Here is a 63,847-nt window from a genome sequence, read left to right as displayed (position 1 = left end):
AAATTCTTTCGAAGACACACTTGGAATTATGAGGACAAGGCTTTGGAAGCTTAAGGAGAACCTGCGCTTAGCCTTTCATGTCTCAGTAGGGAATCATCACATTAGACGACAAATAGAATGTCATCGATAGTAAAGCCGTCGTTACTCAAACGAAAGGCAAAAACTACAACGCGGTACCAGTGGCGGCTAAATACATTAACTTGGTCAATCTTAATTTTTCTGCTTAAACCTCTAAGATTATTCCGAGGTTTAAATAAATTTTGTGACATTCAAACATAATTTTTGAGAGACAAAGACTCATATTGTTAAACCTTCAATATTCTTATTGTATATTCAGAGGATGTCATACCTAAACAAACGTTTTGAATAAAATATTTGAGAGTATCAATAAAATGGTAATGGTATTATACGATGAGCGTGAGACGTGTCAAAATACCCAAATTAATTATCCATATGAGTTTACAATGAACAAATATTGAATAAGGAATAGCAATAAATTCCACTTAAATTTTTGTCGGTTGACAAATATTTTACTTAATACAGAATATTAACCTCGAAATTAATTAGACTAGAAACTGCCTGGAATTTTAAAATAGAAAGGTTTCAGCGAAAACATTCTAATTCTGTTTTTTCAGCTGGTGGATATACTAAAAATAGAGACGGCTTTCCTTTTTATCTCAGCAAGTTGATTTCCCGCTTTATCTATATTTTTTGTTCAAAGCAAAAACTAACACAGTAATACTTTTTGCGTTCTACTTAATATTTTAGTTGGCTAGTGTTTCAAGATTTTGACTGAAAGAAATGTTCTAAATAAAAAATATAATACAATTTACAAACTTTGAGATCTTAAAGTATATGCAGTAGACAAAACAGAAGCTGTAGATATAACAAAGAAATTAGATAAAGATTTCAACACAAGAAACGATTTGGCCTTTTTTTAATGGCTCCCCAATTTAACCAATTCAATTTCGATTCGACCTACGGGATAATTAAATACGAAATAGGCGTGAAGTTGGAAGTTTTGTTGCTATGCACATGCCATATACCAGGTTGATTTATAAAGGATTCTGGCTCGTTCTTTTGAACTTAAGTCTTAAGAGTTTGGTAGTGTAAAATGAGATTCTATTATTGAGTAACATTCCAATTTCGACTAGTAACGTCTTTGTAAACGATGATGGTCCTTCGAATGTTTTCGTCCCATCTAAATGATTGTTAAATGTGAAATAAGTACCTATTTCTTACCAGTCACGCCGTAGTATGGACTCTATTTAAAAATGGAGTAAAACCACAAGTGTTTATAAAGTGATGCTTGAATAGAAAATCCAAAATAACAAATATTACAAATGAAGTTTTGAAGTAACTAGTTCCGAACATGATGTCGATGGAATTTCTACTGATATCATAAGTCATACTAGAAACAATAAGAAATAAACAGAACACCAAGATCCCTTAAACCAAACGGCCTTCATCTTGAGCACATTGGAACAATAGCTTAAGAATACAAACAAAAATGTTAATGTGAACGTATTAGCTTCATTATATTCAATTGATTTGTTACATAAAGGGCAAAGCGAACACGTGTATAGTGGAACGTGAGTCATTAATACTAAGCGGTTTTTGGCATTGTTGATGTATTGTATTGGCAACGGATTTTTTAATTATAATGCACTTGATATTGGAGGGAAGCCAATAATCCAACCTGGTGCAGTGTTTGTTGATTGCTTCTTGAGGGAATTTGAAATGATTGTAAAAACTATTGCTTCAACCACATCCTAAAATCTTCAAGACTTTCGAAAATTGGACTACAAGTAAAGGGTTGATAAACAGTTTGAAGTTTCAAGTCAGAAAAAGTAGGTATAAGCTATTTCTCGATTCTTTGAAGACGACGTTGCCAAGTGTAGAAATACCAAAAGCTGTGTTGTTGCGAGAAGACATGTTTAAGAGATAATTTGTATGACTTCAAGAGTTTTATATTTCTGACTTCTATATGTTATGCTTATCGTCGCAAGCATCGGACGTGATGAGATGCAAAAAATGTTATGTTTCTACAAATGCAAGTATTACTTATTTAAAGAAAGAACTGTATAAAAACTCAATGAATTCTAAAAAAACTGTTGCTTGGCAACATCTATAAATAGCTAAAGGGTGCTTAAATTGTGTATGACAAAAATAAATCAACATGTTTTTCAGGCAACGAATACTAAGTAAATTCCAAAGCGTCAAACTTGTCGGAAGTCTCAAACATAATCATTTAATTTTATTGGACGTATGCACAAACTTTGAATATCATACGCTTTGCGATCGTCAATAAAGTCATCTTGTAATCAAACCGCGTATACAGTTGTAACCAAATTACCCGCTTTCTAACAAACACCCGGACTTTTATGCTAATATGTACAATTGTTATTCCGGACCAGGAATGTCCACATTTGACCGGCATCTACATAGATGTACATTTAAATTCAAATGATGGTCTCGTAAAGCTATCAAATGGTAAGGTGCTAGAACCACATGACGTTAACTCCACACCGTGATTGGCATTCAAAATGTCAGCCATCTTGTTATGTACGATTATTGGTTGGATGATTACGTCAGGATTATGAGTCCTTCCATTCATGTCATCTTTGTTCTTGATGATTGTGCTTTTAAGGTGGAGCAATCGCATTCGATCGAATTGAGTCCAGATGACTAAGTCGCATTGAGGTCGTCACGAATTTCCTCATTGCTGAATTAACATAGGTGCTTAGTACATCAATGGATTACAACACAACAGTCACTAGACTACAAAAGCGGCACCTTAAGAAGAAAAACATAACTGTGGCTATTATGCTTCAAGCTTATGAATAAAATTCAATAAGGAAACAGATACTTTAAACGATGCAATAAAACTAAAAACCTCTGAGGAAGTTGATATCAACAAAAACTATGAATCACACGATCATTCAGGTAGACATAAACATAAAACAGAAAGAGCCATCTCGCAGGACATTAAAACATGACATTTCCCACGTCTACGCACAGGGAGAGGAAACCAAAATGGTGGAATAAAAATTATTATTCAAATCACAACTTGAGTAGAGACGGGCCGCCGTGGCGCTAGGCCTAAATTGTATTCCACTGACGGATGTGCAGGAAAGTAATAATATCATATACGAAAACATTTTACGATTCAAATAAGAATACTTCTGCAAAAGATTCCGAAAATGGTGGCTTACAAAAATTTAGCTTAAAATTACTTAGTTTCCATTCAGTATTTAGTGAATGGAAAAATAAGTAAGAAAACAAGATTGGCAAACAAAATGAATCGCAAAACGGGCTATCAAAGTGTAACATCGAAATTCATTTTAAAAGAAATGTTCCCACAAAATGGTGGTCTCATAAATTTTCCTCGTAACGTTTTGCGCCTTGAGCTGCCTGTCTTCTTGACATGGATTTCTATAGACCACAAGCTGAATACAAATAGGTAGTTACGACATTAACCTACGAAGGATTTCACCACATATATTGGGTCATGGGTGGACATCGAATCGTTTATAGACAATTGATGATATACTCGCAAGGATAATTAAACAGAAATAGAAACGACAATTAAAGTTGCCCAACATGATTGATTTATTGAAAGTTGACTGACGAAAGAAATGTTGAAAGGTGTAATTAGTTATAGGAAGTTAGGACCAAGAGATATCCGGGTACAGAATAATCATTAATATTGATACTAATTATATTATAGTGTGTGTCCAATTGATAGAAGCATTGATATATACTCACAATCTACGTGACATTTTCTAAGTTTGTTGGCATCTTCTCCGTGGCAAAGCGCGTAGAGATTTTTCCCCGTCAGCTCCTCCGCAGTGTAGCCTAGAAGCTCTGACACCCTGCTGAAAGAATAACACAAATTATGTATCAAAGTTTCATGATTTCAGGCTGAAACTGAATAAAACATACATTAGGTACAGTCAGAAAGTTTACAAATTTAATATTGAAAACGTGCTCTTAACAACTTTTAGATCTAGTTTTGCGCATAAAACCGTACGAAAATCTTTTTTAGGACATATTGTATTGATTGTAAGAAACATAGTAATAGTAACATTAATAGTAGATTTTTAGTAATACCTGGGCTCGCAATGTGCTATTCGGAAGTCAAAGTTGATTCTGGTGACGAACATATCTGACTCCAATCTGATCTCGTGGACTGATGGTGGTGGTAATGCTATGGCTAGAGCCACCATGCCCAGGAGTACTGTCGGAGACTTGCGGCTATGAGAAAAGGAGTACTGAGGTCGAAGGCGGCACAGCATCAAAACAACCTGGAAAGATAGAGACAGCCGTTGAAGAAATGGTTAAAGAAAAGTTTTACGTAAATATGAGTCTGGTTAAATGTCTGGTTCATAATAATACCTGCAAAACTCTCAAACCTACGCCCATAAACCGTAAAATTCTAATCACATAGGACCATCTTTAATAAAACTTACAAACAAAGACAGAAACAAATCAAAAACAGAATAAAGAACATCATTAAAACTTTCACATTTACTTCGTTTTCTTAAAATAGAAAACACGGTACGTGTCTCATATAAGACCATTAAACTTTCAAACATAACGAGAAACTGAAAAGCTATTTGTTACACGGCGTAATGTCTCTCAGGCACGTATAATACATATAACCAGGTAATCGAATCCCAAGATCAAATATAAGGAGGATCCACTAATTTGCAATTTTCCTAATAAAACGTAGCCGGCGGCGTCACACACTCGAAAATGTTACAGTATTAATTGCTCCACTGAATAAACGGAGCCATCGCCATTAAGATGAAGATAAAACAAACGGTTGTTCCTCATACTTTACTATCTATCAACCCTTAAAATAGAAATAAAAAAGTAATCGACAAGCAATAAAGAAATGAATTGCTCACAAAATAGGAAAGGAAGTGTCCAAGAAACTGCTTATAAAATAAAACGAGAATTTACACCCCAAAAACAATCTACCGGCAATTTTGCTCAGCTATTGCGGTATTCTTGTGATATAATCACGTTTTATGACCTAGCACCGAGTTAAGGCAAAAATTATGGGGCCGTATAATGCTGCCTTGAGCACCCCAAGCTAACAATAATTCTCACCAATAATATTTGTGATCTAAGACGGATAAAGAGGTCGTTCGAATCCATTTGTTACTCTTGGTGTAGATATGAAGCTATTATGTTACAGTTAGATTAATGTTATGGAGTAGAACAGTTGATTTAGTGTCTCAAAAGGTACTGTTTGTTCCTGTATTAAATATAATATTTTTATCTGTAGTAATTGTTAATATGCTCCCGTTCTCTATATCATCTAAAACATACATTTCATCACACAACAGTCTTTCTACTAGATACCCACCCGCCAGTTACCACTCTCAGCGTTTCTCGATGTCTCACCATCGTTGCTTCTTCCCACCTAAATCGAAAATGAAAACTCAGCGTCCATTTATTTCAGATCATCATTTTAAAAGATCAGATAAGAATAATGTCCACAAATTTTCATAGTCCACTTAGTTTGAAATTATAGAAATTGTGTTTTGTTTTTAAGTGATTAGAGAATATCTTGTTTAAAACTGCGCTAGCGCCTTCTTATTGATGTTATACTTTACTATCGTATAAAGTAAAGATTAGTAGAACGAGACTGGTGAAAGCAATAAAGGTTAAATTACTTTGAATTATGTGTAAATGTTAAAGTAATAGTAATATAAAATATTGTGAACTTAGCCATTTTCCCAATATTCCTCGCACACGAGATACATATTAAACATAAAAATAATTGCATTGATAAACGTCTACAAGCTTTATCAGTTTCTACTATATCTTCGCTTTATACGGTAACCATTGCTGGTTTCCTTACCCTGTATCCTGAAGACTTGAAGTGACAGCCTCTTTTGGTCAGTGTACTCTTCATTCTCACACAGAAGGCTCGGTCCATCCCTCGATATAGCGAGCCACTTGCTGCCAGACTCATTTGTGATGACACTGTGAACAATAACAAAAAAGTTAAAATTGAATTGCATTTAGACCTACTTCCACATTATGACAATAAAAAAATCCTTGCAAATCTAATTTCAAGTACATTCATCTAAAATCTTAATGTTATCCTGATTAAAGCAACCTCAAATCATTCCCTTCCTAATAAACTCATAAGTGCTAAGAAAGAGGAAGAAAGTACCAAGAAATGGACCAAATTTTAACACAAATAGAATCAATTTTTGGGTTCAAAAGTGTATCAATCAGTGTGAGAGTTGATTGATTGGGTGGACGTGGAGATAATTATAAGGTTTGTGGTCCGTCTGGGACCGGGACCATCGCTACTACGCTGTAATTGATTTCACTCGACCAGTCGCTAAATTATTTGACGACGATGGTTCTAAAAGGTTTCAAGTTGGAGGAAGTCAAATTTTCTTTGAAATTATACTATTTTCTGGATTATCATTTTTAGTTATGTTAGATAAAGTATACCTGTAAAAATTTTATGTACATCCAATAATAGTCATCCGTGTTTGTAACAGCTGGCTTCAAATATTCAATAATCTTTAAATTTATCAAAAGTATCAAACTTTTAAAGCGCTTATATAAATTACAGAATTGAAATTATTTTGAGTCGAAGATGTGAATTGGAAAAGAATAATGCGAAAAACTGGATTAGGCACTGTAATAAGATCGGAAAAGCGGAAGATCCGTTTTAATTAATCAGTCTAGACAAGTGATTCTGGGTTCATGCACTAGATTTCAGCAACACACAACGCAACAAAACGGTAAAATTTAAATTCAATTCGCATACGATTCTGTCGCAAGTTTAATCTTTGGCAATAGTCACAATAACCATTATACCGGACAAAAGGTATGTCGCGTTTTATCACGTTGTTGTACTAAATACGTAACTAGATTGACTCAGCTGAGAAATATTTGTGTAACCTTGATATATCAGTCGTTTTGGTGAAATAGTTTTTTGTCGACGTTTAATTTAAGATATACTCGTGTTACATTTTTTATTGTCATTGTCATCTGCTGCCTATTTCTTTTGCTTAGTGACAAGAAGAATGCCTGCCTATATTTTTGGATTTAATCTATTAACCGTCTATGGTCTTAATCTTCATATGATCATTTAAGTTCTTCTAATGATACTTTGGTATCATTATATTTCCGTTAAGTTATTTGTCCATCTGTTTTATTTTCATTTGTTTTATAGTCGGTGTTATGAGTTTTGGAAGCACCAAGTAAGGCTTTATCAGCACAATATAAAGTTACACCCACTGTACGAGTGCTTATGGCACAGTCCCAAGACAGTTCTTTGCAATGGAATGTTATCTTACCCAGCTGTGGGTTTTAGTACTTGATTGTATCTAAGTGGCTACATTTCTATTATTTCCTTTATTCATGTTTTATGCAAACGTTTACTGTTTTACATGAGTACTGTTATTTTAATAATTGAAAGGAACTTGGCTGTATTCAGTTTTCGATTGGAGAACTACTTCAGCAGTGTGAAAAGCGTGTTTATTGTAGACCAATGCAATAAAATATTGAGAAACGATTGCAACAAGTAAATTCATTAAATGCACAACGATGTCTGAGTATTACCTTATTTTAGGTTTCTCTGCTCTTTATTCTGTTGAGCTATACCCCAAAAATGACTACATCAAGATTTTGGTGGTATTTCAATAGATTCTGTTTAAACCTTATAAAGTTTAAGTTGTAGAACCACTGGCTCCCATCACTTTAAGTTTACACCATGGCCATCATGGTGACAATGTGGCGATTACACCATGGACCACTGTTCTGTGGCTCATTTCACCACGCCCGTCATCACACAATGGTGCACTGTCAAACTATTTCGATCCTGATTGATTTTTTATCGAGTTTTTTTTAGCAGCATAGTGTAAATTGAAAACGATTCTAGCCCTTCGATTTTACGTGTGAAATTGGTGGCCCTTTAAAATAGATATGTTCGTTAACGGTATTTTACAATGGTGAGATTTTTTTAAGGTTTAAGCAGAGCTTAAGAACCAACGAAATAAAGTAGGTATGTAAGTTCTTGCGTAGTCAAAATGCACATTAACTTCTTTATAACATCAATGTAAACAAAGGTACCAATAATTTGTTTCGTTCCGAACCATTTCATTCATGGAATCTAAAAAATTACCCAAAACAAAATATCGAATTTAAATTGCATGCATTTAAAGCATGTTTTTCATCGGTCTCTAAAGCCACAACAATAATAAAAACTCCGAATGCAGTCGACCGAATAACATTGCCGGTGAAAATTATTATACGAATGAATTTTTTGCTTATCTTCCCGTTTAATTGAAGTCGGCACCCACATCTCTTTAGAAAATTAAACAGATGACTGATTTAATAGCACAAGCTCCATTGGCGCCATGATTTGATGCGCAGTTGTCATCGCCCACTTCATTCCCATAGCATTGGGAATTAAATAATAATTTGTTACATAAAGGTTTACACTGACACCCCATTGACCGTTTCATAAGCTCCCAACATGCCGTGAACATTCCATAATCTAATTTCAATTTGATCCACAACTTATTAGTGCCAGCATTGGGCGATTCGATATACCGAGTGAATTTCGTAGATCAGTATTGTCGCCGATTGCTGTTGGAGCAACGGCCTCCGGAATAAGTGGAGTTTAATTGAATTTCGAACTCAATTTTTTTGTTGGAAAAGACGATTCGATAATTCTTGCTTCTCGTTTTCTATGTGACACCTGTTTAGAATGAATAACGGTAAAAAGTCATCGCTTCACTGTTTTCAGTAGCTTTTTCTACGATTTTTTAGGAGATCGATTGGAATAAAATGACTTTAAACGGTAACAGGTAATCTAAAGTGGAACAGTCGACTGAGAGGTAATTAGGAGAATAGTCAAAAAAATATTTGATTGAAGACTAAGAGAATTAACTTTCATTCTTTGTAAAGTATCTTAATCAATTGAAGACGTTGTACGAGAGTCACAAGCACTCAACACAAAAATTTTCAAAGAAACAAAGCATTTTATACAATCTAAAATACTAATACTCTCTTCATTTATCGTATCTTAGAAATCTGACTCACCATCAGGGTTATTGGTTCCATGCTGGCTTCCTTCTTCACTACCAGATGCTGGACTGTTCAGTCCAGCACCTCCTGGTCTCCCAGTCAGGGACAATCCAAGCTGCTCAGCGATCTCAGCGTGGTCAGCTTGGTGCACGTAGTCGAATATACTACTGCCAGTCATCTCTACCTGAGGGACAAGAAATATATGTTAGGTTAGGTTTGGTTTAAATCAGAAAAATAATGATATATGTGGTAAATATATTCGGGATTCAATTTCTGTGCAAATTGTTTTTAATACCAAAAAAATCTACTATTAGCATGGACCTCCAAATGTTCCGAAGTGTTTTGGAGTCTAATAATTTCAGTTTCTTACAACAAATAGTAGCATTCCCAAAATTTGACATGCGTTCACATGTAATGTTCATAATAAGTTATGTATAAGCCCAACCCTAAAAAAAAAGCCAGAAAAATTCCATAATATTTTATAACCAAAATCCCATTCAAACTTCCCGCAGCCTACACACGTTTACAATTATTAGCTAATAAAAAAAAACCTGTCTTCAAAACCAAGGAAGGAGGCTGAATGGTGGCCCGTCACGTACCGCCGTTATGAATGAAAGAATTGTTATCACACATCGCATAGCAGGTGGCTTCATAGAAATGGCTAACGAGACACTGTTTACGTTACAATTGATGAGAATTATGAACGGGACACAGATATGAGATAATCATATCTTGGGTGAAGAAGACGTGATGACAGATGATAGTAAAGTGAAAATGATAAAGAGTTTGTTGGATATGTTTATTCTTGGGGTTAGTGGAAAAGGTGAGGCTGAAATTATAGTGCCTGAAATATCAGATGATTCTGATAAAATGCCTTGAAGAGTTAATGCAGCTGATGCAAATAAATATAAACGAAGTAGTGTTAGGATATGAAATGAAACAAACAAAAGCGCTTGGTAATCCTAAAATTATATTCAACGTCATCCACAAACAGAATCCAAAAATCCAAGAAAAATCCATCCAAATTGTCCACGTTGCCAACAAAACTTTCACGATGACCCTTTCACGGGTTATTCAAATGCATCTTTAAATAAATTTATCAAATATAATTGTGGGACCCTATTACACATTCAGTGGGCGTGTATCCGCACTCAGGACTTGAATGTAAATACTTTAAGACAATGGTGACGTTACGGTGGTCGGTTCTCGGAATGATGGTAAGGATTTTATGGTGTTTACCGATTCGCCGATTGATGATGCACAGGTTTTTAGATCCTTGGAATTTTATGCAGGAAATTTTCCGGAGAGATTGAATGATGAATGGCTTTGATAAGATTGTTGTTGAGTGTTGATATTGATGTTCTCTCTTTGGTAGTGTGATCACGATTTGGTTTATGATCAAGTGAAGACGTTAGTGTTGAAAAGGATACTTAAAGGCAAATGGGAGAATGTGTATCTGATGAAGTCTTAAAGGTGTTTTGTTGGGAGCATTTTTTCTAGTTTTGACAAAATTTTATATTCGTTCAAATATCATCAATACTTATTAATAAATGCATGAAGTAATCGTTAAATTAGTCACAGTAGCGTACTTTTCCTTCTCCTGCGTATTAATTTTCAGCCATAACTCGTAAATAATTTCTGTATAAAAAATTTAACCAACAAAAAAGCGTACAAAAGTAAAATATGATTTCCCTTAGCTATCAGCCTTCGGAGGCAAAGGAGAAAAAGACAGAATTTAATATAGCCGAAACATCTAACACGAGCTTTACTTATAAGAAAGTTGTATCTACTCTTATTTACCAGGAAGTTTATGTATTTTATGTTACACACACACGCTTGCCTATCTGTACACGCGTATGTGAAGCGTTTCGTCGTTTTCGGGTGTATGTGTGCGTGCGTTTGGGGGTGTGTGTGTTCGGGCATTAGAATGAAGAGCACGCGCGCGCCTTGCCCGCGACGTGACCAGCATATCGTATCGTCCCTTTCCCCCCATCTTCCCTCTCGCTCCCACCACCCCCTGCAGCCATTTTGGAAACGAATTTCCCAGTTTTCGGCTCTTTTCGTAGCACCTTTTAATTTTGTAATGTTATTTAATTTTGGTTATATTTTTATTTTGACGTTGGTTTTGTTATCTCGTGTTTTTTCTAGCATGTACGTGTGTTTTAAACATCTAATATATTCTGGGTAAATTAAATTTTTCTCGTATCTCGTCACGAATGGATTTTTGCAGACTTTAGATGCTACAGTGAGAATGAGAGCGGTGTGTATGCGTTACGCTACTTTCATTAAAGGTAGTAAGTAAAACCTTAAAAAAATATTATTTTTTGCGTATTCTTCTAAAAGTCTACCAACTCAACTTTAGATCACAAGACCTTCTTTTCCCCCAAAAGCGACAAGCAACCTCCAACCCAGAACCAAAAATCTCAAAAAACCCTTTAAAGATGCTCCGAAAATAGATAGTCAAGTATACAAGCAGGCCACGTATTGGCCATAACATGACACGTGTAACACTTATCTGGCATCTAGTGCAGTTACCGTCTTTCTAGCGGCGCCGAATACTCTCTGATTAAATCGTACTATTTGTCTGCGTTCGTGTGAATGAGTTTTGTATGTATATACGTGTGGATGTATGTATGTGGTGCGTATGCATGTGATTTAAAAAGCTGGTTGGAATATTAAAGGCCTGGTCTGGTTGAAGTTCGTCAGTACATGTTTCATTGTGTTTGTTTGATATTGTAGTTTGTCGAGCGCGGTGATATTAAATTTTTTGCTATATGATTTTTTTTATTATTAAAAAGTAACGATAATTTTAGGCTGACATTGAAAGAATATTGGGATTATATGTACACACTTAAAGTAACAAAGAAATCATGTGTTTGATAGATCATGAATTTTCTTATCATCGATGGAGAACAAATTTTAATAGTACATCCTTTAGATTGTGTTTTCAATACAAACTATTGAGAGGTTATGTTATATAAGATTTAACAGGATAAAATTGTACTTACTTGTGATAATCCTAAATATATAGAAACAGTTTCAGATATGTACAGGAACCTTCCGTCAGCGGCCACGGAAAGTGCGAACCCATCCAAGGACTGCGAACAAAAAACAACAACAATTAATACACAAATAAAAAATCAATTTAACTACTACTAAACACCCCGAGTAATCGAATTTTACAAGAAAAATCGATACAAATTGCACGAAATCGATATTGACATCTGTCAGTTTTGACAGATGTCAATATCGATTCAATAGTGACATGACAGTTGCAACACTAGCTATACTGTAAATGACAGTTATATCGAAATATTGTTTGATTTTACCGAACAGTGTGTAATGTATTGAAAAACCACGTTTCATTATAGGTAAACAATAGTTTTGTATTAAAACCGGTCACGGTTTATGCGCAGGCGCTGGCGTGAAACTGATCTTGGTAAGTACGGTTTGCGCAACAAAACATTTTATATAAAATATACTTTGTAAACAAAATTTAAACTTGAATAATATATAGAAAATAAGACTATTACTTTCCCTTATTGCTACCAATTTGCTGCTGCTTTCGTGTTTCAATGTCCACTAAAAAACCAATTGTATCATCATCTAGACTGTAGTTTTTTAAAACAAGGTTGTCTTGTAGGTACCTAATAAGATGATTAATATAATAATATAGTTATTTTAGCTTCGAATACTAGACTACTTACTACGATTTTTCTTCAACGCTTTTGAATGAAGCACAGTGGGTACAAAATTAACTTATTTGAGAATGAAAAGAAATAGATGTCTGTATACTTAGTCTAAAGAACCGGATTTAATCCCTAAGTGCTCAATTTGAACCGTCGACACGCCGAATTACTGATCAAATTGATCTATTTTTTTTGCACACCGTACATAGAAGTAATAGTTCTACGTCCAACATCAATTTTGTGACGGTCAGCAAAAAAAGTAAACAAACGGACGATTGCCGTTGAAAAACTCCACGAGCCAAAATTACTAAATGGATGTAGAGTTAACTAGATGTGGTACCTGAGATGCTGTTATATTATCTACTAAGCTAAGTAGGTAGGTGTTTTGTTATCTCAATCTCAATTGTTAAAATTAATGCCTACGTATTGGAAGTCAGTTCAAGTTTTACATTAATTTGAGGTCTTTAGGTCATTATTCGACATATTTTAAGAGTTAAATTAGTTTAATTAGCTAATTTTATTATTCGTGGCAGTCTGGAAGAGTGTCCCCGTTTGATCCTCGATTATAGAGAACGGAGAAGATTTCTGGTGGTATAAAACACGGTGCAGAGAGTAATGGAGGATTTCCACGGGGTCACAAAATGTAAATCCTTTTACTATGGGGTAGGGTTATGCTGATTTTGACTGATATTGTCGGCATTATCATTTTACTTTCACAAATTATCGAATAAGCTTGTATTTACATTATTTTTTGTAAATTGAAGTAATATTGCTTCCAGCACTTTTATTTTCTGAGCTTGAAAATAAAAGTGAAACATTTCTTTGTGAAACATGTGAAACATGTCTCAGAAACATTTCTCTACTAATAGTTTATTAAAATCCATGTTTATGCCTGCATGCAATCCACACGATATATATGTAATTATTAATAATTTAAAAAACAGCAACAGTGCAGGTATTGATGACATAATCACTAAAGTAGTTAAATATGTGGCAACTAAAATCTCCCCAGTCTTAAGTTATATAGTAAATTTATGCATAGAAACTGGTACTTTTCCTAACAGCTTAAAAGTGTCTGTTATCAGTCCATTGTTTAAAAAAGGCGATAAACACGACCCTAAAAACTACAGGCCTATTGCTCTACTTCCAATATTTTCTAAAATCATAGAAAAAATTATATATAACAATCTCTACTCCTATTTGGAAAATAATAATATATTAGCAAACGAACAATATGGGTTTAGAAAAAATAAAAACATAAATATGGCCATATACAGATTTCTAGAAAAAGTAATCACAGGTATAGATAATTCTACACCCACGAGCGCCTTGTTTATGGATCTAACTAAAGCATTTGATTACGTAGATTTAAAAATATTAGAATTTAAATTGGAAAACCTTGGAATAAGGGGTAATGTCTTAAACCTAATAAAATCTTACTTAAATAACAGGAAACAAATTACTAAAATAAAAAAGATCTGCCCTATTACTAAAATCGAGGTAACATACTTATCTTCGCCAAAACTTATAAAATATGGAGTACCACAAGGCAGTGTACTTGGGCCTTTATTATTCCTAATATATATTAATGACATGCCCCAAGTTACGCCACATCCAATGACTTTGTTTGCCGATGATAGCACTGTTTTGTTCAACAAGCAAAGTCAAGTAGGTTTAAAAATTGAAATTGAACAGAGTTTAACCAATATAATTAACTGGCTAAGAGATAATAATCTTCAAATTAATTTAGAAAAAACTAACATTATTTCTTTTAAACAGAGAATAAAGTACCCGGACCTTGACGTACGTTACGAAAATAAAAGAATTAAAGAAATCGTGCAATCAAAATTTTTGGGCCTATGGCTGGATGAAGGAATGACATGGCGTAAACATACTGAACAAATTATAAAAAGAATTAACCAATATCACTATGCATTACATAATCTAAGCAAAATTGCAAACCGCGAAACAGTTCTAACTGCTTACCATGCATATGTGTCCTCGTTGTTACGCTATGGCATAATTTTTTGGGGAAACTCTTCAGATCGAGAGCTAGTTTTTAAAGCCCAAAAAAAATGTTTGCGAGCAGTGTGCAAGCTGCAGGTTACTGATAGTTGTCGGCCGTACTTCATAAACCTTAAATTATTAACTCTTCCATCTATATATATACATGAAGTAGCTGTGTTTGTAAGGAGAAATTTTAACCTATTTGAAACCATTAATTCCAAACGCCACAAATACACACTTCGCATAAAACCACATAAAACAGCTCTATTCTCAAAGAGTATATTAGGTATGGCTCCAAGAATTTTTAATAATCTACCTTTACTCATCAAAAAGACTGAAAATTTTAACAACTTTAAGAAACTACTCTTAGAATTTTTAATTGAGAAGGCTTACTACTCGGTCAATGAATATTTAAACGACAAATTTTGAAAAAATATCATCCTTTTAAAATGTATAGAATAATATCCGATTTATTTAAATAACTTTCTTTAATATATAATAATTTTGATAAGATTTTGATAAAAAATTCAAAATAATAATATGATGATTATTATACTATAATATACTGTAATATAGTATAAATTAATGATAACACATATGTTATAAGGCCGCATGTATTAATATAGTATAAATTAATGATAATACATATGTTATAAGGCTGCATGTATTAATTTGATTATTACAGTCAAACCATATTTGTATACCTTCTAAGGTGAAACATAGTGCAACTAAAATGTAATTTTCCACCAAGTGTACCACCTATGTTTAACAAATAAATAAATTTGAATTTGAATTTGAATTTGAATTTGATTCATGACACAATATCCAAGCCTATTTTCATCAAGGTAACTACCACTTCCAGTGCCTTTATATCTCATCTTAATCCAAGATCATAATGAGATGCACGGTTGACAAAATACATAGTGATGGATAACTTTTTATTATAAATCCGCGTCTAAACGGTACTCGGCAGAGCAAAAAACCTGGATTATAAACTTAATAGACTATTGTGTGAGCCAGGCTTTATTCAAAAGTGTTTGGACGTGGTCCTTGTTACTTTTAAAAGTATAAAGAGAGCTTTTAAAAGTCGACTATCGACATTTTGTTGTTTTTTTAGGAAGAAGTTTCAATTAAAATTTGTGGAAGTGAGAATTAACTATCGAGGAATGATAAAAAAGTATACCGATAAATAAATTGCAGGAAGTTGAAACTTGAAGAGTATCATTTCATAAGGTTTAATTGTTATTTAACGTTCAAATTGAAGCTTTTGCAAACAAAAATAACATAAAAAGGAATTCATATTGCCTCTATACGTCCGATAGAGACATGATTAAACAGACCACAAACACTTCTATTCGGAGTGACAGTAACGTCAATTTATAACGCTCAAATGTATGAAAATGTCAGTCAAATATAAAATAAGGTATAGTCCTTATTTTTAAATTTCAAAGTTACTATATCACCACTAGAGAAATTGATACTAAGATATGATAAATAAGACTTAATTCAATCAACGAAAGACTCTATTTTACTTCACCTTTTAACCTCGATCTATTCACTTAACCAAACAAAACAGAGACAAAAAATAAAACAAATCTTAAACAAACTACAGTATAACAATACATGTTAGAAAACCACGTTCCTTAACGTACGTCCTTAATTTTTTCATAAAAAAACGTACTTGTCAGCAAAACGGTTGATTTTCTATACAATGTGTAAAAAACAAGGAATCACGTACAATGGTTATTCGATCGAGAATAGAAACCACAGCGCCCACAATATTATAATGACTGATCGATTGCAAAAATGATAATTTACGTGATATTAGAATAAGATCAATGCATTTTAGGGTTAAGGTCTTATTTTAGAACCCTGGAATCTTAGGTTGATATAAAAGTTTGGACGTTCCTTGAGTCTTTTAAATTTAAAATCTGAAGGTCTACCACCACGTCTTAAAGTAATATTTTCATGTTTATAAAAGCGTGACAAAGCAATACACGGAATAGAGTTTCATCTCTCTTCTGTACTTAGCATTATATTATTTTAATATGTGGTCGAAGGCCCTGTTTTCATTTTAATATCGTGACTTATCTCCAAAAGTAAAATGTTTTATTTAAGAAACGGATTGCAATTTTTTTATTTTTAGTGCAATTGGAAAACTATTTTTGAAAATAAACCCACTTTGCCTAAACCTAATCTATTGCCCTAAAATATCTTCTAAAACTGCATAACTACTATTACAAGTAGCTATTTACAGTATAAATACATCTATATTCTATGAAACGTTGTACGGAACCAATCACAATACAACATTCATACTTGACCGCATTTTTTGTTTATCCCTAGACTTGCAACATAGTATATGACTGACTATGTTCATTATCTTTATTATGAAATTTCAAGAAATCTGTGAAATATTAAATTGAGTTTTGTTAACCGTTGTATCGTGTGTCTTTTGTATGTTTTCGATTGTGTTTTGTTGGTAAAAAGGCGTAAAGTCGGCCAACAGATTGCTTAATGGAAAGCTAAGTTCAAATAAGTATATTGAACGCGCGTGCCTTCCATTTTTTTGCGGTATGTTACGAAATTGTTAAGTTTTGTATATTGTTGTTTGGGAACTTCTATAAGATTATATTCGTGTTTCTTTCCTCGTACTTGAATACCTAGAATTTTATCCCACATGCCTCCTTCTATTTTTTTTTTAAATTAAATAGCAACAATTGATTTCTTCCTTGATTTTAATACTATAGGGCAAAAAGTGGAATCAATGTTAGTCAGTATCTATCTTCTTGTATATCATTGGTATTAACTTAAATATATGTTACTTAGGTGGCTACGCGACTTAGAATCCAGATGTATGTAGAAAAAGAAAATAAAGGAAATTGTTTTAAATATTACGAACCTTGGATATTCTCTTGATTGATCACATTTTTATTAACTATAGGACCTACCTAACATCGACTTGTAAAAGAAACCTTTTCAAATTTCCATAAAAAAGTTACCTCGGGTAAAAAAAATATTTTCAACCTATCGAATCATTTCTATATATTTTTTGTTTTCCTCAGAGATTTTAGTAAACATTTTCCTCCACCAAAAGTCTTAATAACTTGTGGTAAAGAATGGACATAGCCATTTAGAAACTTTTTTACTTTTTAACGTACAAGTGCTATTTAAAGGCAACGTCGTGATCATTCTATTTTTGTATATTGTTGGTAATCTATATGAGTATTGCTGTGTCATCGTTACTATGTAAGTACAAGTTTTTGCAAGGCGCATACAACCAGGTCCTAAAGTTAGAACTTTTCAGGTGTGAAAGAGATGGCTTTAGACGTTGTAGAGCGGCATCTCTGTTCCGCAACGACAATTTTACTTTGCGAAGTGGTTGTAGATACTCTGGTTATAAATTATTTCGTTCGTTTCGTTTACTATATAATTAGTGAGTGGAAATCTAAACATACCTGTAATATATGCGTTCCTTGATGTTGTTCAAACAGTTCCATAGCCAGCCCTATCGCCGTCCGTCTGTTTTGGGCACCTGGAACAAAACAAAACACAAATATTAATTAAGTGCAAGTAATCATTGTTGTAAGCCTTTTGGTGTCCACAGCTGGGCATAGACCTCTCTCTCCTAAGTTCAGGTCAGTACAAGTAATTGGTGGTATCCATATAAATTTTGGGGTAAGTCAGAGGAAATCCTCGTTTTCATCATTATTTGCTTGAAATCCCTTACTAAATGTAAGATATTTTTGAATAATACTTTGGGCCAATATTAGGTGTACGATCTTATAATAAACTAGCTGTTGCCCGCGACTTCGTCCCCGTGCATAGAAGCCAAAACATGTTCCATTGTATCTTCGCTCCTATTAGTCGCAGCTTAATGGTATATAGCCTAAAACCTTCCTCGATGAATGGTCCATTCAACTCGAAATTTTTCAATTTGGACCAGTAGTTCCTAAGATTAGCGCGTTCAAACAAACAAACAAAATCTTCAGCTTTATATATCAGTATAGATTAAAATAGTTTTGCTTCTGAGCTCTCTTATTTGTGCAAAAACAATGCAATTCGCTTTATTTTTGGCCAATATAAGGTGTACGATCTTGTAATAAATTAAAATAGTTTTGCTTTTGAGCTTTCTAATACATTAGAACATGAACGATGAATTTTATTTTATTTGTGTACTCTTGTTTTTGTATAATAAACGTCGCCAACATCTCAATCGACTAAAGCCTGATTCAGTTCAGCATTTAGGTACTGAGACGCGTAAATATTCTTACTTTATGTATCCATTCAGGTTTCTTTTAAATCTATTTCAGTAGGTACTAGAGAACAAGGGAACAATGATCCAGCCGCTACTGTTGCATGGATCCTGTGCGATCGTATCAGCGGTGTCGGGTTGCGCGCGCGCAGCCTGCTTTACGATGACGTACGCACGTGGTTTATGAGTTTTGTCCGTTTAAAACTTAAACTGGATGAAAGATGAAGATTTAAATGTTTTTGTTTTATTGTTTAATTATTAATATTATTGTTGGGTGTGTGTGTATCCTTTGTTGTTGTTTTATTCAAGTGTGATTGCATTTCATTTATTATTGGCCTGTCCTGTAAGAAATTGTATTGATATATTTTTTCAGTGTAACATTTTGATTGTCTATTGATAGTCAAGTTGTTATAGTATCTTTCAATGATTATCGCATATTTAAGCTTAAGCAAATTGGTAAAAGTCATCCCATCCCAAAAAAAAAAAACATTTTCCGAAGATTTTTACAGTTAGACAGTAGACAACCATCTACATCAACTAGATACCTATACAACTGATAGTAAACTTCACAAAAATCAGTAAAAACTCCCAAACATGCCAACGAAAGTGGTCTTCAATGTTTTAACGTCGCGCAAGGACACGCGTACGGCAATCGTGACTTCAGTTCGTGACGTCGGCGGACAAACATACAGACAGACGAACAGACACGACTGGACATTAGGGAACTGTAGCAAACGATGTTCGAGTTTTGGTGATGGGAAATATTTTGCGTAATGGCTCAGTTTTAGTGGTCGAAAGTGTAATTGAAGGAGGGAAGTCGTTTTTGGATATCCTGAGCTAAGTTTGTTTTTAAAAGAATATGAATAAGACAATTTAGTAGAGCAAATTCATATCAAATATAAATATTGATGAATGATATAAGTTTTATTTGTATTGCGTTATAATTAAGACCCAAGAAATGTCTTATTTTTTTGGTAAAATTACTTTCGATTTAAAAAGCCTGACTGCAGCAAAATTTCGGATCTTCGCAAGCAAAAACCTTCGCCCACCTCAGCCAACCTCAATAAATCAATTATCAATTAACTCTGCCAATTCAGGTATATTCGCAGACTTTTACATACATATCCAAATAAGCCAATTACAACAAAATAATTTCAGAGAAACTTTGCACCTAACCAACGACATGACTCATAAGCCGATACTATCACAACCATTAACAACTATAACAAAGACATTTTCTCAAGAAAACTTCACGAGTTTAAATATCATTTGCCTGCATTATAATATACAGCGGAAATCCATGTTTATCGTGACGCGACCGCTGTGGCGGCGTTTAAACTTATTACATACACATGACGCACCGTGACTCTGTCTAAGTTAAATTTCCCGCGGTTTATTGTTTTAGAAGTATCTCTACATTCCTTTTGAACGATGGTGACTGAATGCTAATAATACAATTATGGACTTATGTAACTATACTAACTATTGATGTGAAGTTAGAAGAGCTTTTGTTAAAGATTATATGAAATTGGATGGCACGGATAGCCGAATAGTAAAGGTTACTAAGCCAAATCTGTTGTGCGTGTCGTGTAACAGGTTCGATCCCCGCGTAGGTCAGGTATTTTTGCGATTCTCGAACGCTTATCCTGATTCTGAATGTCTTTTTGCATACAAACTTTTTGGAATCTCCTCTCGATACGAGCATTAATGGTAACTAGACTAAATGATGATTTTTTTTGTATATGTGTTACCTCTTCACACTCAAACGGCTTGACCGATCCCGATAAAATTTACTATGGAGGTATTTGACACCTTGAATTAACAGATAGTATACTTTTATCCGACAGCGTTAAAATGAGATTAATGATGTTGCACCTATAACCGATATCGAAGCGAACGAAGCCGTGAGTAACAGCTAGTTTAATATAAAACAAATACACAACACAAAACAATATTATTTTCATATCGCACGATCGTAAGTTATCCTTTAAAAATAAGACTAGTTCTCTACAACTTTATACGGCGGTAGGGTGACCATAATTCAACGCTTTCAGCGGACTGTCCGGCTCTTGTTACAGGGCTACCGTACATGCTTCGCTATGACGTAGTACTGTACGATGTCCATAAACTGGATTTTAGTGTGAGATAACAAAGGTATTGTGTTGTTGGCTTGTTAAAGAAATTATATTTTTGGTTTGTTTTTAGTAAATATTATTTTTGAAAACAAAAATGCTATGACTGGACGCTACGGTAGGTCTAATTAGTGTTTAGCAGTTATCTTTGAGATTGACAAAACATTTAATAAGAATACTTAGATATAAACTTCAATATTTAAATTGATTGTAAAAAAAACTTAATTATTTCGACGACGCGTTTGAAAAAATAATGCAGTGTAAGGCTATGTATTCAAATAAAGTAAAATATAAGTAGGCTTCAAACAAACACCTATAACTTTTAGCATCATGTTAGTAAAAAAAGCACATTGTCTCGAAAAAATACAGTTAATGATTTCGTTCACTTAAATTTTCTTAATAAATATAACCATACTCACCCTACAGTCATGCAAGCCGGCATATCAAAGCGAGCTCGAGTCAGTTTTGTTGAATTAAATCGTAATAAAGAACACGCAGGGGCTATCGCGGCATCGCACGGGTTAAATATGTCCCATCCGCTAAATCTGGCCATGTGAAAATACTAGTTCTTGGATGGATATACCGAAATGTGGTAGTTTAAAGTTGGATCAAAATGGAAGTCCTCTTGATGGCATATATGCAATTGGGGAGACCTATGTCACGCAGACGAATATGGGCTGATAATGATGGTGATAAAATTAGTTGGGACTATACATGATGGTCTATTAAGCTAGGGTTTTTTTTAGGGAAAGAGGTATATTCTCGTATTAATAGGGCTTGATTACGAGCTCACTGTGCTTGCTAACGAGCTGTGTAGCTTGACTCGTAACAAAAAGCCATTTTTTTGGATTCCAGTAGTGACCTTAGTGACCTATCAACGAAAACTAAACTATAATCATAATGACTTGCTACAGGAACTTTAATTCAAATATAATTACAAAAGAAAAAGTCAATATACAAACTAATATAGCGAGTAAACCTACGCCATTTAACTTGGTCAACCCCCGGCTGCCGGCGTACAAATTTTTATTAACGACGATAAGACTCCGTATAATTTTCTCATTACACCGCTTTTCCCTTAAGTCAGATATTGTCGCCATCACGACGTAATTTGTAAAGGCATTAGCAGATCATAAAGTTAGGTTATGATGGGTTTAATGATAGCATTCTTTCTTGAAGGGAGGTTATTGTAAATTGAGCGTTGAGTTATGGCGGTTTTAGCAGTAGAATGAAGCTTGTTGTTTGTGATCAATTGGGTAAAAATATACTTTCTAGTCATAGTCAAAATTAAGGAATTGCCTATGTTTAAGCTTACGTTATTGTTGCCGGGGTTTTAGGTATGAAATTAAGTATATTTTTTTTATGTCAGTAAAAAATAGAATAATGATTAACGTATTTTTCTGTACTTTATGAGCCATGAAGTTTGTTGCCGTAAGTCTGTAATATAAAAAGTATAGGTAGGAACTGATTATGTATTAAAACCTTTTTATTTACAGTGTAAATAGAAATAGAAAAGAATTCTATTTTCAAAACCAAACCATCCCTTAGTTCATTTGTTAAAACACATCGGTCCAGTCGGTAAATTTAATAAGCACCCTCAAGGTGGTCAACACTTACCAATTTATCGATTTGATGCCAAGTAAAGACTTGGCTGCATTTACACCGACGCGTAACAGAGTTTGAAACAAGCGAGCTTTCTTAACAAGCAAATAATATTTAAAATGTCGCAAAAATACCGTTTTTGTAGGTTTGGTGTGCTGTTCAAGACGCAGTAAGAAAAAGCAATAGGGTAGGTAGATTTAGGCCCAGGAAATATTTGTTTTGGTGATGAAGGCTTTTGGTTTTGATACAAACGTGCTCTTTGATTTAATAATTATTTGTTAGTTTATTTATTCATAAAAACGTGAATTAAAATATACTTTCGCATAATTATGTCTTGTAAAATAACTCAATCAGTTGACATTTGGTTGGTTGCTTGCCAAATAATTACCATGTCGATATGAATATGACTTAAATACATTTTTTATCCTTTATTCAAAGATTTTCAGATACAACCCCACTGCTGCCGGCTTCTCTCAAAGTATAAATGCTATCTACATTAATTATAGTCATTGGCACAAAATTACATATTCCACAAAAAAACTTTATTTTTTTATATAAAAAAACTGGATAAATAAAATAATAAAAGGCTGAATAAATATCCTGTAAATGGTTGTTCGCCGCATTGCTACGGTGCAACACTTAACCCCCAAAAGCTCATGGCTATATTTATCGATGGCGAGCAATAATTTGGTCTTATTTGCCCGTTTGGACATGTGCGTCCGACCGCTAACATTGACACTGGAGTGTTAGCACAACGCCGAAATTAAATAAAACTCACCACTAATATGCGAGGGTCCGTCAAGACTTCCAAATTGGGCCTTTTTTGCAGTTTTTCTAAGACAATTGTGTGGAGTGTTTGTTAAAATGGTTTTGTTTCTTCATACATAGGTTAGCAAGGTGGTGTGAGGTAGAAAAGAGGCGATAAACGATTCAGATTGGTATTGGAAGTTTATTTTTAACAATTTATTTTTGTATGTAATTATTTCAAAAGAAAATTGTTCCTCATAATCTAGAATTACTTTACTTTTATTTGGGTTTTAGTTTTTTTTTCCATGACTGTTCTAATAAGACTGTTAAGACAACGTGAATTTAATAAGTATCTTAGATATTCAAAGTTGTACGTATTGCTTTTTTTGTACATTATTTCATCTGAGATCTAAAACAGAAAATATCTCTACTAGTTTGCTCCATCAAAATAAAATATGAACCCTGCCAGTTCCTCTGTCTTCGTCTAATCAACATCATCCAGAAAGGTATAATACCGACTGCTATCTACCACTCTAAGACACCTATCAATATTCTCCTATAAAATTCTTAGACCCTCCCTCAAAAATAACACAAGTTAGGCGCGTTGATTGCGAACCCCTGGGGGCGCCACTTGACCGGAACTCGGGACCTCTAATGAAGAATTACCGCCCTTTGTAGACCAACCTCCTTATTTGACAGCGGTAGAAGTTTGAAAAAAAGTTTAGGAAAAGTTCATTTTAATAGCTTATGTATTGTAATAATAATTAGCTTCATTTGAGGGATAATTGTATCTGGTCAAAGTCAAACAAATAAAATTTACAAGATATTTCTCAAATATTAGTTTCATAAAAGAAAATTTATATTTGAGTCGTTTTGGTAAGCACTGTAAGTATGTATTGGCTCTTGTCTTTCACTAAATCATTTCTTAAAGCGTAAAAATAATCATTGATCTCAAAAGTATGCTTTTAATATAAAGAAAAAAAATGCAACCAATTTAGGATATAACAATCCTCCATTTGCTACACTCAAAAAGTACTTCTACGAAAAACCACCCACAATTTCACGAAAAAATAACGAAAAAAAATCACAATTCCGATACAATAATGAATTGTAACTAGCCAATTACACGGGCGGCCAACCCTTCATCCGCGACGCGGGGTCCAAAAGACCCGACACTGTCCGACAGGCCGAAAACGATCGATACCAAATAAAAATAGCTACAAAATCCCGGAAAACGATCCTACATTCAGGACACGTACTGTCAATATAGAAGCACAGGGCGATGATTGTGATGCACCGGCTGAGGGACGGACAAAAATGGCGCTGGTGACTATTATAGATTGAAAGTAATGGTTCATTCGTTTAGCGGTTTTGTTATGACTGGAAGTTATGATTTTTGTATTTATTTTCCGTGCTCCTTAACCTATATGCCTTAAAGTTCACACTATTCTATATTTATAAGAACATAGCAAAAGCAACATGTTTTTTTTCATCACTTAGACGTCTAAATTTAATTATCTATTGAGCACTTGATTTCTCTCTTACTTTATCCAGCGCCTTCTTTTTCAGTTTATCACCACTACAATGTCAAAGTTATAGATAAAATGAACTGAAATATAGACTCCATTTTGTCTAATGATTCTCAAAGTTTCTCATAACCTATCATAATTCTATAGGTATGCATATTACTCTTTTCGTAATAGGTAGAGGGCATTAGGTATTTTTCATATACCTACAAAATACAATTTCTTTCATTAGAATTTAATTACCAGTCACAAAGAATCTAATACTCATCGCCACACAATACTGTTTACCATATTAATAAGGCGGCACCTATTTAATTATATCCGGGCGGGTCGCATTATGCCCGGATTAGAAGTTGAAGGGTTAACGTATTGACCGGGAAAGAATCCGGGATTAAGACGTGTGGGTATTGTTAAGTATTAATGGCGGTGTTTTGATGTGTTAGTGTGAGTAGGTAAGGTATATGAGAGGCAATTGATTAACTCTAGTGGGTTGATTATTTTACTTGTTTTAATTCAAATAGAAGTTCAAAGTATAGTATATCTATTCTTCTTTTAATTATCTAGACCAATGTCCTAAAGATAAATAGTTTGTGAACAGAAAAGGATTGGACTTGAAAAATATGTTTGTGTTAAATAGTCCGTCCAATAGTTAAATAGTGTCTTCAAATAATAATCAAGAAAGTACATACGACTTTAAAAAGTTACATTGCTACTTTGCCTGTGATTGAACCTGCAACTCGTGTCTACGAATCTATGCATAGAACCACAAGGCCACCGCGAATCGTTACTATAAACAATATAAGATCGCTTATTCCACAAAAATCTACCAAAAACACAATATCCAGTACAGAATGTGTCGGGACTAACCCGTGTGTCGCGCTCGGGGTACTATTTTCCCTTATTTATTGTTATTTTTCTATTTCGCCGGCAGATGTGCCGCACTATGATTTACGGACGTCTCGTATTAAGGAACGGACGTGAATTATAACGCCAAGTCGCTACCGGTCAGGGAAAACTTGTTTTCTATATTTTACAGTGAATTACGTGTTTTTCTTTCGATTTATAGACATTTAATCGGATGTTTTAGTTGGTTTTGGTATCAAATAAATTACCAGCTATTATTAACATGCTTTGATTATTTTATGTGCTGTTTAAAGGATATTTTATTAAGGTCCGATTTTTCAATCGTCAGATAACTTTTATCTGAGGAATAAATATGGCCGTTTGACATATTTTCTATACAAAATCTGTCAACGTCAAACATATTCGTCGAATAATAGTTATCTGGCGATTGAAAAATCGGCCCTAAGACTATTTTTACTTGAAATTTACTTTTAATGGATTTCCCTAGACTTTGTTAACACCTTATACGAAAAAAAACATAACTTGCAATTTTTTACCACACTTTTTTCATCCCAATCAATATTTATACCTAATTTATCGGAAACGAAAATGCAATATCACCTCATAAAAGATTAACGTAACCAGTTAAAATCACACGTCTGTTCAACGCGAGAGCGAACGCCCTTATACCCATAAATCAATGGTGCTGCCACCAAGCAGGCAATATGGGGAACGAAACATGTGTTTACACAGAAGTTAATTTGTCGAATTTATCTGCCTTGTCTGTATTGAGAAATATGGCTTCTTATTGTGTTTTGTTTTATACTGTTTCGATTATATATTTCAGCTGAAATATTTTGTTTGTGAACTTCGTGAGACGTGATGAGTTTAATTATCATTGGGAATGCTTTTTTTAATTTATATTTTTATTAATTATTTATAAGAGATACAGTATATATTTATTTTATTTCAAAACCGTACTTATAACTAAAGGAGTGAACTTTTGGAACCGTGCACCTTGAGTCTTTATTGTAACGTTTTGAAACTGCCTGGAAATCGGCCTATTTGAGATAAAATTCTTGATTTAGATAGAACATTTACTAAGCTTAGAATTGGAAATTAAAGTAGAAAAAAGAAAAATAGTTAAATAGAATTATTCTTCAAAAGTTTTTAGTTAAGTAAGTTCACTGCAGTGAGCGGGTTAAGTTATGTAATTGTAATCAGTCTTAATTGCTTTTCTATTTCTGTTACGATCACGTTTTCTTGCAAACTGCTTTAATTAAATTAAATAAGATTGTCTGCACTCTATTAATAGATAATTAAGTTCTGAAGAAATATTTTAAATAACTAATTAGCAAATTTGAGTCTGGAAAGAACGTTCGTTCGTTCCGGAGATATTTGGTTTAGAACATAATTGCTTTTTTTTTATTTTAGAGGAATATCTACTTTCCTTAGCTATTACGCCATTAGCCAATACGAATACTGTTAGTATGCTTTCTTGTTAGTTTCTATGTATCTCAGTTTATACAGACTCTTGGCTACCAGTCTAACCTGATGCAGCTAAGTACCAGTGTTTTACAAAGGGCGACTGCCTATCTGACCTTCCCAGTTACCTGGGCAACAGCGCCTTAGTAGACTGGTTGTCCGACTTTCTACCCTTAACGACTGTCAAAGCTGTGTATAACAGCCAGGACCCTCAATTGAACCCGTTTTGACATAGATGGTCACCCTCAACGGCCTCAACGGACAACATACGATCGATCAACTTGTGCAGTTATAGTTCAGTTGTAGATCATTCTAGATAAATCTTTCACACTATTTAGCGGGACATTAATAGTTAATATATCCTCTCAATCAACTATCCGGTCCTTAGAACATGCCCGTCACTCAATTACTTCACCATCATTCACTATAATTGACGTCAAATTGGCGTCGTTGACATTTTGTGTCAGACGAATAAATTAGAATGTTAAAGGTACGTATAATTACAGAATTTATGACATGTTCGTGGTCTGATTATAATTGAGTAGAAGTAGATGTTTTGATTCATGAAGTTACAACTAAGTATGTAAGTTCTTTTTGTGTATAATTTTTATAGTCTCTGATATGAAATGAAGGATAGGTAACATGAAAAGAACTGTTTGATTGCTTTTTTTCTAAATGACAGAACTCAACTTTTCAACTCAACTCAACAACAAACAAAACTGAAAGCGAGCTTTTTTGAGTTTTCTATTTTCGAGTCTTAAGCAACTAAGATATTTAGATTTTAGAAGAGACTGAAACAATGGGTAAATAAAACGTAATGTAAAACTTCTATCTAATCGATTTCCTGTCAAATGTTACAATTCCCGACATCGATGATTCATTCATGACTCAATTCCTGAAAACCAAAACACAACAGTTAAAAAATCACCTTCACGATTCCAAAAAACAACCTAATCATCATCATTGTCTAAGCCACAAGACGCCGCACAGTGGTAACAATTAAACACGCCAGTACAAAATCATCAAACGAACCCTAACAGAATTTAAATACGAGTCACGTTCGCCAAATAACCACCACTAACAAGCGGTATATCGGTTGCACTGATTGTTAATTGATTAGATTAAAAATTTTGTCCCAATTCATCCGCGTATTGTTACATTGGGGGGCGGCCCTAACGAATTAATTAGTTATTTTTAATGTAAAAGGTGTATTTTACAATTTGGATGTTGACAGATGGATTATTAGATAAGCTTGTTCGTTTCTTTGGGTCTGTGATCTTGTTACGATTTTGGTGTTTAGAGATGGTGACGCCGTTTTGGGGTATTTATTTAAGCGAATGATACAGTCAAGTTTTAATTTTGTGTTTTTGATTAATATTCTTTGACTTTTTTATGTTTTTGGTTATTAATACCTACGTTTCTTACTTTTATTTGATTCTATAAGAATAATTGGACGAAAATGGTAAATGTGCTTCATCGTCGATATTATCATTACTTTTATTTTATTAAAAAGAAAAATACAATTTAGTCTATGATTCATATTTTAGTTTTGAAGAAAAAGATAGATTTTTCTTCCTTATTTTGTTTTGAAAAATATTCCCCAAAATCCATTTTATTCCCCACAATAGACTGAGGCCTAAACTGTTTATTATACAAACGCATGCATTTAAAGCTTTCACAAGCCCTTTATAGCAAACATAAGTGATGTATGAACACAATAAATTGCTGAACAATTCTGATGCAACACATGAGACAATTTTTACGATACGAAGTACATTTCCCAAATACCTTTCCAAATCTTTATTGCATACGCGAGTGTATTCAAACTACAAAATTTATCCACACAATAACATTTTGTAAGACAATTTTGACACCCCTAAACGCTCATGTTTTATTATCTTGAATATTTTTATTTGAATACGCAACTGTGGGTCCCACCTCTAAAATTGAGTTAAAATGACAGTGGCATACGTAGTGATTCGCCCCGTGGTCGCATTAAGCGCATTAGGGGCCAAAATTGGATTTGTCGTGGGGCGTTTTATTGGTACACTTGTTACGAATTTTAGAGCACTGTGCGTTTAAAAAGCTCTTTGTCAAGGTGACAGTGAAGAACATCTATTTATTGTACACATTTGTATTTTTAATAGAATAAATACGTATCTCTTATTTCTGTAATATAGTAGGTACCTTAATAAGAAAAGGTTGTAAATGAACTTTGTTTAAATCAAAATAAGCAGCTTAATTATTTCTGTGTGACATTTAAATGCGGTCATGATGCAACATGTCTCAGAATTAACTTGGTAATTAGATTATATCAATCACTTACACATGCGTAAACATTTACATGTAATAAACAAATTTATATGTAGATACAGAAGACTGAGACGATTTAAAACGACGGAAGTAAGATGCTGCTACATGCAGTAAATAGCATTTTCTCGTCTACAAAATAGTAACATTTCTGCTTAAAAAGCTTATTGACCAGTCACCGATTATTTATTTTTTTTAAATGACTGTGGATATTTACAATGTGAACATACCACTATAATATACGATCTATGTGCAAGTTGCTTACTACTTTTCATTATTATATTCATTTAAATATTGCTAAAAAAAATAGTAAGTAAGTTGTGAAAATTACATTCACTTTTATGAGATACCATTTTTTGCATTAATTAATTTATCACATACCTGTTCCACAAGAAATACTCTTGGGCAGAAGTTTATAAAGAAATAACAGCTTCAGTTTTACGAATATAAGACAGAAAAGAAACAAACAAAATATAGATCCTATCTACATGTACCTATAGTCTATGTAGGTACGGTAGGTACGTACTTATTCAATAAAGCTCATATGCAGGTTGATTTAGTAAAACAAATGTTTTTTGCTCGAATGCATATATCAGTGTCCCCTGACAAGGCATATATTTGTACACGCCTCGTCTCCCTGTGTTTTGATTTACCTATTTGAATTCGTACTGTGGCTGCTTTTGTTTAAATATTATTGTTTTTTTTTGTCTTCGAGAGTGTAAAACTCATTTTTAATAAGTAATTATTGTATTAAAACAGATCTTTTTCTATAAACAAAACAAAAATTGGGATCGCATGAAATTTTTCGGAGTATTTAAACTACAAAACTATGCGTTATTCGAAAAGACAAGATTTTTAAGATTTGAATTCGAAACTCTACATTTACATACTATGATCTCTACTTACTTAATTTTAATGAAATATGTTCAGCAGTAAACATTCTAAAACGTGCTAAACACTTAAAACCAAAGAAAATCACTAGTCTCGGAAACTCCAATAATTCCGTTCCACGACTAATAACCGCCAATCACTAGAACCTATTCTGCCGACAGTACTTGTTTTGCTCCCAGTACAAGGGGCGAGGTAACGCGGTTAGCAGACAATGACTTGACGAAGGCAAATCTGATTTGCGAACCCTCCGCGTTATTTTAAAGCTAGTCTGTCATTTTGCATGGTAGAGGGTTGCAATTGGATATTTACGGTGTAAATTTAGAGGTAACTTAGTTTAAATTGTAAAGGATTATGGTTTGTTTAAGTATAACACGCGGTTAGAAATGTGTAGGTATAAAAAGGATGCGAAATTGGAAGAATTAATATGGTTTGGTGAAGTTTTTCTTTTGAACTGACTTCAAAAAGTAGGAGTACCTAAAATCCTCATACATTCTGTGATAGTTACGAGAGAAATTCAGACTGAACCGATTTTATTAAGCGTCTTGATCAGCAGACTCTAACAATGTAATTCTAATTGGTTAAATCTAATGAAGTCTAATGCAGTTTAATCACCAAGAAGTCCACACAGTATGTTCAATTTATTTGTAAATAGAGTGGATGTGCTCTACTGAAGAGTTTATTGCTTATTCGTTAACTGCTTATGCGTTTCTTTTCCACAGCTAGAGTACTTAGAGGGCAGTGAAGGTCGGGCGATACTCGGTGCTATCTTGTTTAATGTGACGTTCAAAAACTGCTACTTAGCACTGTCCTATTCTTTAACTACATGATAATATTATAAACGCGAAAGTTTGTATGTATGGATATTTGTTAAACTTTCGCGCAAAAACCTTTGAATGGATTTAGACGAAACTTGGTACACAGATTTATAACCAGGATTAATATATAGGATAGTTTTTATCCCGATTTTCTTTTACCGTGAGATCATTTTCGATCTAAAACAGTCGAAGCCGAGGAACAGCTAGTCTTGCTTAATTTTGTATTACAATAAGAAACCGGTAAGCAACCTTACCTTTCAAAGCCTTACTTGACGGCGGAGGATCGCGACTCCACGGAGGGTCTCCATGTCCGGAAAAGTCTCGTAACTTGAGGTAGCTTATAGTCAGCCTTATGATGGACGCCTTGTCTAACTGGCTGGTGATGGCCGCTGGTAGTGGGAGCATCTTCGCCAGTTCGTAGAACTCGTAGTTCTCTTTGCCTCTCCTAGAGCGCGCTGCGTCTCTACTCTTCTCTTTTCGCAGTTCCAGGATGCTGTAAAGAGATATTAGAGGTTAGATTTGGCGTTGATAGCAGAACTTTGTATAAAAAGAGGTTTAATTTTTTGGGATTTTTTGGGAGTATAGTTTTGTTTGTTTGTGTCATTGTGAAGAATTTTATATTCTTTATACGCGGTTATCCATACGTTGGCTTTTTTTTAATACGTGCATTTTCGTGTACTTAATGTTCCAGACTTAAAACAAGCCAGTTAGAACAACTAAACCGACAATCGAATTAGAGTAGATAGACAATTTCTATTTGTGATAAGTAGACACTTTACTTCTTCTTCATAGAATTTTCCAAAGAACTGACACGTACTTTGTTTAGGATTATAAACTATTGCTTTATTTACATTATTAATTTTTGATAAGTGACTTGTAATTATGTACATCAGTACTAACATACTCGTTACAGAGAGAATCTGTCTACATTAGACAAATGAACTAGTGATGATAAGTCAACTATACTTCTCCGGTATAATATCACCTTTACGTATCTACTTCAAATATCTACATATTCTTTCTCACAATATTTCTTATCAACAAAATATCCGCCCAGTTTCTTGCCCAGCTGTGGGTGTGGCCCCAACACACCCACTGCCCGCCCAAAGGCGGAGTCACTAATGAACACTTTGGACTCATACATTTACATTTAAAACTCGAAATTTGCATTTCAGTTGAAACCGAAAGATGTTTTTGTATAATTACTTTTTAATTTGCATGTTTTTTGTTTTTTTTCGAATTATATTTTAATGCTGTGAGGTAAAGTTCTTTTTTGGTTATTGCGCATTTTGTTATCGTTTGCGACGTTTTTTAATTTAGGTTTAAGTACTTCAAGATAAAAGCGCGGCTTAAGTTTAAAATCATCATCATTGGCCTAGCCTTTTGCCAACTATGTTGGGGTCGGCTACCTAGAATGCGTTTGTAGGCTTATTAAAATCTCAATGATAATCAGTTAAATTATCAAAATCATACCTTAAAACAATAAAAATGTAGGTACATAGTTCAACAATCATTCCTTTCTAACTCCAACGCTTTTCAAACGAGATAATCAAAATAGGTACATTTAAAAGCAGCCTAAAATCTGCTATCAAACCTCTTTTTAAAACCCATATAACCTAATGAAACTAAGCTAAGTCTACATCAGCGGATTTTTTTACAGCCGTACCTAAGGAAGGTGCGAACTAAGCGGAGTGTCCATTTTACGATCGTGTGCGATTACCTTTCTCCCACGAGAGCGCTTTATCGGCACCTGAGTAAGGCTATTCCAAAATTGTCGCTTTTTACGATTTTTTTAAAGGTTCTCTCCGTGTGTCCTGCTCTTTGTTTTGGTGATGCGGTTGGATAGGTGCTTTTTGTGATGTATGTGTTTTTGGGAAAGAATGAGTTCGTTTTTGCAGAGGTTTAAGGTAGCATTTTGAAATCTTTCCATAAATCCCAATATTGCATAAATGCGACGTAGTGTTTTATATTTTTTTTTGGAATCGATATAAAAGTCATAATAAGGATAGGTAATATTAATAGTAAAAGTAATTGGCTTTTGAACTATTTTTTCGCCGTTAAATTCCAATCTACAAAAATAAAAAAATCTAAAACAAATCAGAATCATCTCAAATGAAAATCTTTGTAATCACAACCGTAAAGGAATTTATTTATTTTTAAATTTTTACTTAACCCTTATCCGGAATAACTGCGCCTTAGGGACTAATAGCATTTAAAAATATAAAGAAATGTGAAACAACCCTTCGTATATCTGATTTTCCCGATAAACGTTAGTAAACTGTTAGAGTTAAGGGCGAGTTACATAGCACTGGTCAGTATTGAAAAAAAAAATATCATTTGTGTATTTCATGGCAGGTTTTTAATTCTAAAACAGCTTTGTAATTAAAGAAGGTAGTTGAACAGTTAAAAACGTATATAAGCCATATACATTTTTAGACCTAAATTAACTAATCACCTTAGACAATAAGATAGAAAAAGAAGGTTTTTATTTTTAACTGATTTATAATTGTATAACGGATTTATAATAAATACAGTATTCGTATACTTTATTTTACAAAAGAAAACCCCTGTTTTATTATAATCACTTTTTTTTCCGGCTATAGACCGATTTCTACCATTTTTTATTACTAATTGTTTTCTAATTAACCCCGCCACAAGTTACTTATGACAACAAAAGTCCCATTGTTTATATTATTTTACGTTAAATAAATATTACGTCTAGACAATTCACCATTGTAGTACCACTGATGAGCCAAACAATAAGTCGATATGCAAATTGTTAAGCAAATATGATACCTATTGCTTCGTATAATTGACACATAAAGACAGGATTATTGTATTTTATATGTATAGGTACATGTGTGTGTATAAAAATATAAGGATATAACATATGAATCATTATGAGGTTAGTATGCAAGGGTATGTGTATCGATAAATAGGAACTCAGTAGGCACCTAAAATGTTTCTTTTGTTTTTTTTTTAAACTACTTTTACGGATTTTATCGCGGTTTAATTTCAGACTTTAGTTCTCGACTTTAGTTATTTTTTATCATTATAAATTTAATTCACATTAAAGACTAAAACAGTGAACTACAGCTAAAGACGGCTAAACGAGGAAATTTGGGTGTACGTTTTTTGCATATTGCCAAACACACTACACACTTTCGATTCTTCTTTGATCTTATACAATAACTATACTTCTAAACTCTGAGGGGTTAGGAATTTGAGATCTTCTGAAGAAGAAAAACACGAATAGTCGACATTAAGTTTGTTATGAGGTTTTTTAAAGCACTTAGAAAAACATCAAAGATGACTCAATGTCGAAAGGAGGCTATTCATTAATTAATTTTCAAACAATTTAAATATTATCATTTTATCGATTTTAACGATCAATTCTGGGTAATATGTCTATTTATTTACGAACTACCACGAAGTGTTGTGTGACTAATAAAATTGTGTCGTAGTAGAGTTATTGTTGGACATTTACATAATTATCAGGTGATGTGACAGTACCTTGAAACACTTTGGCTTGTCGTGCTAAGCATATAATACCTACTTGTACTATTGAGTTGTACGTTTATAAGTGACAAGTTGATAACTCTTGAACTTAGTCTTTATGTGTCCGTTTGTAAGATTTATAAAAAAATAATAATTAGTAATCGTGTAAGTCTTACACATTTTAAGGTATATTTCTGTAAATACAAACAAAACTTTCAAACTTAAGTTTTTCTTATCATTAATTACCTAAGAAACATTTCCATGTTTATTTATTAAACTAAATAAGTATTTGGGTGAAGTTAATAGAATTTTAAAAAATAAATTAATTCTCATATATGTCTGCATCATTATAAACATCAACCGAAAACGTTTCTTTAAAGTAAAAAAATATATATAAAATCATGTAAACCACCCTTAATCCTCCCGATTTAAACTAAGGGTTGCCGATTGCCGGTCACTTAGGACATAACATTGCTTAAAATAACTTTAGAATGAGGGTGGCACCCCTTGTCTTGACCACTTCAAGATTACAGTGAATTATGGAATTGGAATTTCCTTTGTGCTGTAATTGATTGGATGTTTTATGCGAGATTACATTTCAGTTATTGCAACAAAAGGTAAGGCAGGTACCTGGGTAAATAGGTAGGTAGTGAAATATTTAGGCAATTATCATCTAGCTATGTCTGATCGATCCTTCATACATTACTGAATGGATTATGTCTTTGAGAACATCACTAGGATTTAGTAAAACCTTAATTAAACCTTATACCTTATTTCTATTAAAACAATAATCCAACGCAGGTACGATTACAGCCCGCTATTAAATATTAAGATTTGACTGTGTATAGTATTCCTATAAAATTCTTAACGCTCACTCCCAATGTTGAAAAAGCTAATATCACAAACAAAACGTACCATCCCTAGCACATATAGGTATTTATCTAGTGATGTCCCCACACATAGCTGGTTGGATAGAGACTACTTATCCATTTGGCTGTTAAACTCCTGAATGTGTCATAAAAACCATTAGGTCTGCACAGCAGAGCGAAATTCGAGTTCCATTTTTAAAATGAAAATGGAATTCTATTTTCGAATCGCTGGATCTCGTTCGATTTTAGAATAGTTTTAAGTTTAAATTGTCGGTTTTATTTTGATATTGGATTGGTTTTTTTTGTCTTTGGGGTTAATGTTGCCTGCTGTAATATTTTAAAATAATTATAATTATTTAAGGGTGTTAATAGAAAGCAATATTTGTGTAATGTACCATTTTTTTCAGAATCGTTAACTTATATTTTACTCAAGACTTTTTAATAAAAACCGATGAAAACACTGTTCAAAATCTTCAAAGTCAAGTCGATTTACTCAGTTCCCGACTTAATTTAGCAAATGAAGAAATAGATAAATTAAAGCAAGAAAACACAAATCTAAAAGAAGATGTTGGTAAATTGAAAAATAAAAATATTGCCATCAAAGCGTCAAGTGAAGTTATTACTCCTATGAAATGCTCAAAACAACGGTCCACAATGCCTCATACCATGTCCCCTACAAAGAAACAGAAAAAACTACCTACTTCAGAAAGAAATGAAAATGTATCCAGTGAATATATATTAAACCTTCAACGAAACATTTCTGACCTCCAGCAACAACTACAACAAGCCAAGAATCAGATAACTGAGCTCAACATGGAAATTGCGAAATTACAACAGTCATTCCAAAGGAAAGAAATAGACCAGGAACTTGTTACAGGCAGAAGCATAACCCGAGATACATCAAACAAGCAAAGAAAGCTATGTATCCTAACTAATACCGACTCATGTGGTTCATTGCAGATAGTAGAAGATACATTCAGCTGCGATTTTGAATATATTCGGTATATGCGACCCAATTGTGATATTAAGCACTTACTTGAGAACATTGATGGCAAACTGGTAGATTACAATAAGAGTGATTACTGTATTATAATGTTAGGGAAAAAAGACTTAGAACTATCAGGTGATTATACAAAAATTATAAACACATTAAAAGAAAGTCTAGAACATGTTAATCATACTAACATAATAATATGTACTCCCACATACGTATGTGGTGCTCCTATATATAACTATAAGGTTGAAATATTTAATCAACTATTACAATTAGAACTTAAGAACTGTACATTTGCATATTTCTTTGATACAAATGTTCCTGTCTCTCTTGACATGTTTTCATACAATACTGGCAAACTTAATAAAAGAGGGTTTCTATGTTTGTATAAAAATTTAAAACAGTATATTAATTTTTATGATTATAAATCGCCCTTTACACCCAAGAAAAGCACAATGGTATGTACAGATACCCAGAATGGGTACCCTCATTCTACTTCTTGTAACAAAATGAATGACTTGTTTTTTCTCGAATAAATATTTAAATATATTACACCAAAATATTGCTGGATTATTAAAAAAGTCAGATGTTTTAGCTGTTTGTTTAGACGATCTCTTTGAAAAACAAATAAATGTAGACATTATATGTATAACCGAACATTTTGTAATGAAAGGCTACGAAAATCAGTTAAATGTACCAAACTACTGTCTAGCGGCATGTTATAGCAGAAAGGAAAAAAAAAGAGGCGGAGCCTGTATCCTTGTAAAAAACGGACATCGATTTAAGGAATTGCCAAAAATTGCTAATATATCTTCACCAGGAGTTTTTGAATGCTGCGGAATCGAACTAATTGATTATAAGATTATAGTAATATGTATCTATAGAGTACCAAATATCAATAATTTAAATGACTGTCTGGCAAAACTTGAGTTTATCCTAAAAGATGTATCCAATGCACGTCAAAAGAAAATTGTAATTGCTGGAGATTTTAATATTGATATGCTTAAATCAACTAGACAATCTATATCATTTGAGTGCCTACTACTAAATTTTAATTTTAAACTAGCATTGAAACAACCGACTCGTTTGTCTAGCCTGACATGCATCGACAATTTTGCGCATAATTATAAGAAAGCATGTAGGGCCAACGTACTAGATTTTGCGATGTCAGACCACACCGCACAGCTGCTTCAATGTCCAGTTCCTAAAGTATTTACTAATAAGTTCTGGTACTCGACCAGAAGAGACTATGCCAATGAAAACATAATTAAGTTCAAGGATTGTATGAATAGTTTAACCTTTTCGGAGATCTATGAAACCCATGATCCAAATATAGCTTATAACAAATTTATAGATACTTTTAAGATGTTTTATGATTTATGTTTTCCTTTTTACACAATTAAAATAAATATTATTAAAAAACCTAAATGGCTGTCCAGAGGAGTAAAATTATGTAGTAAAAAGAAAAGATTACTTCTATGGCAACTAAGATTAAATCCTAACCAAGTCAACAAAGTAACCTTTAGTAATTACTCCAAATTATACAAAAAAATTATAAAACTAACTCAAAAGTCACAAAACAATTATAACATTAAACAATCTAAAAATAAGTCAAAAACAACATGGCAAATAATTAATCAAACAAAATTAAACATTCCTAAAAACCCGATCAATAACATTAACCTGGGGAGCTTTAAGATTTCAGATCCTTTAGATATATGTAATGCTTTTAACAATCACTTTGTTGACAAAATACAGCCGAAAATCGACGTCGGAAGCAATCCTAAGCCTCATAGAATAAGCACACAACCAAATTCAATATTTTTAGCACCTAGTGAACCGTATAATATATTTAAAATAATAATGTCCCTTAAAAACACTAATAGCGTAGGGTACGATGGTATTTATACAAAGGTTCTTAAGTCAGTTGCAAATGATATATGCTTACATCTTAGCTACATTTTAAACCTTTGCATAAGTGCTGGCATCTATCCAGATGCGTTGAAAACTTCAATAATAAAACCATTATTTAAAAAAGAGAACAGGGAGATCATGGATTTCTATAGACCGATAGCTCTCATACCAATCATCTCTAAAATATTTGAAAAATACATGTATACAGAAATATATAAATACTTAGAAAAAAATAATATATTGTGTGAGGAACAGAAGGGATTTAGACAGTGTAGAACAATTAATATGGCAATATATGATTTTTTAAATAATGTAATAGAAAAAGTCGATAAACGTACACCCATCTGCGCCATATTCTGTGATATGACGCAGGCCTTCGATTATGTACACTATAAATCCCTATTAAATAAACTTGATGCATACGGTATCCGAGGCAATATCCAAAAATTAATTGAATCTTATCTATGCAACAGAAAACAGATAACTGTGATTAATAGACTCAATGAAGTCAATAAACACGAAGAGATTTATGAATCATCGGTACGTGAGGTTAAATTTGGAGTACCGCAGGGTAGCGTACTGGGCCCTTTACTGTTTATACTTTATATTAATGACCTGCCGAAATTCGTAGACCAACCCTTAACATTGTTTGCCGATGATAGCACCATATCAGTCCCTTGTAAAAATAAAGATACATACGAAAATGATATAAATACATCTCTCAATTCAATGATAACATGGCTAGATCAAAATAACTTAAAAATAAACCTCAGCAAAACAAAAATAATACATTTCAGTCAACGCACACTTGGTGATAGTAACCTAAACATCCATTACGATAAAAACATTATTAATGAAGTCAATAGCACAAAATTTTTAGGGCTGGAAATAGACAAAAGATTAAATTGGAAATCCCAAATTGAAATGTTATGTAAAAAGTTAAGCAAATCCGCATATGCCTTACACACACTTGCACCAGTAGTTGCCACTGAAGCACTTCTAACAGCCTATTATGGCATAGTCGAATCCCACCTACGATACGGCGTTATATTTTGGGGTAACTCGACCGAAAAGGAGACAGCATTTAAGGCCCAGAAAAGATGTCTTCGGTCTATGTTTAATGTAAAATCAACTGATAGCTGTCAACCTTATTTCAGAAAATATAAAATCTTAACATTACCTTGTATATATATCTTAGAAATAGCAGTATTTGTCAAATCAAATCCCCAAAAGTTCACACGAATAAATGACGTAGTACCTCGGAATAGACGTGATAACAGTAGGTTATGTCTTCGCAGTGCCAATACTACACTAATGCGCAAAAGTGTCTGTTGCATGGCACCGGAAATATACAATAAATTACCAAAAACTTTAAAGGATTTGAATATGGTTCTCTTTAAAAAGAAATTGCGAAACTTTTTAGTAGATAAAGCTTTTTACAGTGTCTCTGATTATTTACTGGAAAAGCATATCTCTGTTAATTAGGTAAGATGCAGTTACATAAGGCATGAATAATTTTGTTGATTATCTTTAAGTTTAAAATATTTAACTATACTGTTAATTTGTAATAAGATGTATGGTATGTTTAGAATATTTTAATTGTATACATTTGCATGCCTACTGGCAAAATATGGCTGAACGAATGTTACTTTTATGTCACCACTAATGAAATACCCATATTTGCAAATAAATATCTTTTATCTTTTTATCTTTTATCTTTTAAAATGTCGTTACTCTTACAAGAGAAACAAAAATAAATATAAAACCGAGACACTCCAAAGCTTTTTGTTCTGTCCAATTTTTATGACGAAACTCCCTTCATCTTAGAAGTGGCCGTCTTTAAGTGTTCGCGTACGTGTCCCGACACCCTGCACACCTGGGAATCGAACCCACAATACGCCACTAACGCCTTGACCCTCTACAAATATTCACCGACACAACACTCTTAAATCAACCTTAATAAGCCAGGTATAAGGTTCAGAATCGCTAAACTGTTCCAACGGTTCCATTGGTCAGTGATGATTAGTGGCAAATACGCAAAACGACATATGAGACCAACTTGCTATAGAAATCCAAACTTTATGCTACCGACATAGAGCCTAAAATAAGATACTAGAATAAAAACAAAAAGATTCTTTTGCAAATTGAAATAGGAGAAACTCGAAGGAAAAAAATGTACGGGGTTCGAACTCGGGAGAGGTCGTAAAAAGGCTAGTACGCAACCGTGTCGCAGTAGTTACGGTTAATGTGTCCAGGACAAATTGAGTTGTGCCCGACTAGGAAAATTAGCTGTACCCCGGGATTCGGGAGTCCCGGGGTCTGGGGTAATAGTGACGGATATGACATGACTATTTATGAGATGCATTTTAGTGTCATCGACTGGGGTATCCTATAACTTTGCTATCTCTCTTGGGTTGTACCGGAAATGTATATTATTGCTCTACATTTTATATTTGTGATAGATTCCTTCGTTTCAAAATTATTTTATGCGGGATAAATCCATGTTAAAATCGTCTCATATGTAGAGATGTCTTTTAAGTGATTTGTGTCATAATTGACACTTGTAGCAATGTCATGCGTTCTCTATCTGGATGCATTAGATATTCGCAACTTTTATCAAACTCATAAAAATTTTCCAAACACTATTATTCACACTACATCTAATTAGGGGTTCACTCAAAAGATACCGCCAACCCTACCGCTACTGCACCTAAATCTTTTGACAAAAACATAATCTTTGACAGAGCGACTATTGACAACTAGTCAATAGTCTCGCTCGTTAAATTGTCACCCGTCACCTCATCATTGAAAGGTTAACACTTCGATATTAACCCTAAAACGGGGTGTTTAATTCTTTTCTGTACTATTGTAAGAAACATGGGAATTTCTTAACATTTTCCCCTTGAATGGGTACCAGTCCAAACATCGTTTCTTTGTTGTGGTTAAAATGCGTTTATTGAAGATAAAGTAACGGTTTATAAAGAGATAATGGAGTAAGGAATTGATGCGAACAGTTTTATTATTAGGTCGGGTAAAATGAGGTTGTTATTGTCGATGGAGGTAATGGTAATTTAAAGGATTTTTGTTTTACTGCTACAGTGTAGGTATTAAGTATAAAAACAATTATAAGACGGTGTAGTTCTTAAGTCTAGGTCAAAAAATTACTAATGATTTTAATAAACACCCAAATTGTATGCGACGAAGCGATATATTTTGTTCGGTTCGTATGTTAAAAACGACATCAAATTATTTTGGCAATGTTGATTTTTTGACTAGTTTAACGAATCAACCATGTATGATTCTACCTAACACTTTTTTAATAATTTTGAATGTATTCATTTAAACGTGACGAGAAATAATTGTGTCTTATAATAATACTTGAAGATCTAAGATACTGCATAATAACAGAAAATAACTAATTCACATACAACGCTAATAAACAACAAACATATAAAGATGCAAAAAAGATAAAACAAATAATTTGCATACATATATTTCTTGCAATTCCTAAGCAAAAAATGTATGGAATATTACTGAAATAAAGACGTGTAAGATCGTAAAACCCATACACTTTTATAAATACTTACGATTTTTACTATAAAAGGACTCTATAGCAAATATGACATGTCACATTCATTTTGAAGTGGTGTGTCACCAAATAGGCACTTAATATATCTATACTTAACAATATGATTTGAAATATTACATTGTACATTTTAGGGTTATGAGTACCTATTGATAAGTTACCTTGGGAATGGTTGTCAACCCTTGATAGAAGCTTAATCTCTTCTTTTTTTCGTAAAGGATTTGGTGTCACTTTTGTAAGAATACAACCGAGTTTCGTGGAGTTATTGTCGGTAGCTGGGTTGCAGAATGGATATAAGAGCAAGGGTATTAAAAACCATATAAATAGTTGGTGTATAACGCAACCAGTTAGGGAAAGTTATATTTTGTATGGAAAGTAAAGATACTGCAATCTATATGGGCCTCTTAGATCGTAAATGTTTAAGAAACCTTGCCAATTAGCTGCGAACATTGATTCAGTCAAATCAAAAACTACGTTCGACTGTGAATGTTTGTGCTTGGGACTTAAATGTATTTAAAATATGCTTATATTCCAGTGATATAGCAAAAAGTAGAGATTTTAAACTTTAATCTTGATTAAATCGGATAACTGAATAAAAATCTATTAAGAACTCGCAAAGTCACACTATTGCACAATTGACTAGCAAATACCTCCTGACTTTCTTTGCGAAACTTTTCAAAGAGATATTCACACCCTCCGTTAAGGGTCGGCTAGTTTTTTTTAAAAGCATGGACATTTGAACCCTTGGAATTTAGTCAAGCGTCCCGTCCCTAGAGCCTTGATACCCCGATACCCCACGGTCTACGGTCAGTCGCCAGAAATTCAAATAAATTGTCCATAGACACATATTTCTGGACGAATAACTGAAATGACGGATGCACTTGCCTTTTTTTCTGAATTGTTAGAAAAGGTGGACTGACTGGTTATAAGAATCCGTTTTTCATGGTAAGGACTAATGCTAAAAACATAAACACTAGCAAAAACCTTTTGCTTACAGTGTTGTTTCGAATTGTTTTATTGTCAAGTTGCCAACAAATTATTGCATTCTTTACTTTGACACTTACGAAACACTTGATTTATTGTCTATACATCCACCATGTTGGATTAAGTAACGTCACACTTGGACGTAAATTGAAATTCGAATAAAATGGTAAAACTAAAGAAGAAACATGCACAGCCAGTACTAATACATTGCTGAGAAAAATAAATCAGCATAGAGTCTTGCGCAAAGGAGGTCTATTTTCAACCCAAAGACATGGTCTGAATAGATAAAAAAAACTGAATATAACGACAGACGGTAATCAGACATAAAGCGTTAGTCATCAGGGTTATTCCTGGCATCCAAAGCATTCAGCCAGGTTGTTTTCTAATCAATTGATATTCAAATTAGTTTGTAGTAATCGTGGTTTAAAACGGCAATGGTAATGGGAAACTCACCGTAATTGACTTTCATATGAAAGGATAACATCTTCGCTTCAAAGTTTCTTTCCTTTGAGTGCTTTAATGGAGAGGAAATCCTGTTACTATCAACTGTTTAAAATACATTTTCAATTTATATTTACATTGATTTTGCATTTTGGTTTTTAGGATGTAAAAGTTTTAGAAGAACAGCGAGTAGAGCGTTAGAGTTTTTTTTCTAATGGTGTTTCAATTAACCCTATTTTTTTCTACTCATTTAGGTTTAACAAGACATTGATAGTCGACAAATTGCCATTGATCACGTGAGAGTGACTAATTTTTTTTAATTCATTTTGTCATTACCAACATCGTATGTAACAGATTCATATTAAACTTTTCTCAAGCAGAATTGATTAAACAAGTACGAACTCAGATCCTTATCGAATCCAGAACAAAATCATATTGCGACACTTCCAAAAATATTTAGCCTGTAGTCCTAACAGTCACATTTCCATTCATAGCCACCCCTAGCCATCGGACAATGCATCGAATTAATAGGAGTCTCGTAATGATACATCTTATTTAGATCGTGCAAATACCGTGAGGGTGACAATATTTGACGTTGGAAATGAAAATGTCATCGACTTATTACGCTCAAAGATTATTGATATTGTGCCTCTTATAGCTGGTGTTATATCAGCTTATTAAGATCTGATGTTTATGAGAAATGTAAGGATTAATTTCCTCGTCTTTTCGATTGGAATTAAAAAGTAGATGGGATTTTATGTGTTTTGATTTCATACTTGCATAATAACAAATGCATTTATTACAGTTAGTTTTTCATTGCATTATTCAAAGACATTGCCTGCTTAGTCTTTGTCCATGCCTTGTTGGGTTTTAAATTCCATTCATTCCCAGATTACCCCAATATACAAAGCCCCCTATTAGTCGTACTTGAGCCCTATACACTTCCATAACTTTCTTGTCTGCTTTAAGGTCAGACCTTACTATATCAATTTTTCTAAAACCTTAATCTACCAATTTTTTATCTTCAATTTCTGTACCAACTTCCATACCGTCATCATCTAACTTAAAGTTCGATTCATCTTCTTCTACAAGTAACAGAGTAACACCTATGAATAATGTTGACTCATTTACGCACTTAGCGTGTTACATAGTACATAATTAAGAGACTCGGTCCGCTTTAGTGACGTGATCGCAACACGCAGTGGCTTGCATGACAATATACGGAAGTTCTATAGGTTAAATTAGGATGTTATATCTTTTCTTATCGCCTTTGAGTGTCATGCTGTCTCTGTCGTTTAAGAGTGGATGGAAGCGATGGATAGATGTATCAGAAGCTCTTAAAGGATCATCAGCGTTTTGTTGTAACGTTACTGTATCTTTAACAATAGTGATAGTTCTTACTTTTTACTCGTAATTTTTTCCTTTTCCTAATTATCTACATCTCTATTTGTTTCAATAATCTTATTTTTAACATCAATAAGTCTGACCTATTCATCGTCGTGTCACAAATTATTTCCATTGAATTCTAGTATTGAGTCTTTGTTAAGAGGTAGTTGTCAACGTCAGAATGTACTATTTGGCACAGGAATGACGACAACTAGCCAATTAGGTGCTTACTTAGACAGGCGGCGTAAGCTTTTAATTGTTAATTTATTGTGATTGTCATCCGTTATGCTAAATGTTGTTGTTTGACTAATTTGTATGATGATTTTGTGTTTATCATCAAGTTTTGCGTGTGGGCCAAAAAACTCTAACTTAGAACTGTTTTGATGGAATTTGACTATGTATATTCCGGAAACTGGAAAAGGGTTAATTTCCTATTTTTGTGTTGAGCTCAATGCTTTTCCTACTTGTTTCATTGTGAATAGGCTGCAGATTGTCAAAGTTAAACACTTAAAAACACCTTAAAGATAACTTGAATTTTAGTTTACGGTAGATAACATTATCTAATGAATCGACTGTACTAGATACTTGCTGAATTGAGTTGCCTAAACAACTTTTGTACTTAAATTTTAAGACGAAAAATCATCTTCGTAAAAAAAATATAACGTGTAGTCTATTTTAGATATTTTTTACATTCGAAAATAGTCTTTGATGTTTTTGTTCGCGATAGCAAAGTGTCAAAGAGTCGTGGTTCACGATTGTGGGGACAGGCGTGTCAAACATAAGGTCACGAGAATGTTATACCGAGTGACTGGCAGTATAAGCAAGTGTGAAAGTTTATCGTAAGAAAAAGGTAAAAATACAGCTATAATTTTTAGGTATTTTTCTCTTCTTAATACTGGAGAATTCTTCTCTTGTTTAAAGTAGGTTATAGTTTTATATAGTATTGATAATCCTTAAAATGATACTTTATAGTAAAATTTGGCAACTATGAAATAGTTTGTCTCAATAAAATATTTGACCATTAATAAAACAAAAATCGGTCTTTCTAATTCATTCACGCAAAGTTGACATTTGAGTAAAAAAATATCAAACTAGTATTATTTTTTAAATTAATCTGCCATTTCAAGTATCAAGACCATTCGCGCCCCTATCGATAATGACAGGAGGCTGTCGGTCGCCCCGGGAACGTTTACTATAACGCCCCGGGTGATGAGCTTAATATGACTCGGCGTATTTCCTACATCTCACAATGTCTGACAATCCGACACTGTATAGGTCGGATACGGGAGGAAGGTTATTTCGGGTTGTATCATGTACATTATTTTTAAAATGCCAGTTTAGGAGTTTCAAATATCTTTAAAATAATAACAAAAAATATTTACTCCTAAACCTCCTTTTGTCCACAAAACCAGGTTACAAATCTATATTTTTTTGCTGATATTCACGATCATTTCCGCAAAAATAATTCCACTGACTACACAGTGTTGCATTAAGCAACATTTTCGGACAAAAATAAATAGGCGTCCCGTCCCGTCCGGGCCCAGTGGGACGGGCGATTTGTACACCGGCCAAATTGGCGCTCTTTAGCCAGACTTTAATAATCACGTCATATCCAATTTTCGTTTGAAACGCAGTTCGAATACGATATAAGGCTCGCTTATTGAATACGCCATTTGTTTATTAGAATTGACACGAGTAATTAAAGAGTTGGTAATTGATGTTTGTGTTGAAGTACAATTAGTAATTTGTGATTCTTACAACTTTTTTTGTTTTGATAGGTATTGTTAACAATTTTTATTTTAGTATACTTATTTTAAACTTCTTGTCTTGAAAAATAAATTTTGACAAATCCTATGAATACAGAACAGGAGAGATATTTTATGAAATAAAATAAAAGTAGCCACAATGACAGATCACATAAAATCTCCCACATAAAATGTAAAGTTTAGATAAATTGCATCCCATTTTGACAACGTAATGTCGACGCGATGAAAATATACAATAGATGGTATCGCAAGCCCACACCCCAGTGGGCTCGCTACACGCATCTTATGGACAAAAAATGACCAATCTGCTAGAAGCGTCGATACGAGAATGACTAATGGTGGTCGCTCGTTTAGCAAATTGCCTGCCAAAATCGTAACGAAACTGGAAAATTGTTTCATTCACAATAACAATACTTGGGATTTGCGTGGATAGCTTTTTGATGAATAAATAGTGGGGATTAGGGACCCCATATGATAGCGGTTTGTTAGGCTGTGGACAAATGTTTGTGATTATATTTATCGAATTTTTGTAAGACCATTAGCTGTGTTAAACTTGATTAGTGTTCAAAACACATGCATAGATACACACTAAAAAGGTATGTTAATGTATATCTGTGTAGCTAATTAGTATGTTCTAAAAGTGTCTGTAAGATCCACAACCACAAAATATCTTTAGTATGCCTATAAGTGCAACTTTCGCTCTCTAAAGACGAAAAATAAAACTTGTACCAACTCTTCTAAGTAAATGGAACTAGCCGAATTAGCAATACAAAGAGAGGTCGGGGTTCGCATTCGCAGCCAATTGAAAGGAGAAGGAAATAATAGTTATTTGCAATAATCGACTGAAGGGACGGTTGATTGCGCCCGGGGCAGGAACCGACGAAATTTTTCCCGTATTTTTATCTGGCAACTTAATCCCGATTGTTCGGTAGTTTTGTAAATTCGATAGAATATCCCTTTCCTTGTACTTAGTAAAGGCATTACGAAATTGCCTATATTTTAATGGATGTCTCTCCCTTTCGTGTTCTTGTTTTAATAGTATGTAATTTTGATTTTATCTAGACCTTTAAACAGGGAGTTGAAAACCTCAATCTTTGTCAGCCTCAAGGCTAATTCAGGCATGTCTTACATATTTAACTCAACGAAGTCCGTAGGTACTTATCAGTCCAAATCTCATTGAAAACAACCCTTCTAACTGTACCAAATCAACCCTAAAAGAAAGAATTAAAACAACAGGGGTCAGCACAAAAGTCCGTTGATGAGGTAAAGGGGGATATAATAGATCATTTTCGGGACACTTGTCCTGGTTAATCCGGACCAGTCCAATTGGTGATCGATTGCAGTCACCCTACAAACGGAATGTCCATTAAACTTGGTATTTCATGTCCAGTTTCGAAATTATTCGCAATCTAGAATATCGTGGTTAATCTCGTAAGTAGATTGTGAATTTAGATGACTGCGAAAATGTGTTTTGTTTTTGGCGCACATTTGTCACAGAATGTGTTTAGTCATTGCGCTAATCATAACCTAACTTATTTTTTTTTAACTAACGGTATCGAAAATATATCTGTATTAAAATATGTATTTGAATTTAAGAATAATTTATTCGAAATGACAATATGCAATTCTACGCGTATTGAAGTTCGCAATTTCGATTCGTGTTGCATCGTTTTTGCCGGTCATAACATCTCGAAATAACAAAACACCTGCAGCCAAAGCTCGGAGTATCAACCGCAGACATAAATCGAACGTTGTTTTTGAAAAATCGATTCTTTTTTAACTTTTATTCGATTCTCTAATGACAGATAATACGAGTAGTTTGGCTGTTTTATCGATTTTTTTTCGACTAAATTGTCTCGGTTATTGTTGAGTTTAAATGCCACAAAGTATAAGTCTGATAATCGAAATCCTTTTTTATTTCCTTTCTTAATAGTGTGTCGCTGGGTCTGTTTTCATCGATTTCGAAATCGATAATTTTTCGGAGACAGTGATTTGTGGTTTTGAAATTCTAATTATCATGAATGTGATCATCTGTCTAAACATTTACGTCAATTTTAAGATATTCTTCCTTTTCATCCATATCGTAAACTGTCCGAAGTATTTAAAAAAAAATTAATATATTTTTAATACTAACCTACAGGCGAAAGTTATTTTCATAAGCTCTGCTTACGATCTCAGTTCAAATACCCAGAATCATAGTTTCCTCACAATGTTTTCCTTCGCCGTTTTTCCAAACTACAAATAAATTTATTCGATTCCCAGTAACAACTATCTATATTATCTTTCTAAAAGTAATACACAATTTTTTACAAGCCTAAAATCAAATTCAGGTACCAATACTCATAACCATCCACATTGATCTTTAAAATAGACAACAATAAGTTCTGCAGTTTTTTTACCTACAAATTGAACCTCTAGGCATTATTTGACACAGTTATGTATAGCTATAGTTAGATATATTCACAATCTTATGTCAGTGTTCTGCGCCTAGTAAAAAGTGGAATGGGTAGAGGGCGCGACGAATTGCAGTGAATCAGCGTTTGGTAGCCGATTGAGGCTACTGTGGTGTACAGGCTGGTTTGAAATTTGTATTTCGAATAATATTTTGTAATTTTTAACGTTTGTTTTTGAAAATCGTTGTGAAAATAATTCAATGTTTTTGACTAAATGGTTCATGATTTTTAAACGCTGTGTTGTTTTTTTTTTTTGTTTTAATGTTATTATAATCTACGCAAGATTTTGGCTCTTACAACTATAATATCTAGGTACTATAAAAAGATCAGTTGCTTACAATATTGTTTTGAAAAGTCAGGCAGATTCAAATTTTAAAAAATATACAATTTCAAGATTTAAATAATAAAAGGACCTATTTTAATAATACATTAATTTCTATCAATAAAAAAAAACCCTTTATATCAAAATAACATCAGCCTATGCAAGACGAAGCCAAAAAATCGAGAAAAACTGTAATAGACCCATACGTTCAAAAAGGGCCCGCAGCAAAATTAAATTTACAAACCATTACCACCACCATAACCTTTATCCCGTACTGATAAAGATCAAAATCGCTTAGCACATAATTTTCGACTGCAATAGAAAAATTACAGTTCATCTAAAATGAACTACTAGGAGATAATACTTTATAATATTAACCCGGATATTTGATATTGGTTTTTAGGACATTTTTTTGGTTATTTTTGAGACTTGGTTAATTGTGTGTCGAAATGCAGGCCTTGTTTGCTAGTAAGCATCGATATACTTAAAGAAAATTCATCGCTTCTATAATTTGAAGTTTTTTTCCATTATAATTGGCATGAAGGATGTTTTTCTATTCACAATAACTTAATAAATTAACTGTGCGTGAATATCTTTTACTTCGTTGTACATTGCCTTTTATGTCGATTACTTATGAAACTACAGCCTGCCGTCACCGCAACGGGCTTAAACTTGAACATAATGCTCGCACCGTCGAAATAAGCTTCAATGTAAGCGAAGTCTTATATATTGTTTGTACCAGATAATCAAGTAGGTACCAATAGTTAAGATGAATATTAAAGTTGATTCTTTTTAAATATAACGTTCTTTGACTATTGCAATCACACTCTACATTAAAATTTGTCCGAATAAAACAAAACATTGAATTTTTTTTCGTACTTTGTGTTTTTAAAAAATCTATTCATAACTAATCTTGCCCCTTTACATTTTTTTTATGCTTTTTGTAACTTGCTAGTGTTACATACTACAACAAAAACGCGTGTTACATTATTTAGTAACGCTCTTTATTTTCCAATCAAAATATTTTTGTCTGCGGATGTGATTTTTTCATTTTGCCTTTGAGTACTTTTTACTTTTTTGGGATTCTTTAGAAATTTTAATGAAGTGTGAAAGAGTTCCTGTCTTGTGATTGAGTCAAAGAAGTTTTTGCTTCGTAAGATTAAATTTTAAACAATGAAGACCAAAAAAGGGTAAATGATCTAAAGTTTTTTAGTAATTGTTTTCAGAAAAAAGTGTTCTTGAACATTTTATATACATCCAAATAAAATTAATCCAGAATAGGATGGTGATATGCTTTCATTTTTGGCTTTGCTTGTTTAGACTTTATAGATTAAAAGATTATCTCATTTTTTAATACCATTTTACCATTTCGTACAGTTTAAGTGTAAATAACTTTACATAATATAAAGTGAAGTATCAAACATTTTTACTGTATATCTTCGTCGTTTCTAACATTACGTCAACGAAAGAATTAACTATTTCGTACAGTTACCATTCAAGGTTCAAGTCCGGTTGTTGCGTATTCAAGTTTATGGTTACTTGCTTGATGTAGAGCAACCACACAATGCAGGTTAATGCAACCAGCTCCTCAATTATATTTACTTTGATATTAAGAATATAGTCAGAGTGAATGATTTTGATACTTAATTCAATTATTAACTAAAAATATTCTATTTTTCTACAATTTTTTTTTTAAGTAGACTAGAAAAATATTTGAATTGATTTTTTTATTTGATTTGCAGTGACTTCTAAAAGTGCAGTCAATTCTAAAGAATATTCCTTTGTGACTTTCTCGTTAATCAAATTACAAAAAAAAAACTATGACAAGAACTTCACCGTGAGAAAATGAATAATAAAAACTTTTTAGAACAATACCAATTAGTGTAAAGTTTTTGAGTCGCAGTTTATTTATTTATATTATTATTGTAAAATACAAGTGCCTCATTACGGTCATATTTTATGTTTCTGGGAAAACGACAAATTACGAAGGTGATCTTGATCTTACGATTAGTCTGTCATATTGTTTAAATTGTAGAGTTAAGAGATTTTTAGATCTCTCATTATCTTTTATTTTATACTGATAGTCGTTTTGTTCTTTGTGGGATGTTATGAAAGATTTTGTTAAGGGACGCGACTTTATTACAACTTCAGTCGCAAAATGAAATAAAAAACATAAATAAATATTTTAAGCTACGTTTTGATTTGTAATGTCATTATTATTTTTCTTTTTCGTTTTTATTTCTTACTAAACTATTTTTGCTCTACCAAATTTTTATTGTAGAGTTTTCTAGTTTGCTAAACTTCTCAACAAAAGTCAAGCAAGTAATACATTCAGATATTAAATTACAGCAGTAGTACAATATAAATTACCTAATTCTTTATGTTGAGCGCAAGCAAGTATGGCGTACGTCATGACATGATAAAATCTTAATTTGTTGCCTGCTCTGTCAGCGGCGGTTAATATACTGTTGGTAAACTTGGCGAAACAATTTGGAGGCTATGGTGACACACGATGTTAACGTAGTTGAATGTAATCGTAAATATTTGTTAGGTTATTTTTAGAACAAAAATATACAATCGAATTTGAATAAGAACTACTGAGTCAAACTTTATTAAATATTTACATACTAAATGACAGCTATTTCACTTAAAATGAAAAAAAATATCAGTAAAATTCTGATGTTGCTTGAAAATCTTGAAGTTTTATTATTGTTGAGTTTTTGTTTCGTTAAGTTTGAAGAAATCTTGGCTGTTTAGGAAACCGTTCATTATGACGTTAATTATAATAATTAATTTAACTGTTTCTGTTTTAACTGTTAATTTTTATAGCTAGTGTTAGGAAAACGTTTTAACGGAGAAACTGTAACTTTGAAAATGAAGTACACTTTTATTTGTTTAAAATTAAGTTATAAACAACGAAAGCTGTCGATCAAATCTTCACGCTATAACCAATCTATGAAAATTGCCAATAATTGCCTGATTCTCATAATTTTATAGTTTCTTAATACATTTAGTTCCGCGTTATTATTTTGGAAATCGGTTTTGCAATATAATTAATGAAAACGTTGTATAAGCAATAAATTGGTGATTGGGTGTCGATTGACCGGGTTAATCCCATCGTCGAGGAGAAAATTCCATCAATTTTACTACTGTGTCTAACTAAAAATTGCGTGGAAAAATCTATTATCTGGAACCCTGATTTTGATTTGTAGAGATATATAAAATGTAGAGTCACAAAAAATCCAGAGTTTTCTCATCAAGAAAGTTTTTTGTTTCAATGATACGTCAAATGAAAAAAAAACATTATATCTACATATACATAAGACGTGCGGAAATTTCAAAACTAAAATCTGAAATCACTTAGCCTTTAAGTAAGTGATGATCAATTCTCGTTAATTCTCCATAAGGAAACTTTTCATTTGGAAAAGGAACAAACCTTTTCCACCTACTAAACTTGGAGGCTGACAATATGTTTTTTTATTTATTTATTTTTTGTTTTTTTTTCTCATAGTGAACACCTGCCTAATTCAAACTGAGTACATTACTGGTTATAAATATTACTTCCTGCCAACAATGACGCAAGGAGGCACAATATAATCGTGCTAGGAACCTGTACAACAATGCTGTGTAGATGTAATCACGAAATATTTGAGACATTTCGCCGTCGCGTGGACATTTAAAACATTTTATTATCTTGTTTTATTTCATTACTTAAGTCATTCCACGTTGTCAGTTCAAGATTGTTTAAAGTTAGAAGTTTTGTTCCATTTGATGGTCATTTTAGAAACAGATAGAGTAAAAATACAACATTAATATTAATATCTATAAGCATCATTAAAAAGCATATAAAATAATAAAAATGCAAAATAATCAAAAGGCAATAAAACTGGTAGGTATATTTATTTAATAACTTTTTGACTAATTCTCATTACAATTGACTCTACTTTTTTAGGTTTAAAATAATTATGAGGATTTATTAGTCAAAAAGTTATTAAAGAATTTGATACATAACTGACTAAAAATAAAAAATATAAAGAAAAAAGAAACGTGCCCAGGTTCGAGATGCGATTGGTTGGATGCTTGTTGCTGCCGACAGATATCCGGGCTTGTCTGTACGAACCAGGAATGGGTGAAGGCCGGGTTTAGGCCAGGATTGAGGCCAGGCCCCGGCCCGGGGAGGCCCATCACGCCGGGCAACCCTCCAGGCCTCTGGTGGTGGAAACCAGCTGAAGCCACCGCGTAGTCCATAGCTACCGCTTGATATGGCAACATTGTCACTTAACACTCTATATAATCTAAAACAAGTCCGAAACAGTTCCACATGAAAGTTCCCGCGCTTTCTCACACTTCATTTTGAATTTTACATCAAATGATCAAAATCTCTCGGTCGCTGTATATTTACTGTCCTCAAACAAACATTATCACACACACGACGTCCACTTTACAAATTAAAATTGTTTTTATTTTTGGTAAGTTTCATTTCAAAGTCAGCGGCACATTGTTTACAGAGTTCTTGTTGCTAAAATATTCACGAATGGGGTGCTCGTTATTTCAGCGAAGACGTTTCAGTTATCAAACAAACGTTCTATTTTCGGGCGATCATTTACGGGGCGAGCTATTCACAGGGGAAAAGTCACGCACAGCCACCCACTTAATAAATATTCTGGGCATATATCCGTTTTTACGTGGACGTGACTGACGGAGTACTGTCCGATTTTCACGTACGGAACGCGCGGCCGATTATCGAAAACAGTTGCACGCGACCCCCTCCTACGACCTCGAACGTGCAACTGAGACGAGACACGCGCGGTAAACGCGACTCTATCGCACTCGGGACGCCAGCCGACCCGGCGCCCATCGGATTTTAGAACGGGACAGCGCGATACAATAGACTAGCATAGCCATCGATCGGATGTCATCGCTGAGTTAAAAGCCTGCGTCGTTACACGGCTCGTAATAGGCGGTTACGTGATAGGGCGTGGCCTAAGCTATTAAGTTGAATTGTCGCGCGCTGATTGGTTGGAATTGCTAGTAGTAGTGTACGTGATATGTTCAGAAATACGTTTATAGCTGGTGCTCATAGAATATAATAAGTGTGTTGTCGGTTGGATGTCGGCCAGTCGGCGTTGCTGGGCCCTGTTGCGGTTTCGTTCCCGATTCGCGTAATGCTTTTTAATTATAACGTCTGGGACCGTTAATAGGTGAACATTGCGTGTTTAGTCGTGGACTGAGCCTTGTGTTGAGTATGGGAGGCGTGGTTCCACGTGCGACTGATGAGACACAATTACCTATCACTAAACACTAGTAGAGTACAGATAAGCTGTAATTGGGAAGGTGCTGCTTAGGCCACAGCTTATGGTTGTAAATGTCCGAACACTTTCACTATTGAGGCTTCTGTCAGCTGTTTTGCGGTCTAAGTAGCATCTTGTTAGATATTTCCTGTAGAGTCCAATAAGAGGCGAAGCAACAAAACTGAAAAACCAAAATCCATTCTCTCAGATCTCAACACACCATACTTTACTTTTATAGACTAATAAACAACCATATACCTACATGTATAAAGCTAATATTTTTATGAAAACCGACCTTATTGTACCTAGCAAAAGGTTATACCTCACCATATGACACAAGAGCCTCGAACTTTATTGATTGAATTAATCAATACTAAAGTCATAAGGCTCAAGATCGTTTGATCGCAATATACACGGTGACTCTACAGCTGACTTCTATTCTCTATCACGTTTTCAATACAAATAGTAGTCTAGAGAGGAATCTTTGATTCTTCAACATATTTACGAACAGCTAAGATTCCGTAGGACAGAAGTAGAGTTGATTGGAAAAGAAACCGTATTCCGTTGTGATAAAGACTTTTTAGATTGTTCTTGGGTGGTTTGAAGGTCAAGTTGGGCGTGTCTCGAAAGCTTGGATTAAATGTCAATACATTTAAACATACTTAGGCAGTTAGGCAAGTCCACAGTTTACCTACCTGATAACTTTGTTTCTGGACCAGTAAGTAGTTTTACTAATACTTACTTAGGAAAACTAGAACCAGGAGTCAAGTTACGATAGAGTTTTCATTTTATCGTTATCAGCGATTTGTTTTCAGATCTAGATTATTTTAAACCTGTACAAGAATAAGTAAGATTTAAAAATTACGAAATTAAAAACGAAACCTTTTACTTTTAGACTTTCGGCTCTACTTGCCATGAAAATTTAACATGATTTGCAAATTCTTATCTGTCAGCAAGTTATGTCAAATCTTTAATAGTTCGTTAATCGATACCGCTTCTGGAAAAAATCCCTGATTATATTAGCAACGTACATAACTTTTGAGGGTCTCTCGTTTCCTCCATACACATTGCCTAGAAAAGCGTTAAGCTTCAAAAAACTTGAAGATCAAACATATCTGAATCCTAGACAGGTTCAATTAACTTAATCCTCAATATTATACATACATTTCCTTTTAATTCGGCTACGGAACATAACCAGATCACCTCTCAATCAATTGAAATATTGAAAATTCATTTTTAAAGTCTTCGATAATTTTGTTCAGTATAAAATTTAAACTGGAAAGTATTGGAAACCCTTTCTATTGGACCCATAGTGAGAGTAAGAAGACCACCAACTGAGATGATAATTGAACAAGTAATAGATGTTACGTGCTTTCATAGGCTGGATGGAAAATTGGAGATCGTACTCGCTTTAAAAGATTCAATAACATAAAATTTGTGATCTACCGAGAAATAAATAATGGGAAAAATATGCTTATTTGAACTTTTTCTGGTTGGCTGGTTTGTCTTGCTGAGAGAAGCATTTTCGTATACTATAACTTAAGTAGATAAAATAATATGTATTTCTGAGCTGAATGTCATATCAACCTGATGAGAACTCAAGAAGAGAAATTATCAAAGTAAAAATATGCAAAAATTTAATTTAAAAAAACTCTCCAAAAATTCAGTCTACTCTTAATCTCTACATAAACCAAATGTGAAAGAGAGCAATTAATTTACCTACGTAGAGTTTTCAAAAACAACCAAGTTTAAACTTAACCTATACAGTACTTAACCCAACAATTTGGCCGATTGCTTCAATTATTGTTGATACCCGTTCTAACTGTCCAGTTAAGCTGTAACCGCCATCGGATAGCTGCGGCTTCCGGCCTCTACCCGCCTATTTATGTGCTAATATTCACACAATCCTAGTATCCCGACTATCCAGTATCAAATATCCACAATGGGTCTGTTCATTGTGCTTGATTCAAATGGTATTTGGGTATTTGTCATCTAATGACGTTAGATGACGTTGCTCTATAGATCCGTCAGATTCAAAATGGCTGTAGAAGTTGAATTCGAATTCTTAAAGATTTGTTTAACTGTAAAATCATTGGCAAAATTGAATGAATATCTCATAGGCTATTTTAATATAATTAGATTGATTCATATTGAGTAGGTATTGTATTATTTAATTTTAAATATTATTAGTTAAGTATAGATCTTCTTCAGTTTACCGTAATAGAGTACCTTACCGTCTAAAAAGAAGTTCAATTTATTTGCGAAATAGAACACTGCATTCTTCAAAAAATGATGATTTAAAAACAATAAGTATCAAGTTTTTATTAATTATCTAACAAGCAATTAATATGGTCAGTTAAGACACAAATATAGTATACAAAACTACGAAAGTGAAGCGAGAAGAAATAGAGTTTAGTAAATAACATATTTTCATTTTCACTTTAACTATAACACCTAGGTATTTTAGCCCAAAATAGTTGTATTTTTAGGCTATGAAACCAAAAAGCAGAAAATCCGATTAGTTCCCGATCACGTGGACAGTTACTTAATCCACATTTAAAAATAGAATCTTCAAAAAAAAACAAAAGAGAGCCACCTCACGTTCTTATTTCAAACACTTATAATAAAAAGTAAACACTATTATCCATAACAAAGGCCATAAACAAACATTTCACGTTTACTTTTTAATTTAACTCATTCATAAAGAATCTAGACTTTGCGGCTTTTATTTAGAGATGTTCTCATTGTTTGAGAGTACTACGACTACGGTAAAGTCAGGGGTATAATCAATAAAGTGATTCGGGTACGGTCACGAGCTGAAGCGCGGACGCGGAGGTACGCGGGCTGCGGACATCGGCATAAGCGGTAGCGGAGAGCGAGCTCACGGACTATTTTCTTAACATTAATATACAATAAGAGTAATAAAGTTTTTTTATAAACACCTTTTTAGCGATATTATAGTGGTTCTTATTCGAATTTCAGTTATCATTTAAAATAGTTTATATATTGTTTATCATTTATTGAAAAAAATACTATCAAATATATTTAATAATACTCAATAAAAAAATGAATCATCGGATTAATGGAGGAGCTGGGATTTGAACCCAGGACTTTCAGCATGCGAAGCAGACACTCTACCACTGAGTTACACCCCCAACTGGGAGATAAATTGAATTTTACCTATAGGTCTTGCAAGAGCAGGTTGAACGTTTTAGTTTGTTTCTTATAGTTTTTTAGTGATTTATTCTAGTATGATTCTGTGCAAAAGTAAAACGTTCATCCTGTCATCAAACTTTATCCGTACGTTATTACCAAGGATAAAAAATAACAATAAATTAAAAACTTAAAAAAAGGTAAATTCCTAAATGACGTTTGATTTGCTACTCGCTTCTTCTGTATACGTAGGCATAGCTTTACCGCGTACACTGGTAGCCAGAAAACTCGCCACTTCTTATTGGATAATTCGTGATTTTCATTTTTTCTCCACTCCTCGCCGTGACAGGTGTTTGAACCTGTTCACGGTCTCGACATTGGGAGACCAGGACGCACCAATCGAGTGTCAGTTCGACGAACTCGATTTATTCTCGATAGTACAGTTACACGAGTAATCGATTATCGTTCCGAGCTACTGCCGGTTGTATCTCTATTTCGTGAATTTGCCATACAATTTTTGAGCCGAACGATTTACTTTTTTTCTCATTGTTTATGTTTTTAAGTGACTGCGAAATGGGGTTGACTCTTTCTTGTTTGTCAAGTTACTTAGAAGTTTTGATCGTGACAGTTAAAAAAGAGGCGTCAATCTACTTTAAAATTTACTTTTTTCTTACATATTGATTAACCAGACAAAAACTTTTGTAGAGTCAAGTGCTCTATTTTTATACAAAACACGTACATTCAATTAATTTATGAAAGACCAGTATAAAAACGTTTTGCTGTCTCGGAAATATGATAGTAACAAGTTGTCATTGAGATTCTTTAATGCGCTTTTTCTAAAAAAGAAAAAAGTACCGAGCATGTATAAAAAAAACAAGATTAAAACTAATATCGGATGCCGAAAAAACAAAAGAACAAATCATTCGAAAATTGAAAAGTACAAAAGTATTATAAACTCGTCAGACTCCCGTTGACATCAAGTATTCGAGAACACTCAAGCGCTGATGATATTATTATGAATCTCAATTAATTCTCTTAGAGCGACCAATTCGCACGGCCTCATACCCCCGTACCGAGTTAGCGTTCTTTAGTGAATTTTAAACGATATCGATCTGCACGCCCTACATTCTGTTAGGGAATACGTGCGATGACCCTCGCTTTTGTGTTTATTGGTAGCGTAGCGGGTATAAATCTTCGGCCATATGATTCTGGACGGATCGAAGGACGGTTGTGAGATTTGGGGGTGAGTTTGTTGGGTTCGGTAGGTTATACTTACATTCGAAACACCTAGAACTTAGACTAACCTAGACCTAGACCTTGAAGGTAGCTGTGAAAATTTTATTTTGGAAGGGGCGATTAATATTCTTTTCTTTTTTCGAAATATTTTTAAACATATTCCATGTCATTTAATTATTAAGATAATTGTAACCAATTTTCTCGACCTAAAGAAAATTTGGCTTTTACTCTTGCGTTTTCTTTTAATTATTAGACCTACTGAAAATTAAGTCTCTAGGTGTATTTACCTCTAGCCTACGAATACTAAATGCTAAATATTTATTAAGTAGATAATAATCTAACATAAACATATAAGCACATATATTCACTTAAGTCGAATAAACCTGACTAAGTGATGCGTTAGGTTAATCTCAAGTTACCCCAAAATTAGGGTAGGAACACACATTAAGATGGCAACCCAGATACTTCGATATGAATTAAGATATTCTAATTTTAATTGTTCGTAGATTTTGATGTTTGGTGTTGCCAGTTTCGTTTGCTTTTTGGTTTGTTACGTTAGAAAAAGGTAAAATAATTTTAAAGCAATCTCTTTGTAGCAAGTATGGGCATGTTAATACGAATGTAAATAGTTTTTTTACAAATTTTACACATTATTGTGGTACAAAAATATTAACTAGGTAGTTTTGAATCGTTTTGAATAAAATAGATACATAGACTTCTAATTAATTGTAAAAACAAAGGAACAGGCAGATTCATTTAATGTTTACTTAATTTTAGTTTTTAAAAGAACGAAAACGCATCAACGAATTTAATCCTTTTATCGCGAGGGCTTTTACAAACATTTAAGTCTCTTAATTCGTGGATCACACAAACGTTTGTCCTAAACGATGATCAACTGACCTCCGCTATTCGGACATATGTGCAGTTCCATTCTATCTTAATTATACTTAAATAGACACAGAGATTTTGTGAACTCACTCAAACAAAACACGACACAACATCTCAAAACCCAACAACTAAACATTGTGAGGGTTAAAAAGATCATATCTTTACCGTTTAAATCTTAACCCTTTACCGAGGGTTGTTTTATTAATTTATTTACACGTGTATCAGCATTATTATACAAATTCCTGTCGTAATTGGCCCCATATGCAAAATTTAATGTCACCATTTTGATTTTATCTCTGTTTAATACATTTAAGGGTGGGTCTTGGGGTATTTCGGGTTTAAAATTTAGATGTTTGTAGTAATATGATAGTATGTAGATGTAATGTTTGACAGGGTTGTTAACCTTCTTACTTTGATTATATAGCTTAATAATTTTGATATATTTTTCAGGTAATTAATCCCTAGGGTCCTTTCAAGTATACACATGCAAAATCGATCGATCATTAATCATCGATTAAGTAATTAATGTATTGTAATCCGAGAAATCCTTGTAATTTTAAAGAAATCTACATTTATTCTTATGGAATAAACAAAATAATTAATCAAAAATTACTCTTTTTGAAGACACATAATAATAATCCTTACATACATTCGTACAAGTGTTGATACTACATAAACATTTTCGGAGTAGGTATAACGACATCTATTTCTCAGAAAAAAATTACCATTATTAAGTCGGCGTCAAGAAAAAATAATAGCCGAAAATAAGACGGTGCTATGAGTTACAAGTAATGCCATCAGCATGCAGCGCGCGTCCTGCCGACCCCCTAAGTCTTATAGCTTTAGTATACAGTTTTTGTGAACGAATACGGTAGGATGTAGGTAATTGTGAGTGTGAGGAAGAAGATATTTAGAGTTAGAATTTTGATTATTTTTGTTTTTATAGTTTGAGAAATAGATTAATCATTTTATTATGAATCAACAATTGATATAATCTCGGGTAGGACCCACTTAATTTTCGTGCGTCACAACTTGGCCTAAATCAATTGCTGATTTTGTGGTGGCCCTCCTTTTCTCAATTATAGCATCTTCTTCTTGTCTCCCGCTTGCTGTGGAGGGTAGTAGAATATTTCTTTCCCTTCCTTTTTCGTTGCGGGTTCTAAGACAATAATTATTTCTACTCCCTCTAACAATAATACACACAGAGTAGGATGAGAGACTCTACGCGGGGTAGTGCCTTGTCGCTAGAAACTACTACAATATTAGTTTAGCAATTGTCGGTATGTACCTCTTGAGAGGTACGGATCATTACAAAAAACCAATAATATCAGTCTGTATAGGGGAGTCTAGGGAAAAAATCATCTATCACCACGCTATTTTTGATTTTTGATTCCCCTCGATGTTTCCCTTTACCGTTTTTCTGCGGTGAACTTAAAAACACAAACAACTTTCAAAAGTTCACATTAGTTAGACATGCGTTCAGATTGAACCTGCATTATACCATGCAGGTTCAATCTGAACGCATGTCACACAAAAAAAATACTTTAAACCCCAAGGCTACTAAGAAATGTATGTGATGAGAAGTCTTTTTGACTTCCCATCACATAAACACATTACATTTAAGTACATTAACTTAGTTTCCTAAACAACAAATCATCAATTAAATCTGTCAATGTACGTTTGGAATTTTCCTCCTATGTACAATCGCACGCAAGGATTAGCATCGGAATGAATCAGTAAATAACATGCTTTTACATACATTAGTTAATTTATTTGCATGACTATTTACTAAGGCGTATGGCGTCAATGATCTGAATGTTACTTAGTATAAATAAATAAATAAATGCGGACAACATCACATACATTGTTCTGAACCCAAAGTAAGTTGCCAAGGCACTTGTGTTATGGAATTCAGATACAACGAAGGTACCACAAACACCCAGACCCGAGACAATGTAGAAATGTGAATTTTTACATTGACCCGACCGGGGATCGAACCCGGGACCTCAGAGTTAGCGACACCTTGAAACCGGTGCGTACGCCACTCGACCACGGAGGTCGTCAAAGTATGGACTATGGTTGTTTATTTGTATTGTCGAAACGAACTGTTTCCTTCGTCGTTGATTAGTGAGACGCAGAAAATCATCTTCATTATTTTGCCTTTTTTCAAGTTCGTTGGGGTCAGCTATCAGTCTAACCGGATGCACCTAAGTACCAGTGTTTTACAAGGAGCGACTGCTTATCTGACCTCCTCGACCAACTTTCCTGTTTAACACGATAGACTAGTTGAATATTATGCTTTGAATTGTTGTTTTTTTTTTCGCGTTTTAGGAATAAGTGCGTCTTATTACTAAAATTCATGGCATAACCGCTGAATCCGGGAATTGTGGTGAATCCGGAACACCACAAGCACTTATGGGTCATAAAACTATCAGCATCTAAGTCAAAAAATCTCTGACAAAGATAAGTTAATAATGAAACGCGGTAAATCCATTAAAAAGAGTTGTAATATTTGTTTTTAATTTAAAAATCATTTATCCATTAACATTCGAAATCCGAATCCTTTTGTTTTCGGTAATTGCATTTATTGACATTTGAGTTTCGTCACTAGGAAACCGTGGAAGTTTTCTTAAGCAGGCATTAACATAAACCTCTATTCATCACATATGTGTGGAAGTTTAAGTAGGTACGTAGATAATAAAACAACCTTGTTTTGATCAAACCTTGTTGCTATGGTAAAAACTTCAAAATTATTCTAAAGTTATGAAAGTTAATAAAAACTGACATAACACTGAAAAAACAAAATAAGGAATTTAATCCTTGTGTTTCGGGGTTTTCACAAGCATCCAAGTCACATGCACAACGACACTCAGACTCGCAGCATTCGTGGGTCACACAAGAGCTTGCCCTACGCGAGGATCGCGCTGTGTGGGTTTGGCGTTGTGACCTCAACCACTATCCGCTGAACGCGCTTGTAAATCGCATGGTGACAAAGTCTTTATTAAGAATTGGATTCCCATCAAGACAATAACATGATCAGTCCTTAAGGCCTGCCACCACATCTTAAAGTAACTGTTTAGTACTAGTTGAATACTACTTTAAGACCTGGTGGTCGACCCTATGTAGTAAAAGTACAAAACGGGTTTAAAATAATTCAAATACATGTTCAATGTGTCTTTAAATAGCTTGAACCGAGCAAGATTAGCAAACATCTAACTTTAATATATTCTTTTTCTTTAGAAAGATTCCTATCTTTAAGCAAAAGGACTTCTTAAGAATACTAATAACATCCTGTGTATAAGGCCCTTTATTCACACTTTTCTAAAAAATTACTTTAAAATGGACTATTAACACTTTCCCCTGACACCGTACCACCATTTCTAAACGTTTTATAGAGCAGGTGAGGAAAAGGGACGCCGCACTACGTTATATATCTCTGTCTTGCTCACACAACTGCAATAGTATAACTTTAAAACGTGTTGGTTTTCCCTCCGGTATTTTTTCTTGAGGGACATTCGTAACACATTTTTTTCGCGACTAAGGGCAGGGAATTGCTCAGAAAACCTAATAATGTGAAGTAATTTTTCAATTGCTCGTGTTAACGTTTTTTGAACGCGTATCTACACCTTGCTTTTGGATGGTTTTATGCTGCAAGTGATCATATATTTCGTATACATAATTAAAGCTAGACA

At 33.5% G+C, this 63,847-nt stretch overlaps 1 protein-coding gene and 1 non-coding gene across 2 annotated transcripts; both read right to left on the bottom strand.

The window, feature by feature from the left end:
* Positions 1–3,612: 3,612 nt before the first annotated feature.
* LOC113499602 (protein trachealess-like) lies at positions 3,613–53,859 on the bottom strand. Its single transcript, XM_026880117.1, has 9 exons — positions 53,708–53,859; positions 31,629–31,867; positions 18,227–18,303; positions 12,081–12,170; positions 9,088–9,256; positions 5,876–6,000; positions 4,114–4,307; positions 3,769–3,878; positions 3,613–3,626 (listed from the first exon to the last, which is right to left on the bottom strand). The coding sequence occupies exons 1-9, from the start codon at positions 53,857–53,859 to the stop codon at positions 3,613–3,615; spliced, it is 1,170 nt and encodes a 389-aa protein (XP_026735918.1).
* A 4,102-nt stretch (positions 53,860–57,961) lies between these two features.
* Trnaa-cgc lies at positions 57,962–58,033 on the bottom strand. The gene has a single exon. It is a non-coding gene; the product is annotated as a tRNA-Ala (tRNA).
* Positions 58,034–63,847: the final 5,814 nt, after the last annotated feature.

Source organism: Trichoplusia ni, chromosome 12 (assembly GCF_003590095.1).
Source record: "Trichoplusia ni isolate ovarian cell line Hi5 chromosome 12, tn1, whole genome shotgun sequence".
In the NCBI taxonomy this organism is placed as follows: domain Eukaryota; kingdom Metazoa; phylum Arthropoda; class Insecta; order Lepidoptera; family Noctuidae; genus Trichoplusia; species Trichoplusia ni.
This window is presented reverse-complemented; position numbering and strand designations above follow the sequence as displayed.

Excerpts from the sequence above, each read along its gene's own strand:
- LOC113499602 (XM_026880117.1), bottom strand. The coding sequence starts at position 53,859 with ATGTTGCCATATCAAGCGGTAGCTATGGACTACGCGGTGGCTTCAGCT. Across the intron at positions 9,257-12,080 it reads TATATTTAGGATTATCACAA|GTAGAGATGACTGGCAGTAG; the intron begins GTAAGTACAATT and ends CTTGTCCCTCAG. Across the intron at positions 4,308-5,875 it reads TCAAGTCTTCAGGATACAGG|GTTGTTTTGATGCTGTGCCG; the intron begins GTAAGGAAACCA and ends CTATCTTTCCAG.